The 72,089-nt window shown below is 40.7% G+C and overlaps 1 protein-coding gene across 1 annotated transcript; it reads right to left on the bottom strand.

Annotated features, from left to right (window-relative positions):
• Positions 1-27,771: 27,771 nt before the first annotated feature.
• LOC105035630 (MACPF domain-containing protein At4g24290) lies at positions 27,772-52,024 on the bottom strand. The gene is made up of 7 exons (XM_010911242.4): positions 51,608-52,024; positions 40,484-40,722; positions 39,822-40,023; positions 39,663-39,737; positions 39,404-39,587; positions 38,997-39,163; positions 27,772-28,702 (listed from the first exon to the last, which is right to left on the bottom strand). The coding sequence occupies exons 1-7, from the start codon at positions 51,860-51,862 to the stop codon at positions 27,992-27,994; spliced, it is 1,833 nt and encodes a 610-aa protein (XP_010909544.1). The 5' UTR covers positions 51,863-52,024; the 3' UTR covers positions 27,772-27,991.
• Between the last annotated feature and the right edge of the window lie 20,065 nt (positions 52,025-72,089).

The raw sequence follows: 72,089 nt of genomic DNA, 5'->3' as shown, positions 1-72,089 counted from the left end.
CATTAAAGAAGATCTCTGATGTTCTGGATATTTCTGATCTTGATTTTGTCAGTGATAAGAAGACAATGGATGTCCTCATGGATATTATCTATTATGGCAAGTTAGGATATTAGAAGAATAATTGCAAGAATTATCTTGCAAGCTTGAAGTAGGGTGCAAGTATGCATCGAAAGGTGTGTATATGATACAGACTTATTTTTTATTGAGCACATCAGACTCTGATATTTGGATATTGGATATCGCTAGTGGATTGTATATATGTAATTCATTGTAATGACTACAAAATATCGGAGGTCTAAAAAGAGGTGATCTTGAGCTTTATGGTGCAAGTAGAAAATCCATTAGCGTAGAGGCTATGAGAACTTATATACTTAATTTACCTTTGAATAAGATTTTGAAATTAAAAAATTATTATTACATGCCTAAGATCATTAGAAATATTATTTCTGTATCTTTATTATTAAAACAAGATTATGAAATAAAGTTAATGGATAATGGTTGGTCCATTTTATTTTCTAATGAATATTATAGCAGTGGTTATATTGATAACAATCTTTTAATTCTAGTACTCAATAAAAATATTTTTTATATTAATAGAAATATGAAAAGAAAGAGAGAAGATGTGAATATCATATATCTCTGATATTGCCATCTTGACCAGATCAGTGAGTCAAGGATAAACAAGTTATATAAAAAAGAATTTTTTAATCTGTATGATTATGAATCATTGAGAACTTGAAGAATTCTTTGATCTGTATGATTATAAATCATTGAAAACTTATAAATATTATCTCATGGATAAGATGACCAAGACTCCATTCTCTGGATATGGAGAAAGGACAAAAGAGTTGTTAGCCCTAATATATTAAGATGTATGTGAATAAATCACAACTCAAGCTAGAGGAGGATACTCCTATTTTATTACTTTCACAGATGATTTATTAAGGTTCGAATATATGTATCTTATGAAATATAAATTCAAAGCCTTTGATAAGTTCAAGGAGTATTAAAATATGATCGAAAAATAAACCAAAAAAAGTATTAAGATTCTTCGATCTGATCGAGGAGAAGAATACATATCTAGTGAATTTTTTGATCATTTTAAGAATAAAGGTGTCCTCTCTGAGTGGACACCTCCTTATACACCATAGCTAAATGGTATAGCAGAAAAGAAGAATCACACTTTGATAGATATGGTGCGGTTCATGATGTGCTTCACTGATCTTTCAGTATCATTTTGGAGATATGTCCTAAAGACTGCCTTATACATGTTGAATAGGGTATCTTTAAAGTCTGTTTTAATACTCCATATCAGATATGAAAGGAAAAAAAGTCTAATCTTAAACATCTTAAGATTTAGAGCTATCTTGCTTATGTCAAAAATATCTTTGGACACAAGCTTAGAGCTAGATCAAATAAATATAGATTTGTAGGATATCCTAGGAAAACTAATGGATACTACTTCTACCATCCTACTGAATAAAAGATATTTATTGGTAGGCACGTCACTTTCTTGAAAAATAAATTCATCCAAGAAGGAGGTAGTGGGAGGAATATTAAACTTGGTGAAGTTCAAGACTTGCAAACCAATCCAGAAATATTTGGAGATCCTCAACTAGAAGTACCCAGGGATGAGGTACATCCATAATACACACCTTCTCTCGAAAGATTAGATAGAGTGCATCAAGTATCTCTTAGATATAATTTTATCATTGAGAATGATAATTTGATCAGCATCATTCAAAATGATGATCTACTGACCTATTCAGAAGCTGTCATAAGTAGCGACTCAGATAGGTGGTCGGAAGCCATAAAATCTGAAATGGACTCTATGTACACCAATGGCCATGCTCAAGTCCATTCAGATTTTGCTTGCTATAGTTGTATACTATGACTATAAGATCTGACAGATGAATGTCAAGACCGTTTTCCTCGATGATAATCTGGAGGAAGAAGTCTATATGACTCAGTCAAAGAGATTTATCTCAAGTGGGAGAGTAAATCAATATGCAAGCTAAAGAAATCCATCTATGGATTGAAGCAAGCTTCAAGGAGTTGGAACATCCGATTTGATATGTCAGTCAAAAAGTTTAATTTTATCAAAAATAAAGATAAACCATGTATGTATAAGAAAATAAATAGGAGTGCTATTAACTTCTTGATTCTATATATCGATGACATACTACTCATTGGGAATGATATCCAATATTGCAATCAATCAAGACTTTGCTATCAAATAAGTTTTTCGTGAAAGACTTGGGTGAAGTATCCCATATACTGAGTATAAAGATCTATAGAGATAGATCTAAGAGGATGCTAGGCTTGTTCCAATCTCGATATATAGATTTTGTATTGAAGAGATTCAACATGAAGATAAATAAAAGAGGTTATCTACCTATAAGTCATGGCATACGTTTTTCCAAGAAAATGTGTCCTAAGACATCAGAAGAAAGAAAGAGAATGAGTGAAAGTTCTTATTCTTTGGCTGTAGGTTCAATAATGTACACCATGCTATATACCAGACTTGATATAGCTTATGCTCTAGGCATAACTAGCAGATTTCAGGCTAATCCAAGGGAGGATCATTGAAAAATTGTAAAAAATATTCTTAAGTACCTAAAGAGGATTAAAGATATTTTTCTAATATATAGAGGTGGATCAGAGTTAAAACTAGAGGGATATACAAATTCTAATTTTCAATCTGACCTCGATGATAGCAAGTAAAATTCAGATTATATATTTATCCTAAATGGTGGAGCAGTGAGTTGAAAAAATTTTAAGCAGTCGATAGTAGCTGACTCAACCACTAAGACAGAGTATATCGCTATTAGTGAAGCTACTAAGAAAGCTATTTGAATGAAAAAATTTATCATAGAGATAGCTGTGATTCCTAAGATAGAACGACCAGGATCAGTTTATTATGATGATAACTGGGGTCATTGCTTAAGTCAAGGAACATAGATCTCATTAGACACCCAAGCACATCCTTAGATACTTCCATCTCATTCGAAAGATAAGACGTTATCCTAGAACGTATTCACACTATGAACAATATAATATACCCATTCACTAAGGCCATAACATAGCAGCTATTCAATCGCCATCTTGATTTTATGGGATACAAAAGCAATTGGCTTTCATGCAAGTGGGATATTGAAAGAAGAGTGCCCTACAAGCCAATCATATGAGTGATGCAATGAGACTTTTTGTTATAAATTTTTAACTCATATAATGATATTTTTTCATAAAATGAGATATTGATTCATCATTTTAACTACATCTTACTATGTTTAAGATTATGATGAATCTCAAAGATTAAGATAATAATTTTAAGAGATATGAATGGGTCATACCTGTGAGATCTAAAATCCTAAAATCTTAATCTTAAATATTTTTGATCGTGGGAGCATTGAGTTGAAGATCAATATTTCAAAAAAATTGACACATCCTATGTATGCTCGATGGAGAGGGTGGCTGATCTCACTAGCCACTTATGTGGAGATTCTAATACAAAGATGTGGGTGCTCATTAGAAATTAAGTTTACTGAATTGACTTGCTGACAGAGAATATCTTATAGAAGCCTTACTTGCATGTCAAAAGATGATTCTCTAAGTGGGAGTTGTGCAAGTGATTCTTAAATCTGAGATCACCATGAAATCTTATACACATGAACCTATATTTTGGTTCATACCCAAGCATAATATTAAAATATGTATGGAATATTCTGGATATGGCGGAGAGTGTATGAAGGTTGTGAGTCAGTTAATATAGAATCAATCACTCCTAATAAGAGAAGATCGCATCCTGTGAATTCTTATCTCTAGATGACTTAGAAAAAATCTTTTGGCTAAAAGCAGAATAAAGATTAGAAATTTTTAATATTTTATCATTGAAATCATCATTGATTGATAGAGAATTAATATGAATATGTGTTTGAATTTGACATGATTCTATACTTATGAATATATTCGAGATGCAGAGATGATCGAAGGATTGAATTACATGGTAACTTGCCACTGAAGGATATATTTGATATTTTTATCAAATTTTATATCTTTTAAATAATCATAATATGTTGCTAGACGTTAACTTTGAATTATAGATTTGATCAAATTAAAGAGTTTAATTCAATTGCTAATTAAAAAGGGTTCTAATTGTTGAACTCGGATTAGCTCATTTTGGACCTTAATCGATAGAAGGAGTCTAATCAAATTAGGTCAAATTACACCCAGACCTACTGTTGGCTAGATATGGAATCCAATGGATCATACATATAAAAAAATTAGTCAAGAATCTTTTTGATATAGTTGATAGAAATTATGGATCCAATCAGGTAGTCGGTAAGCATGCTAGCACGTGTGGCTAACCCTAGCTCCTTGGGAGATTAGATTTGATCTCAATCCTTGCTTTTTGGCTAACCCAATTTGGTGTGCATTTATTTTAAATCAAGTGACTTAGAGGCAACCCAAAATGGGGCACCTAAAGCCCTTATCCATGTTTTAGAACCAAGAGTCCAAGTGGTTAAGGACTCTAGGTGTGCAGAATTATTTTTAGCATACGGTTTGGCGTGGAGAGAAGGAAAGAGTCCTTTTGCAAAGGAATTAAGACTTGTGTTGCATCTCTCATCACCCTCCACCCTCTGGCACACATCTCAAAGGTTGAGATGTATTTTTTTGGAATTTTTTGGGTATGGATAAGCCCTTGGAATGTTGGCGCGCATGCGCGGTGTGTGCAGATTTCATGAAGAGATGCGTGAGATGTCCTTCTGCTTTGAGCAAAAGGAAGCATCCTTCTACTTTGAGCAAAAGGGAGCATCCCTTATTAACTTATCAAGTGTCTTAAATTCAAAATCAAGTGAGGATGCACATGGAAAAGTTTCAAATTGATCTGATATGTGGAAGGATGCCAAAAGGACTCTTGAATGCAGCGCATGCGTAGGTCGCACTACTTCTGGCGTGAAGAGTCCTTCTGCCATGGGTAGAAGGGACATCCCATATCAGATAAAACTCTACCATTTGAATTCAAATTCAGATGGCAAACATGTGGTAAAGTTTCAGGTTTATCTGAAATGAGAAAGGATGCATAAAAGTTCGTTGATTGCTGCATGCACGTAGGGTGAGAAGGGTTGTGGTGTTTCAGAAGAGTCCTTCTGCTTGAAGGATCTCTTCTCTCTGACACGCAATAGCTAGAGGACATTAGGAAGAGTTATGACTCTTCCCCATGCACCCCAATCTCACCTATAAAAGGGCCTAGGCATCGGGCTTCTAAGATTCATTCCAAACATTCCAAAATTTGTCCAAAACTCTCTCCCTTCTTTCCTACGTCCCTTCTAGTTTTAGGACAAGACTTTCTATATTTAAGAAAAGCCTAAGTGAGGTCCTAAACAAAGAAAAAAGAAGTTCTAAAGGAGAGATTGAAGAAGTCCAAAGGAGTTCTTGAGAGAGTGAAGTCAGATTCTTGAAGAAACCTGACTGACACAAGGCTAGTCGAGTTTTAGAGGCTAAAACTCTTGAAGTAAGATGAAGGAGCGCTGTCTTTAGATCGATTTTTATGTGAATCACTATTGGAGGGCAGACACTTGTATACCTTGTAGAAATTAGGATAAGTATTATAGGTATTCCTCTTATCCATGTTTATTTCATATATGCTTTGATTGTTATAGTCAAGAGATTCTGGGTTCTAGGGTTTTGGTGCGCTAAGATATTTTGAATGAAAATCTTAAATACCTAGACCTTTCGCTGCACCACCGAAACCCAACAAACTTTGCCGCTACAAGTTTTGTTTAGCATATAGTTCTTGGAACTTAGGTGACTCATTCTTAAGCATCTTTGATTACAGGCATACCAATCTTTTGCAAACTAAGAATTTGTTTTGGTGTAGTTGAGTGAGAAATGCTATTAATTTCATGATTAGATCATATTATAAAATCCTAATTTGAGATAATTCCTTTCTAGGCAATTATTAAACTCACTTATTTATAACCTCAAACACAACTAAAACAAAATCAAGAATGTTAAGTGAGCAGATTTATTTATTTATTTATTGGATAGGATGGAGTACTCATACAACTCTAGTATAAATACAACCAAAATGATCACAAAGATGAGTATCATGGAATGCCAAAGGCAAGTCCGTCATATCAGTCCACATGATCTCCCATGTGTGCTCCACCATATAAGAGGCCATGTAGTCTACAACACTATTGGCCTCCCAATAAATATGATGGATGTCAATGGAAGAGTAGCCCTAAGCCAAGTGCCATATGTCATGAAAGAGTAGGTGCACCATCACTTCCTTCAGTTGCTCCTGCAACCAATTGATCACTGAGGTTGGGCTTGTAGGAGTTGGTGTGGCACTGTTGGGAATAGTGTCCCAAAGTCAATCATCAGCGTGTTGACAGTTGTGCTCATTTTTGTATATGTACATGAATTATGAATTAATAAAAATTATTTTGATATTTTTCATCATAAAATATTTCATCTTTTAATGAACTCCTATGTTGTGGTGAAGTCCTTAGGACTATTTAGACTCGATAAAGGAGGATTTGTCGTTTAGTCCTTAAACTTGTTCGCGACCAAATGATACGTTGTTACCAAGGACAACAATGTTTATCAAGCATAGATCGTTGTGTGCCATATAGGTTGGTTGTCCTCTTAACCAAGGAGTATAGAGACACTGGTATGGCATACAGGTGAGATGTAAGGGTACATCTGCACTAAACGTGACTGACTCCAGAGCTATTTCTACTGTCAAGATTTGCTCCGATAGAATATGGGTATAAATGTCCCTCCGATCTGAGACCACCATGGTGACTTGCAAGCAACTCACTGTACTTAGGCACTGGACTGTCTGAATTTCTAATTCAGTGATGGAAGGCTGCTGGGTGTAGTCAAGTACTTGACTTGTCAGTGCGTGTATCAAGATGGGATTGACCACTCCAGTTTAGGAGCTATGTACAATCCTATTTCAATTTAGCAAAATCTTGGCCAGGGTAGTCCTAGTGAGGAGTCACAGGACTGTTTGAGTTGAGCACGATTCGGATGATCTAATCAGCGTTGACAGTTTAACCCTGAGTCATCCTAAACACAGAGGTCAAAAGGATGAATTATACAGTAACCATGTTCACGTAGGTTCTGAGTGTTGTGATTGTGACTATTCGATCTATCTAGTCATCGGGTACCATTGCTAGATGGTCACTTCGATTAGCACAAAAATTGGTTCCTGTGCTACCAGTTTAGGTTCGAACCTGTGGGGTCACACACATTAGAGATTCCTATCTGATCTGATGGCTGGTGTAGAATCCTACATATTTGGGACTCAGTGATCGAGAATCAAGATTCTCTGATCATGAGTTCCACACATTATGGGTACCGGGGTCATGAGTCCCACTGGTTGGGACTTTTCGATCAGGGTTACATATCGATGAATTCTAATGCCCGATTGTCCATCGGATTTGGACTCAATATTTATGAGAGGTTTAATTAGTGATTTGATCACTAATTAACTCAATTTGATTGAGTAATTATTTTTGAATCAAGTCCAATTGAATTGGATTCAGTTGGGTTTGACCCGATTAGGTTAAGAGTTGATCTAATCGTCGAGATGGTATGGTCCCTGATTTGATCAGCGGTTGGGCTTAGTCAATTCTTGATTTGATTAAGATTTTATTGAGCCTAATTAAGCTTAATTAAGTTAGATTTAAATTAGTATAATTAGACCTAACTTATTTGGTTCAATTAGGTTGGTTTAAATAATGAAACCACCTTGATCCAATCTCCATATGCCACCTCACTTCCATTGCACCCATTTGAATTCATGAGAAGGAACTTCTCATGAATTATTTTCTCATGCCAAGTCCTCTCCACGCCCCACTTTAATGTGCCAAATGAATGGATAAGAATGATTGGTTGGCCATTCAAATTCAAAATAAAGTTTGAATTTGAATGGGCAATCAATCTTTGTGCCTTATCCCTTTTTTTACGCCCCATTTATTACATGAGAAAATATTTCTCATGAAAACACTCCATGCACAATTTAAGCCATGCCTCACACCTTTAGTGGATAAGGGATGAGTTGGTGTCCATTTGAATTCAAAATTTGATTTGAATTCAAATGTGCAATTACTCATCCTTATCCTTTCATTTGGATAAGACGTTTGACGTGGTTATAAAAAGAGGAGAAGAGTGGGGCATGTGTAAGAAGATTTTTGGAAAAAAATTCTGGGGTATGAGGAAGTCTTGTGCATGAGAAGGAAGTCCATATCCTTCCAAGAGAAAAAGAAAGAAAAGAAAGAAAAGTGGGTGCAAGGTTTCTGGTGAGTTTCCTAGAATTTTAACCTGGGGTTCGAGAAGTGAGAAAGTGAGCTACGAGTGTCGTGAGCCCATAAAATCTAAGAGAGATCTTCAACATCCTCTCAAGCATGTTTGTTGATGATCTGGAGCATCCAAAAAATTGACAGACATCGATCGAAGGAGTTCGATCAGCATCGACCGTCAAAAGGGCTCTACAACGAGCTAACACTCGTGAGGAATCGATCAGACCGAGAGCTTCATATGGATGATCCACAGAGGTCAGACATGCTGTGTGGCTACATCGTGATGATCAAACTCTCTCGACAGTGATCAGATTGCGGCAATCTACTACCCGTATAAAGGTACTGTGTTCTGAACATATTACAGTAAAGTGTTTACTGTTTGAATTTGAATTTCAAATTTAAATGAATGCATGCTATATATCATATTTAGATCCTAGTATAGAATAAATTTTTATTAATTAATTAGATTAATTAATAATTTCTACTGTAAAATAATGATTTTAAAAAAGTTTTAAAATTATCATTTTACCCCTGTACTAAATTTCTCCACAAATGGTATCAGAGCGGGTTCTTAGATATGATATATATATTTACATGCGTAGATTAAGTTGTAATCTAAAAGTTTAAATTTAAAAATTTAAAATTTAAATTTTGAAAGTTATTCAAAATTCAAAATTCAAAAATTTGAAATTCAAAATTTAAAATTTGAATTTTGAAATTTAAAATTTGAAATTCAAAATTCAAAAATTTAAAATTTGAAATTTGAAATTTGATTGAAATTTCAAATTTAAAATTTAAAATTCAAAATTCAAAATTTGAAATTCAAAATTTGAAATTCAAAAATTTAAAATTTAAAATTTGAAATTTGTTTGAAATTTGAAATTTAAAATTTAAAATTTAAAATTTGATATTTAAATTTTGAAATTTAAATTTTAAAATTGATATATTTAGATATACTTGATCCAAGTAACAAGTAATCGAATTGGGTTGGTTGCCATGGCCATCCGGTCATAGGAGAAAAGTAGGATTTAAAGGCCCTCTCCTCCCATTCGATGGGGTCTCCTATGGCGGTAGGGGTGCCGCTGTAATTATATCCCATGCAGATGAAACAGCGAAAGGAATTAATTGTAAAGGTTCAATTATGAAATTTATCATGAATGTGTTAGATTAGATCTAAAGGAATATTCATGATTTATTTTGATTGAGTTATTTTCTGTTATGTAATTAGCAATAGGATTGCTATTTATGAAATGTGCTGATCTATTTGTGAAATGAGTCAACATATTTGGTGAACAGAAAATAAAACTTTTTAAATTTAAAAATTATTTTTGAAATACCAAACCCTGACCCATCAGTCCAAATACTTAATTAAAAGAATTAAGTGTTGTCTAGTAGGTCTAGAATTGTGAATTAAGACCTAAGACAATTGCATAAACTTGTGGGTCAATGGGTTAGATGGATTAGGTCCGTAATTGGGTTAGACCTTAGGTTAGCTTAAAGAAATGGACTAAATTAGAGTAATTGATCAAATCTAATCAAAAGTTGAATTAGATTAGGTCAAAGATACTCTAGACTCAACTCCAATAGTTGTAGTTGAATGGGTCCATACCTTTAACTAGACCAAGATGGACTTAATTCATGGCTACGCGGTGGAACCCTATTTACTAAGTTAATCAAATTAAAATTAATGAACCGGTTGGTATCTAAGGTAAGTTTGACAGTTTGACCAATGATTTTTAAGCGGGAGCTACTCGCAGTGATTCGATCTCTGACGAGTTAATGGCTTATCCCCACCACTGATCTCACTTATCTGACCAACCTGGTGAATTAGGTTTTAATTAGATCACTTGGTGATTAGAGCTCACCCATGTCATTAGGTAAATCAGTTTGACTGATTTAGGTGCTCCTAATGCCAGCTTTAATTAAATCTTTTTTAATCTGACTTGGTGAAGTCAGTGGGAGGATTGAAATTGGCTGGATATTTTCTTCTCATCTATCCTTTAATAAAATCTTTAAAAATTATTAGGTCCCTAAAAATGATTAAGTTATATTGATAACTAAGTCATAGCCTCCCATTAAGTAAGTGATAATGAGTCCATTAGTTTAATAATCATTGGAGGCCCAAAGGCCTGGTGCTTATTGACTAATAGAATTATCATTCATAATATGATAATTTGGTTTGAATCTCTCTGATGGTGGTCAGGTTGGCTGGCCAAAGTCGGACCTGATCATTTATTGGTCCGATTCACCAAATCAAATCATATTAATGGTTGGACCTAACCAGATCTTTTCAGTGGAGGCCAAAGCCTACTGATTAGGTTTTGGGGAAAAATTAATTACTAGAAGTTGTTTAGAGAAACAACTGGTTATGAACCTACCCATAGATGCACATGGGTTGACCAACCAAAGTTGGGCTCATGTGTAGTCTGTGTGGATTCTAGTACCCACTAAGGAATTAAAGTAATTTCTCGAATTGGAGGTTGAGGCTACCAGTTCGTAAAAATACTGGGAGAAACTTTAGACTAAAGTCCAAGTCTTTAGTATTTATAATTTATGTACTAATATAGGTCTGGTTTTTCTTTATGCAGCTATGGCCACTACCCTATCGCTCCAGTCATTATTAGATAATGACAAGCTCATGGGACCTAATTTCGATAGCTGGTATCGAAAATTAAAAATCATCCTTGAGCATGAGCGGATCCTTTATGTAGTAACGGATCCGGCACCTGAGGAGCCAGCCCCGAATGTTAGAGGGATGGTCCGAGACACTTATCAGAAGTGGCTCAACGACTGCACCATCGTTCGGTGCATAATGCTGGCGGCAATGAATGATGAGTTCAGTCGCAGGTTCGAGAATGCCCAGCCCCAGGAGATGCTTCAAATGTTGAACGACTCCTTTGGCACGCCTGACGATGTTGAAAGGCATAAAACTAGTTATGCCATTTTCAATGCTCGGATGAGGGATGGGGCCTTAGTCACTGATCATGTATTGTACATGATCGAAATGATTGAGCGCCTAAGTAAACTGGGTTTTCCCTTGCACGAGCAGCTCGGTAAGAATACGATCCTTAATTCATTGCCCAAGTCCTTCCTCCCCTTTCTTACTCATTTTCGGATGACAAAGCCTGCAGTGAACTACCACGGCTTGTTGGGGTTGCTACAGAACTTTGAGAAGGATCACCAGCTTCATAAGGAGTCGGTGAATATTGTAGGAGGGTCTTCTTCTGGTCGTCGATCCTTTAAGAAAGAGAAGAACAAGAACAAGAAGAAGAATAATAAGAAGGTACAGCTGCATGCTGGAACGTCTGCACAGGGTCAGACCAAGAAGCACAAGCCCGACCAGAGCCAGGCGGAGTGCTTCTTTTGCAAGAAGCAGGGGCACTGGAAGAGCAACTGTCCTCTATACATTGCCTCACTGGACCCTAACAGGCCGAAGAAGAAGTAAGGTACTTATATGATAACATCTTGCAACTTTTTCATTTATGATACTACTGCCTGGGTATTGGATACCGGAAGCCCTTATCATATTTGCAATTCGATGCAGGGTCTGCAGGTCAGTAGGAGATTTGATGAAGGTGAGAGATTCCTGAACGTTGGAGATGAAAGCAAAGTTCCAGTTCTAGCATTAGGAATCATGAACCTTGTAATCAATTCTCGAAATATAATTCTGAGTGAATGTCCCTATTGTCCAAGCTTTTTATTAAATATTATTTCTGTAAGCCTTTTGGCCATGAACGGTTATCAATTTTTAATAAAAAGAAACGTTTGCAATATCATTTTGAATGGTGTTACAATATTTGTTGGACAACTTAATAATGGAATTTACTTTCTATCACAACCTGTTAATGTGGTTCAAACCTCTGATAAACACCCTAGAATAGATAATGTGTCAGAAGTCTACCTTTGGCACTGTAGGCTAGGTCATATCAATAAGAACAGGATAAACAGGTTGGCTCAAGAAGAAATTTTTGAAGTAGGTGATTGTGAATCACTTCCAACCTGTGAGTCCTGTCTTCTTGGTAAAATGACCAAATCACCTTTTACTAAAAAAGATGAGCGAGCCAGCGAACTCTTGGGTCTGGTACATTATGATGTATGTGGACCCATGAGCTCAAGTGCAAGAGGTGGATATCTCTACTTCATAACCTTCACAGACGACCTATCGAGATATGGATATGTCTATTTAATGAAGCATAAATCAGAGTCGTTTGAAATGTTCAAACTATTCCGAAATGAGGTAGAAAAACAAATTGGGAAGTGTATTAAAACTCTTCGATCTGATCGAGGAGGTGAATACCTTTCCAATGATTTTCTGACATATCTTGGGGAGAACGGGATTCTCTCTCAGTAGACTCCTGGAACACCACAACATAATGGTGTATCTGAAAGGAGGAATCGGATTTTATTGGACATGGTTCGATCCATGATGGGGTTTACTGGTCTGCCGATCTCCCTCTGGGTATATGCGTTCGAATCGGCTTGTTACCTTCTAAATAGAGTTTCGAGTAAGTCTGTAACCAAAATGTTATATGAGATATGGATAGGACGTAAACCAGTACTCTCGCACCTTAGGGTTTGGGGGTGTTCGGCTTATGTTAAACATTTAATTACGGACAAGCTAGGACCTAGGTCTGATAAGTATAATTTTATAGGGTACCCAAAAGAGACCAAAGGGTATTACTTCTACCTAGCTGATGAGCAAAAAGTGTTTGTCAGCCTTAAGGCAATCTTTTTGAAAAAGGAGTTCCTTGGTGAAGGGACTGTTGCCTCTAAGGTCGAACTTGACGAAGTTCGACAGGTGAAAAAACCGACACAAGTTGCTGAACTTGAACCGGATTTGGTTAGATCAGATCCGGAGCCCATTGTTCAAGCATCCTTAAGGCGATCTGATAGAGTACCACGTCAACCGGACAGATACTATGGTTTCTTGGTCCGGGACGGCGATCCTATCGAACTTGATGAAAACGATGAGGATCCGATCACCTACATGGATGCAATGCAGAGACCTGACTCTGAGAAATGGCTAGAGATCATGAAATCCGAAATGGAGTCCATGAAGGTCAACGATGTGTGGACATTGGTTGACCCACCCGAAGGAGTAAAACCCATAGGGTATAAATGGATCTTCAAGAGAAAGAGAGGCGCAGACGGAAAGGTGAAAACCTATAAAGCCCGTCTGGTTGCCAAGGAATATCGTCAACGTTATGGTATAGACTATGACGAGATGTTTTTTTCCTGTGGCAATGCTCAAATCCATTCAGATTATGCTTGCGATAGCTGCCCATCTGGACTATGAAATCTGGCAGATGGATGTGAAGACAGCTTTTCTAAATGGAGAGCTGGATGAAGAGGTGTGTATGATACAACCTGAAGGATTCACATCCACAGATGAGTCTAAGGTGTGCAAGCTACAGAGGTCCATTTATGGACTTAAGCAGGCATCACGGAGTTAGAACATATATTTTGATAAGACGATCAAGACGTATGACTTCGTTAAGAATGGAGAAGAGCCCTGCATTTATAAGTGGGCTAATGGTCCAGTAGTAGTATTTCCTATATTGTATGTGGATGACATTCTCTTAATCAAAAATGATGTCCCTGCATTACAGAGAATAAAGATTTGGCTGTCGTCACAGTTCTCCATGAAGGATCTGGGAGAAGCTTCCTACATCCTAGGGATGAGGATCTATAGGGATAGATCTAAAAGGTTGCTTAGTTTATCTCAGTCCACGTACATTGATACTATACTGAAAAGGTTCAGCATGGAGAATTCCAAGAAAGGCTATCTTCCGATAGGCCATAGAATTTTTCTCTCGAAGAGGGATTGTCCGACAACACCTCAAGAGAGAGAGCGTATGGATAGGATTCCATATGCTTTGGCAGTGGGATCTATCATGTACGCCATGATATGTACACGACCAGATGTGGCATACTCACTAGGGGTAGTGAGTAGATACCAATCTGATCCAAGAGAGAATCACTGGAAGGTTGTTAAAACTATCCTGAAGTATTTAAGAAATACTAAGGACCAGTGGCTTGTTTATGGTGAATCAGACTTGAGACTTATAGGGTTTACAAACTCTAGTTTCTAGTCTGATCACGATGACAGCAAAAGTATGTCAGGATTTATTTTTACCCTTAATGGTGGGGCTATCTGCTGGAAAAGTTTCAAGCAGCACACAGTGGCTGATTCAGTTTGCGAGGTAGAGTATGTCGCTGCATCAGATGCTGCCAAAGAAGCGGTATGGCTGAGGAAATTCATCACCGAGCTCAGAGTAGTACCCTCCCTTGTTGGTCCAGTTCTGCTCTACTGTGACAGCTCTGGAGCCATTGCTCAGGTGAAGGAACCCAAGGCACACCAGTGGATGAAGCATATTCTGCGCCGCTACCATCTCATCCGAGAAATAATGGATCGAGGTGACGTCGACCTTCAGAAGATCGACAGAAAAGAGAACCTGGCCGACCCATTCACTAAAGCCATTGCGGTGAAGGAGTTCGACAACTACAAGTCGAAGATGGGTATTAGATACTGCACCGATTGACTTTAGGCCAAGTGGAAAATTATTGAGAATAGTGTCCCAAAGCCAATCATCAGCCTGTTGACGGTTGTGCTCATTTTTGTATTGTACATGAATTATGAATTAATAAAAATTATTTTGGTATTTTTCATCACAAAATATTTTATCTTCTAATGAACTCCTATGTTGTGATGAAGTCTTTAGGACTATTTAGACTCGACAAAGAAGGATTTGTCATTTAGTCCTTAAACTTGTTTGTGACCAAATGATATGTTGTTACCAAAGACAACAACGTTTATCAAGCATAGGTCGTTGTGTGCCATATAGGTTGGTTGTCCTCTTAACCAAGGAGTGTGGAGATACTGGTATGGCATACAGGTGAGATGTAAGGGTACATCTACACTGAACATTGTTGTGATCCAGGTGGTGTGCCCAAGGCCCAAGGGACCAAGGCTAAGGCTAAGGTCCATCATTCATGAGGGCTTCATGGAGGCTCTAGGGCTAGTTGGGCCCTAGGTTGAAAGGCTGTGGGCCTTTCGGGTTCTTGAGGTCTAGGTTATGTGGGCCTCAAGGGACCAACTCTTTATGGGCCAGGTCTGGGACCAGGATATGTGAGATTAGATCGAGTCATGGGTGTACATGGGCTTGGGTTAACCTAATCTCCCATAGAGTTGGTCAAGGAAGTTTTGGGTTTGGGTCACTTGACCCTGTGTTTATATATACATGTATTGTATAGGTTTGATTAAGCCAAGGAATACACAACTCTTTCTCCCAAGTCTCTCTCTCTCTTCTCCCTCTCTCTCCAGCTACTCTCCACATCCCAGGAGCAAGAAACCCTAGGGTTTCTTGCCGCCAGGTCCCAAAAAGGAAAGAAAAGAAGGGGAGGCGCTAGAGTCTTGATCTCCCTCCTCCTTTGTGCCGCCAACCAGATTGCTCCTTCCCTCTCTTGCAGCTGCCCAAACATCAGGTCCAGAACTTAGAATCTTTTGCAAAGAGGTTGATATAAGTTTTTCTCAGATCTGGAGTTGATCTGAGGTCGTTTGAGGCACGGGTGAGATCTCCATCAACAGATCTACAGGAAAGGCTGCAGCAGGATAGATCTGTAAGGTCTGTCTCTATCTACCTTCTTCCTTATCTAGAATGTCCCGATTTGAGATCTACAAATTAGAAGACCTCGGTCCAGGCCTGATCTGATGGGATACCAGATCGTGGATTTTTTAGAGGTGATTTCAGAGGTGTTCTTCATCTGGAACAAAAGGCTGACGAAGAAGACAGCAACCAGGCTAATTTCATCAAGGGCCTTTGATCGAGTCCAGAAGTCTCCAGATTTGTTCGTTGCTGGTTCTGCTGCACCCAAGGTCTTTGGGAGGAGCCAGGATCATGTTCCAATAGTTGGTATCAGAGCCACGGTGGTGAGGAAGTGGTTCCAAGCAAGAGAAGTTGAAGATCCCAAGTGCTGAAAATTTTCAGCAAGGTACTATCAAGGTATATTCTACACTTCTTGATTTTATATTGCTTGTTTGGCTTGGATCCAATCATGGGCAGCAATATGAAGGTCGAGTTTGAGAAGTTTGATGGCAAGAAAAATTTTTTCATATGGAAAATCCGGATGAAGGATCTTCTGGTGCAAGCAGATCTGGATCAGGCTTTGGATGAGAAGCCTGAGGGAATGACGGACAGACAATGGGCATCGTTGGAGAAGAAAGCATACTCAGTGATCAGAGGATGTTTGGCGGATGCGGCGTTGTATTAGGTGCTGGAAGAAAAGATCTCGAAGGGCCTTTGGTCGAAGTTGCACACCATATATATGGTGAAGAATATGTGCAACAAGCTAATACTGAAGAAGAGGTTGTACAGTCTTCGGATGCAGGAGGGATCTGATGTGATTGGCCACATTCAGAGGTTCGACCAGTTGTGCACGAAGTTGATGAATATCGGGGTGAAGCTGGATGAGGAGGATAAGTCCCTGTTGCTTTTGTGTTCACTACCAAGATCATATGACTCTTTGGTGACTACACTGCTCTACGGCAAGGAGACTCTGGAATATGAGGACATGGTCTCGGTGCTGAGGTCTAATGAGCAGAGGAAAAAGTTGACCAGAGATCAGGCTCCCCAGGAGGGTTTGGCAGTAGGGGAGAGGACATGTAGAGGCAGAGGCAGAAGCAAGTCCAGGGGGCAGTCCAAGTCCAGGAAGGAAAAGAAAGAGGTGAAATGCTTCAAGTGCAACGAGTTTGGGCACTTCAAGCGAGAATGTCCACTATGGAAGAGCAAGAAGGGAGAAAGAAGTGGCTCAGAATCAGTGAGTACAGTTGCTGGGCAGCAGGTGGAGGATGATCTACTAGTGGTATCAGATGGTCACAGGCATTACACAGAGGAGTGGACACTAGACTCTGCATGCTCACATCACTACATACCACACAGGTCTTGGTTTGCGACATACACCAAGACAGATGAGGAATCAGTGACTCTAGGCAACAATCATCCTTGCAAGGTGGCTGGGATAGGGACAGTCAGGGTGAGGATGTTTGATGGGATTGTGAGGACATTGACAAATGTAAAGCACGTCCCGGAGCTGGAAAAGAATCTGGTGTCACTTGGCCACTTGGAGCACAGTGGATACAGCTTCAGCAGTAGGGCTAGAAGCGGAGTACTGAACATCTCCAATGGAGCTATGGTAGTGATGAGAGGCAGGAGGTTGGATAATAATCTCTATCGCATGGAGGGATCTGTGGTGACCAGAGAGTCTGATGCAGCAACTGCAGCACAGGACCAGCAGGGGGCTTACAGGATGTGGCACTACCGCCTAGGCCACATGGGTGACAAGGGGCTGAGGGAGTTGAGCAGGAGAGGACTCATCTCTGATCTGGAGGATGGTGCTACAGGAGAAATCTATGAGCCTTGCCAGATGGAAAAGCAGAGGAGAGTTCAGTTCAACATCAGTACAGCCCGTAGTGCAGCCCCTCTGGAGTTAGTACACACGGATGTGTGGGGACCAGCCCCAGTTTCAGCTAGGAATGGGGCCAGATACTTCATAACCCTGATTGATGATTTCTCAAGAAAACTCTAGATTTACTTCATGAGAGAGAAGTCAGAGGTCTTCACCAAGTCAAGATTTGGAGAGCTGAGGTAGAGAAGGAGCAGAGGAGGAGCGTGAAGTGTCTGAGGTCAGACAATGGCGGGGAGTACACCAGCAGAGAGTTTCAGAATTACTGTGAGGAGTGTGGGATCAGGAGACACTTCTCAGTTAAGGGGACTCCACAGCAGAATGGGGTGGCCGAGAGGATGAACAGAACACTTTTAGAAAAGGCACAATGCATGAGACTGCAGGCAGGGCTTCCAAAGATATTCTGGGTTGACATAGTTGACGCAGCGAGTTACTTGGTCAATCGGTCACCTCACACCAGGTTGGATGGCAGGCTTCCAGAGGAGGTGTGGTCTGGGAGGATAGTTGGGCTGGGCCATCTACGGGTATTTGGGTGCACGGCCTATGTGCACATTGGAGCTAGTGAGCGGAGCAAGCTAGACGCCAGATCACGCAAGATGGTGTTTCTAGGCTATCCGCAAGGAGTTAAGAGATACAGGCTATGGGATCCCTTGGAAAAGAAGGTCGTCATTAGTCGGGATGTGACTTTTGATGAGGAGTCAGTCCTACGGAGGCAAGCAGGTATGGAGGAGCAGCAGGAGCAGGAGGAGGTCCAGCAGGGCGCTGCTGGACAGCTTACCTCTTTTATTTTGCCTCTTGCAGGTACTACGGGAGGACATGACATTCAGGTGGAGAACCTACCTAAGGTGTCACCACAGGTGGAGAGGACTCGGACGGATGATCGAGGCGGAGAGGTCCAGTAGGAGCGAGCTGGATCGAGGACTGATATCGGTGTTGCCCTACACAAGCCCAAGAGGACCATCAGGCAACCAGACCGATATGGCTTCGAGGAGATGCTGTCATATGCCCTAGTGATAGCGAATGGAGATCCATATATGTATCAGGAGGCTATTGAGAGCCAGGACAGAGAGCGGTGGGTACAGGCGATGTCCGAGGAGATGTAGTCTCTCTATCAGAATCAGATGTGGCGATTGGTGCAGTTGCCATAGGGGAAGAGGCCCATTGGATGCAAATGGGTCTACAGTCGCAAGGAAGGGCCTTCAGAGCAGGGAGGTATCAGATTCAAGGCGAGGTTAGTGGCCAAGGGATACTCCCAGAAGTAAGGTATCGACTTCAACGAGGTCTTCTCTCCCGTCGTCAGACATACTTCCATCAGAGTGTTGCTGAGCATTGTAGCAGCTCAGGATTTAGAGCTGGAGCAGATGGATGTCAAGACGGCGTTCCTCCATGGGCATTTGGAGGAGAGGATTTACATGGAGCAGCCACCCAGTTTCAGGGATCCAGGATCAGAGGGAAAGGTTTGTTTGTTGCAGAAGTCACTGTATGGGCTGAAGCAGTCGCTGAGGCAATGGTACCAGCGGTTTGACTCCTATGTACGCAGCATTGGACTTTCCAGGTGCGAGTTTGATCCCTGTGTTTATGTTCAGTCTCTTGAGGATAGTTCTAGGGTGTTCCTACTCTTGTATGTGGATAACATGCTTATAGCATGCAAGAGTAGGAAGGTTGTGCAGGATCTGAAGGCATCCTTATCTCGAAAGTTTGAGATGAAGGATTTGGGCCCTGCAAGGAAGATCCTAGGCATGGAGATTTTCAGAGACCGAGCCCGGAGGGTGCTGCATCTATCTTAGGGGGGCTACATACAGAAGATCTTAGAGAAGTTCGGGATGAAGGGAGCAAAGTCGGCGGAGCTGCCACTTGCCGGTCACTTCAGACTCTCGAAGACCATGGCACCACAGACTGAGGTGGAGGCTCAGGAGATGGAGACGGTTTTTTATGCTTCAGGAGTTGGGAGCTTGATGTATGCGATGGTCTGTTGTAGGCCAGACATCGCTCATGCAGTGAGTCAGGTTAGCAGGTTCATGGCGCAGCCTGACAGGGAGCACTGGAGGGCTCTGAAGTGGATATTCAGATACCTGACGGGATCAGTTGGAGTTGGCATCTGCTACGGACAACGAGGAGGTGTAGTGGGATACTCTGACATGTTCAGGGAGGCTCAGGGGCTGATTGGCGGTTATGTAAATACAGACTTCGGTGGAGATGTGGATATCCGGAGGTCTACGACAGGCTTCATCTTTAGCCTGTATGGAGGTCCTATTTCTTAGAGATCGAGTCTGCAGCCTATCACGATCCTATCCACTACAGAGGTGGAGTACATTGGGCTGACAGAAGCAGCTAAGAAGGCAATTTGGCTGAAGGGTTTGTTGACGGAGATGGGCCTTACTCAGGAGGCCATTAGAGTGCACTGTGACAGCCAGAGTGCACTTCTATTAGCACAGAACTCAGTCTATCATGCAAGGACAAAGCACATCGACATTCGGTATCATCGGATCAGGGAGCTTGTGGAGGATGGTGAGGTGGAGCTGGTAAAGGTACACACCAAGAAGAATCTAGCTGATGCACTTACGAAGGTACTTCCACGAGACAGCTTTCAGAGATGTGTTGAGCTGATTCGGTTGATGGACAGAGTGGAGCTGGTTGAGGCCTTGGGACACCAAGGTGGAGATTGTTGTGATCCAGGTGGTGTGCCCAAGGCCCAGGGGACCAAGGCTAAGGCCAAGGTCCATCATTCATGAGGGCTTTATGGAGGCTCTAGGGCTAGTTGGGCCCTAGGTTGAAAGGCTGTGGGCCTTTCGGATTCTTGAGGTCTAGGTTATGTGGGCCTCAAGGGACCAACTCTTTATGGGCCAGGTCTGGGACCAGAATAGGTGAGATTAGGTCGAGTCATGGGTGTACATGGGCTTGGGTTAACCTAATCTCCCATAGAGTTGGTCAAGGGAGTTTTGGGTTTGGGTCACTTGACCCTGTGTTTATATATACATGTATTGTATAGGTTTGATTAAGCCAAGGAATACACAACTCTTTCTCCCAAGTCTCTCTCTCTCTTCTCCCTCTCTCTCCAGCTACTCTCCACACCCCAGGAGCAAGAAACCCTAGGGTTTCTTGCCGCCAGGTCCCAAAAAGGAAAGAAAAGAAGGGGAGGCGCTAGAGTCTTGATCTCCCTCCCCCTTTGTGCCGCCAACCAGATTGCTCCTTCCCTCTCTTGCAACCACTCAAACATCAGGTCCAAGATCTGAAATCTCTTATGAAGAGGTTGATACAAGTTTCTCTCAGATCTGGAGTTGATCTGAGGTCGTTTGAGGCACGGGTGAGATCTCCATCAACAGATCTACAGGAAAGGCTGCAGCAGGATAGATCTGCAAGGTCTGTCTCTATCTACCTTCTTCCCTATCTAGAATGCCCCAATTTGAGATCTATAAATTGAAAGACCTCGGTCCAGGCCTGATCTGGTGGGGTACTAGATCTTGAATTTTTTAGAGGTGATTTCAAAGGCGTTCTTCATCTGGAATGAAAGGCTGACGAAGAAGACAGCAACCAGGCTAATTTCGTCAAGGGCCTTCGATCGAGTCCAAAAGTCTCCAGATTTGTTCGTTGCTGGTTCCACTGCACCTAAGGTTCGTGGGAGGAGCCGGGATCGTGCTCCAACAAACGTGACCGACTCTGAAGCTATTTCTGCTGTCAAGATTTGCTCCGATGGAATATGGGTATAAATATCCCTCCGATCTGAGACCGCCACGATGACTTGCAAGAACTCACTACACTTAGGCACTGGACTACCTGAATTTCTAATTCAGTGATGGAAGGCTGCTGGGTGTAGTCAAGTACTTGACTTGTTGGTGCGTGTGTCAAGATGGGATTGACCACTCCAGTTTAGGAGCTATGTACAATCATGTTTCAATTTAGCAAAACCTTGGCCAGGGTAGTCCTAGTGAGGAGTCACAGGACTGTTTGAGTTGAGCACGATTCGGATGATCTAATCAAGGTTGACAGTTTAATCCTGAGCCATCCTAAACACAGAGGTCAAAAGGATGAATTATACAGTAACCATATTCACGTAGGTTCTGAGTGTTGCGATTGCGACTATTCGACCTATCTGATCGTCGGGTACCATTACTAGATGGTCACTTCGATTAGTACAGGAATTGGTTCCTGTGCTACCGGCTTAGGTTCGAACCTGCGGGGTCACTCACATTAGAGGTTCCTATCTGATCTGATGCTGGTGTAGAATCCTACATGTTTGGGACTCAGTGATCGAGAATCAGGATTCTCTGATCATGAGTCCCACACATTATGGGTACCGGGGTCAAGAGTCCCACTGGTTGGGACTTTTCGATCAGGGTTACATATCGATGAATTCTGATGCCCGATTGCCCATCGGATTTGGACTCAATATTTATGAGAGGTTTAATTAATGATTTGATAGCTAATTAACTCAATTTGATTGAGTAATTATTTTTGGATCAAGTCCAATTGAATTGGATTCAGTTGGGTTTGACCCGATTAGGTTAAGAGTTGACCTAATCGTCGAGATGGTTTGGTCCCTGATTTGATCAAGGGTTGGGCTTAGTCAATTTCTGATTTGATTAAGATTTTATTGAGCCTAATTAAGCCTAATTAAGTTGGATTTAAATTAGTCTAATTGGACCTAACTTATTTAGTTCAATTAGGTTGGTTTAAATAATGAAACCACCTTGACCCAATCTCCATGTGCCACCTCACTTCCATTGCACCCATTTGAATTCATGAGAAGGAACTTCTCATGAATTATTTCCTCATGCCAAGCCCTCTCCACACTCCACTTTAATGTGCCAAATGAATGGATAAGGATGATTGGTTGGCCATTCAAATTCAAAATAAAGTTTGAATTTGAATGGGCAATCAATCTTTGCGCCTTATCCCTTTTTTTACGCCCCATTTATTACATGAGAAACTATTTCTCATGAAAATACTCCATGCATAATTTAAGCCATGCCTCACGCCTTTAGTGGATAAGGGATGAGTTGGTGTCTATTTGAATTCAAAATTTGATTTGAATTCAAATGTACAATTACTCATCCTTATCCTTTCATTTGGATAAGACGTTTGATGTGGTTATAAAAGGAGGAGAAGAGTGGGGCGTGTGTAAGAAGATTTTTGAAAAAAAATTTTGGGGCGTGAGGAAGTCTTGTGCGTGAGAAGGAAGTCCATATCCTTCCAAGAGAAAAAAAAAGAAAAAAAAGAAAAGTGGGTGCAAGATTTCTGGTGAGTTCTCTAGACTTTTAACCTGGGGTTCGGGAAGTGAGAAAGTGAGCTACGAGTGTCGTGAGCCCACAAAATCTCAGGAAGATCTTCAACATCCTCTCAAGCACGTCTGTTGACGATCCGGAGCATCCAAAAAATTGACAGACATCGATCGAAGGAGTTCGATCAGCATCAGCCGTCAAAAGGGCTCTACAACGAGCTAGCACTCGTGAGGAGTCGATCAGATCGGAAGCTTCGTGTGGATGATCTGCAGAGGTCAGACATGCTGTGTGGCTATGTCGCGATGATCAGACTCTCCTGATGGTGATCAGATTGCGGCGATCTACTACCCGCACAAAGGTATTGTGTTCTGAACACATTACAGTAAAGTGTTTACTGTTTGAATTTGAATTTCAAATTTAAATGAATGCATGCTATATATCATATTTAGATCTTAGTATAGGATAAATTTTTATTAATTAATTAGATTAATTAATAATTTTTACTGTAAAATAGTAATTTTGAAAAAGTTTTAAAATTATCATTTTACCCCTGCACTAAATTTTCCCACAGGCACTTCCATGCCTTGGGAAGCCATAGTAGGAGACAAGATGTTGGCTCCAAGAGGCTAGGACCGAATTTGAATCCTAGGGTTAGGACGAGAGTGGTCCTAGGGTGGAGGCAATGTATATCTCCATGGGCTCAAGGTTCAAGCAATGAGAACTTCGAAGGGCTTGGTTGAGGCTATGAATATCTAGAGACATAAGGTAGAGCAAAGAACCAAAGTTAAAACTAAAGACTGCAGAGGAATAGCAGATTCAGAGCATTGGATCGATTCAGACTGAGACTGGATCAATCAAGTCATAGAGGACGTGCTAAACAAAAGATAGTATCTCAAAAATTCTAGCATGGTACATAGGTGAGTCGGCTCAGTCTCAGTCTGAGTCGATTCAATCCCAAGTTACTCAACTCAGTCTAAGACTGAGCCGGCTTAGTTATGCAGACAGAGTTGTACGGGATTTTTGCATGGGCCTAGGATCAGATTTTGATCCTAGGGACTTAAGGCCTGGTTTGATAGGTCTTAAGAGGGCTAACCAAGGGTTTGGACTGGGGATCAAATCTAAGAGATGAGAGTATATGAGACATGGGCTCAATGCATACTTTCATATATTGGGTTAGTTTAGGAAGTTTTTTAAGCTCGAATCGTTGAACCCGTTGTATTGGTATATATACAGGTCATTGTAATACCAAGATAGAGGAAATAAAATATAGAGCTTTTTCTCCTGAAATTCTAGCCGCCATCTCTCTCTTTCTCTCTCTCACGTTCTCATTCATGATCCAATTAGATTTCTACGTTCTTCTTGTCTCTTCTCAGATTTTCTGGATTAACACTTGATTTTATATAAGATATCGATCCACAGCTGGTATCGGAGAGGTACCAGGTCTCTACAAGTCTCGATCACCAATCTCTCTGCTCTTAGTCTCAACTTGATGAAGATAATGCCTATCTAGGCTGCTTGCAACTCCATTGTCGGAATAGTGCTATCAAGAAGGTGACACCCTGCTGCCATGACAAATCTAGAATCAGGATAGCAAATCATGAATCCAGCACCTTCCTTGCTGCCTCTTATACTACCATAAAAGTTGACCTTGAGATAACTTGAGGGTGAAGGCTTTGATGTGATAAACACCATGCAAATCTTTGTCCAAGTAGCTAGAGAATCCCAAGTGTCCCAAGTAGCCAAGGCCAAACCAATTGATAAGCAATGCTGACCCTCATGGCCTGTACCTTTGCCCTCTCGAAGGTGAGTCTCATTAGCTGCCAAATCACCTCAAAGATGCCCTTATTCCTAGCCAACTAGATGCGATAAACAACATAAGTAGTTCTGATGCTGAGAGCCCTAGATGAATCGAACTCCATACTCCTTTGAAGAACCTCCAAGAAAGCTTGAGTTGTTTCTGTGGAGTTGGCGGTCATTGAGAAGAGCCCCACCATCCTCCACACTTATCGAGCTCTAGGGCAAAGAAAGAGGATGTGATCCATTGTCTCCTCCATGCTGCCGAAATTCACACCTCTAGCTCATAAAACTACTCTGGTCAAAAGACAGTGCCATGCCCCCTTCCATAAGATCAAGCTAACTCTCAAATAATGGGGAAGCCTTTAAATCCAAGCCCCATCCAATCTCCTAATCGAATCCCCTCTATACACCTCATACAAGTCCCTTATCACCACTCTTAGTATACAGGCCGACCCCCACACTCACATCTAGGCTAGCATACACCAGCATCACAGTGGACAACACCTTCTCTGTCAAGGCAGCTTCAAAAGGTGAGACACCAAATAAACATTCCATCCTCTCCCCCCAGGCTAGAATAGGTCACAAACACACATCGAGTCCATGGTATCCATACTCACAAAGGTGGGTCATCTATTCAAAGAGAACTCAATAATCTACGGATCTCAAATGAGATTAATCATCTCCTCATTACCTATAAGCTATCTGACTCGGGCAAGCTCCACATGAGCTTGAAAGCATATCTCCTTTCATATGAAAGAACTTTGAGTAAGTCGAATATCAATGATGCTGGTCCACGAGCCACGCATGGCCCTCATCATCGCCCTCCAGATGCAGCTGGTTGTAGTAAGAAGCATGCAGCATGTATGGCAGTCAAAGTCTCATGTCTCACTATGAGGGACTGAATACCCAGTCTCCTATCCCTGATTGGCTAACAAGCCATATCCCAGAACAGAAGGTGAATGCCACCCCCGCCCCGAAGAAACCCCCATAAAAAACTCTTGAACTACTGCTTAAGCTTCATTAGCATGGTCTTTGGTAAGATAGTATTTGACATCATACAGACGGGAATCAAACTAAGCACCAATCTCAACAGGATGATTCTACCCATCATGGAAAGGCATCTGGCTTGCCAGCATTCCGACTACCCTCAAATTGACTTTTCCATCTCAGAACACTTAGCTCTCTAGAGTCTCTAGAGCATATTTGTTTTTTTTCATTGTATATTTACAGACCCTTTGTTTGTGGAAGCTAGCAGCGATGTTAAAAACAAACCCTCTTTCCCACCTCTTTGGCTACTTCTGCCCACGCATTCTTCTGCCTCAGATATCTAATAGCATCTTCATCTAGTCGGTAGTTGGTATATGCTAACCAGTAGTGCATTGAAAACCTCAATTCGTTTTTATCTTCTAATGTGAATCTATTTAAATGTCACGCTGATTCAATTGTAGAAAATCTGAGTTTGTTGTAAACTCATGTTTGTGTTCAGAGGAATAAAAGATGTTCACTTATTTTTTTGGGTACCATTTCATGTTGCTGGGTGTGAGAAATTGTAGGAATATTTATTCCTTTATTAACAACCTTGCCAGTTGGGTTGTTTGTCATCTAATTCACATGCAGACATCCTCAAAATATCTTCTGCTACTCGCCTTCCTATAAGGTGTTGCTGTCCCGAGCTCTTTGCTCAGGCCTCTCATGTTGTGCTCTGCTTCCAACAACCTCGTTCATGAACTAAGCTCGTCTGCACTACCAACTTTTTTGTTCTAACAAAGGAGTCTCAGTGGCATTTAGTAGTATTGGAGCAGGGGTGTTCATTAAATGGTTCAAACCCTTAAAACAAATCAAACCAAACTATTTTTATTAATACGATCAATTTTGAAAACTAAAAAGATCTGATTTGATTTATGATTTTCATATAAAATGATTTAATAGTTTGATCTGATTTTATAAAATATTAGACCAAATCAAACTGTAAACTATAATATATGTGTATATATATACACAAACACATAAATCCTAATAGAGCCTAATTTTGGTTGGCTATAAGTATAATCTTCATTTTAATGGTTCTAGAAATCAGAGCTACACATTGGTCCGAAAGTTATTATGATAATTTTAATTTTTATTCGATTAAAATATTTTTCTTTCTCAAAATTTTTCGTCTTACGTGTTGCAATATGTCAAACCGTTAACTAAACCAGACCAAATTATAATTCAACAATCTAATCTGATCTGAGTGAAAAAATGATCTGAATTGATTTATAAAATTAACAAATTATAATTTATTGGTTTAGTCTGAGATTATTCTTAAATCAGATCAGACCATGTACACTCCTATATTGGAGTACTTTGTAGTCCAGAGGCATATTCTGGTTTGCTTCATCAAACTCACTTATACATCCTCGTGGGCCTATTTTTTATGGAATAGAACCAAGCCAGCTTTAAAAAACATGTTTGCAGAGATTTTTGAATGCCTAAAGTTGCACCCAAGCTTCGCGATGACTGCTGTTTTTGATTGTTTCAGACACTTCAAGTTCAAACGTTTACCAAGTGAGTGGCTCACTTTAGTTAAGCTGCCAAATTCCGAGAATCAGTCCTTGGGGGATTATCCCTAAAATGAAGACAAAGTTACAAATTTTGATTTTTTTGGCATGTTCGAGAGGCCAATAGATCAGCTGATTAGGCCCCAAAATTGGGAAGGGCAATTCTTGGGCAACCATGCGGAAAAGATAAACCAACAAGAGCTACAATAATAGCTTTTTTTTAAATTCGTGAAACAAGTCTTGATTATTTTTCAGTACCGAGTTTGGTAACTCTCAATTTTCTTCACTTTCTTTTTGAACAATGAATTATTTTACAATAATTACAGATGCTAAATAAATAATATTTTCCTTTCTTTTCTTCTTCCTGGCTTCATAATACCAAGCTAGTCCTTACGGATGACTGCTACTGTATTATATGGCATCCTTGGTACTCAGCTCTTCGAGAACAAAAGCTTGATTCATTGTGAATAATAACTCCAACACGAAAGCTAAGTCGAACAAGTAATGGGTATGCACAACCTCTCCAAGTCTCATGCAGTTTATTACTGTCTTCTATACAATTCGTCACTCAAAAAATCAAGAGCAAAATGCACTGATCGGCCTACCATTGATATCAAAATCCTGAAATCTACAGAGGAGATGCACACTGATATGTACATCAGCAAATCATCTCAGTCTCAGGTGTTTGGCTCAACAAAGCGAATTTTACATGCAAGCCAATCTTTCCTCCCTCTTTGACAAGCTTGGCAGCTGTCACCAGCCAATGGCCTGGCACATCATGGGGCCCCCGAACCACCTCAACCATATCAACAAACTTTAATAACTTTCGTGATTGGATTGGAACAGGTGGACCATCAGGGTAAACCCCTGAATTAAGCTGTGCAGGCTCATGCTTTGGAGGGGGAGGGGCATCACGCTGCAGGAATGGGGTGCTGAGTGTTGTACTGAGATTTGTTAGAAAGCTTCCCTTGTGAGAAGTAGCTGGTGAACGAGCCCACTCAGTTTTCCGAATCGTACAATTTGGGATGTGAGTGAAGAGGAGGCGGAGATGAAGCACCTTCTTCGACCACTTCCCTTTAGTAACAAGCTGAGCACCTGTGACCACAAAAACGCCATCAGATACTCTCTGGAGCCATTCAGGATTGTGCTTTACAGTAACTGTGCAAACACACGAGTATCTCTTCCACTGGATAGGCTCAAAGTATTCTGAATCTGCATCTTCAGATCCTTGCCACTGAGACATCCCAGACGAGGTGCTGAGCATGCTGGGGAGACTTGAAAGGTGCTGCACATGTATAGCTAATCGATTGCATTTCCTACCCTCCAAGTATAATCGTAGGCCAACTACTGGCTTCAGGCCACTGGACACCTGAAAAGTATACGAGAGAGTTTCATTCAGAAAAGTCAAACCCCAGCTTCCCAGAATTGGCAAGGTTGTGCCTGACAATAAATTCCAAAGTCAACAAATGTCAAATTATGAACTCAATTATTTCTTTTATTTAGAAAAAGTAGAAGCCAGCAGATGCTCCAGTTCTATAGACTAGATTGTTCTTGTCATTCAGACCCTTTACTGCAGACTAATCTATCCGACAACTGGCGCATTGATGATAAGAAGTATCTGTCATCATGTTTCTGTTTATGACTGTCTTGATAGAGAGTAATGTTCTATCACAACAAAAGTAAATACTCCAGCCTAGAGTAAATGTTGCTGTGCCTGTCAATGATTGCTACTCGTTTAAATATGATCTTCTCGACCATAAACCTCCAATGGTCGGGATGTGGCAGCATGGTTTAGGGTTCAGGGGTATGAGTTGCACATTGACTTCCAATGTATGCAAGGGACTCAAATCAGGAAAAAACATTAAATTTTGGAAAATGAGGCAATTTTGAAATAGCAAAACATGTGGAATGTGGGAGTTTACGGAAATCCAAGGTTCATGGAAACTTCAGGGCCTGTTTGGTATTGCTGCAACTTTGTGTTCTTGTTCCACTACAATTTAGTAAAATATCACATGGAGATTGATGTGGGAGATAGCATTTGCATGAAGGTTTTGCTATTACTGCCTTCTATTGTCACTCTGTTTTGAAGCAATAAATCTTTGCTTCCAAAAGTTCTGAAGATTTTAAAAGAAATTAGGAAAAAAAAAAAAACAAAAGGGTTTCATCATACATGCTGTTCAGTTTGGTTCATTTTATTTCTTGGTTTTTTGAAAACGATAACAGAAAGCATAAGCAGTACCAAATAGGCCTCAGCTTTTAGGAAGTTTGGACTCTCATTTTTATCATGGACACATTGCACAACATGACACTCATAGGCATCTGCATGGCACTCTTTTACTTTTAAAAATGGAAAATTCTACTCAAATTGACTAAGGCATCAACACTCCGAATGGCTTTCTGGAACAGTTGAATGCAGCACTCAGATTATCATCTATTTTGACAGCTGGCATGTATCATCCAAAGTGTGTTTTGACACTTCTAGTAGCATCACTTTCTTTTCTACTTTTTGTTACATTTATCATGTGATATAACATGCACCAAGCTTTCAGCAAAAAGTACCACTCTTTCATTAAAATTTAGTCTAGTATTTAATGCGATTCATATATTAATATCTATACTTCATAGATCTATATTAATATATAGAAATTATAGGAGTTCTCAAAATTCCAGGATACCCTTTCATTGATGAAGAAAAATTTCAGAACCAAAGGATTGCATTCAGTGTTTTCACTATATCAACAAATCACAAACCCTACATTTTATAAAAGCCAATGAGTTTATGTCACAAGAATGAAGTACAGCAGCCAAGAAATAAATAAAACCCGCAGTGGCTCAAGGACTAGAGGAGAAAAATAAATAAAGAAGAGAAGCCAACTGGATTCTGTCCAGGCCATGTGACCTTACTTAACTTGCAATAAATTAAAGCAATCACATAGGGACAAAAGATAATTTTAGCCTCATAAGTGATCATCAATATCAATAGGCTTAAAAATAGGAGCACTTAGTGTATGGCATGGTGACATCCAATGTAAAGTAAGGCTAAAACAGGTCACAGATTAAGTATATATGTCTTCTCAGAAAATCTAATATAGTAAACTAAAAAATATTGGAAGTATAGTTGTATCAGTAAGGACATTTGTTTTAACATTAAAATAACAAAAATAATTATATCAAGAACAAAAGAATGATTAAGGGCTTCACATCTATTTACTCAAACAATAACTGCAATATACTTATAGTCATGAATCAGAACCAAAGTTCTCACAGCACCAATAATTTTGATGGTCAAGGTAATCAACAAGCAAGAATTAGAATAAGGCCCTAAAATGTTAATATTCTACTGATCAAAGTATTGTACTTCACATCTATTTACTGCATAAAAAATCACATATTTTAGGTAAGATTTGGATTATAGACAGATGGAATGGATGAGGTAACAGACATAAAAGTACCACTCATCCTTCAGCTCTAGCAACAAATAAGGCAAGGAGAGCCTTTTCTCAACATCAATTTAGCATAGTGATAACATTAAATTTGTGAAAGATGAAGGATGATTTGGTTAAAGTATCATGTGAGATAAAGGTGGGATCTGATTAGTCATCTAGACTATTCTCTAACACTATTCATTTTGTGAGAGTACTCTTGAGAAGTGTTCATCAGTATATCTTCATCCTCATATTTTCTGAGTGGATTTTGTGGTTGATGGTTAACAGGGTAAAGAGTGCTTTGTTTGAAGCTCTATTGATGAAGGATGGTTCATAACTGAGTACCGATCTTATAGTTATTTTCCTAGAAAGCTACCAATCAAGTATGTTGGGGTTTCTTTCCTGTAAGTAGCGGACTCTAAAAATTCCAGATTTATGGTTGAAGGGTCTGAAAAAGCGTCAAGGATGAATAAGTCTCATCAGGAGGGTAACTGACAAGTGAGGTAACAAAGTGACAAATGGCATTATTAAAAGGACATGGAAAAATATCGAGGCAGACATTGAAGAAATAAAGAGGGAGTTTAAATCAATATAAAAAGAAAATTATGTTGGAAATTATTTCTTAAAGTCAATCATCTAGGTTGTAGATGATTGTGCTCCATACATATATATGAATTATAAAATGATAAATGTTATCTGGCAAGATTCATCGTAAGGAATACATCTTCCTAAATAGAACTCATATATTATGAAGTTCTTAGAGCTACTTCCAAAACGATTAAGGAAGATTTATCGTGTGGTTCTTAAATCCTGCTCGCGATCAAATAATACAATTGTTACAAGGACGATAATTGTATTGACTGTAAGTCGTTGTGCCATATTAGTTGGTTGTCTTCTTAACCAAGGCGTGTGATGACACGGATATGACATACGAGTGATATGTATGAGTACATTTCACTGAACGTGACCACTTCCGGAGCACTCTACTGTCAAAGGTTGCTCTGATAGGATATGGATATATGTGTCTCTCTGACCTGAGACCATCTTAGTAACTTGCAAGCAACTCACTGTGCTTTGGTGCCAGACTACCCGAATTTTTAATTCGATGACGGAAGGTTTCTGGGTACAGTCAAGTACTTGTGAAGTCTAAATGCGAGTCAAGATGGGATTGACTGTTCCAAGTAAAATTGAAGACGATGCATCACTGTGTTTCAATTTAGTAAAACTTTGATCAAAGTAGTCCCAACGAGGAGTCACAGGATTTTTGAGGTTGAGACACAATGTGAACCACTCATCCTGGGTTGACAGTTTAACCCAAAGTCGTCCTTGAGCATCGAGTATCAAAAGGATGAATTATACGGTAACTATATCCACATGGGTTCTAGAGTGTTGCTGAGCATACATTCGGCCTATCCGAACGTCGAAAATCATTGTTAGATGGTAACATCGATGAGTACAAGAATTATTCTTATGCTACCGACTTAGTTTCGAACCTATGGAGTCACACATATAGAAGTACCATCTGATCAAATGACTGATCAACGATTATGAATCATTGAAGGATTTAATTATCAATGTGATTGATGATTAATCCTTTAAAAAGGTTGCAATAAATTATTTACTAATGGTTGGTAAATTAAAGAAATAATTAATTAACAATATGATTGTTAATTGGCTCAATTTGATTGAGCAATGATGATTGAATTAAATCTAATTGAATTGGATTCAATTAGATTGGCTTTGGATTGATTGGATGCATCCTTATTGAATAACAGGACTTGTTCCAATTGATCTCAGAGATGCAAATAAAATTTTAAATTGAATATGATTCAATTAGTTTTATATAGACTTGGATTGGATCTAATTCTATTGGATAATAAGCTTGATTGGATCAAGTCCTAATATCAAATGAAGTTCCTGATCTCCATTTAAAAACAATCCCTGGATCAATGGAGTTTTAATCTAACTAATTCCAATTGGATTGGGGCCTAATTGATTTCATAATTGGACTAGGATCCAATGAGTTAGTTTGTTATAACTAATTTCTAAATTGGTTAGGATTGGATCCAAAAATTAGTTAGAGTTTGATCAAGAGCTTGAATCCTATTTGGAATAGGACTCAACCAAACCAACCCATGTGCCTATTTTATTCTCCACGCCCACTCTTCTTCACATTAAGAAATCTCCACGCCCCATATGTGCGCCCCTCTCCTCTCTTCCTTTCGTGAAAGAAAAGAGGCGTCCCTCTTTTATGGTCACCCAAAAGAAAAAAAGAAAGGGGGGTTTCCAAGAGTTGGATGCCCCAAACTCCACATGCCTACCCCCTCCTCTCCTCCCCATCTTGATGTGATTTTGTGAGGTTTTGCTTGCTGGTTCTTGGGCATCAAAGAGAGGCTCCTCTGCTGGTTATATAATAGAAAATTGGAAAAAAAAAATTCTTCCCAACAAGAGAAAGAGAAGAAAAAGGGTCTTCTTTTTTGTGTGCAGCCTTGAAGAAAGAGTTCTTCTTCCAGATTTTTTTCTCTAGGATTAAAGTCAGATTAGATCTGATTTTTAACATGAGAATTTAGAGACTATCAGAAAAATCTGGTTGGGTGTTTGGAGCTTCCTAGAGTTCTAGATCAAAGAGAAAAAGGAAGAAGAAGAGAGAAGAACGGTTCTTCTCTTAGGTCTTTCTTTTAGATTCTTTTAGAGCTCAAGATTTCATATGATTTTCAGACTAAGAAATCAGATTAGATCTGATTTTCATTGTGAAAAATCAGAGAAGAAAAGTTCTTCTTAAAGATGTGAAAGGAAGAGAGAAAAGTTCTCTCTTATGCGTGGAAGAATTGAGAAGAAAGGGTTCTTCTCTTAATCTCTATTGTAGAGAGTTGATGTGTAGATCTAGGAATAAAAGGAGAGGGTCTCCTTATTCTTCATCCTCTTCATATTCTTTTTAGATCAGCCAAAACATGGTGCCTTCGCGAGCTAGCACTCTCGGGGTCATCGATCAGCACATGAGCTTTGTGTGGATACCTGTAGAGACCGAACACGTGTGCGGCTGGCGAGCATCATGAAGAACCAACTACCACGGACTTCGGATGTGGTGATCTGCTACTTGCGCTCCGGTATGAAATTTTGATTTTGATTCATATTTAGATATGATCTAAATATAAATTAGATATGATCTAATTGCATACAGATATGATCTATACTTGCTGAATCTTAGATTTCAGATTTACATACATGCATATTAGTTCCTATCATAGATCCTGTATGGTGATTTTAGATTTGATCTATACATGCATTGTAGATTAAATTGTTTAATCTATGTATATTCCACTGCAAATTTTTAAAAATACATGCATAAAACCACCACGCTTCTCTTCAAATTGAAACCATGAGGCGGCTTTGTTTAACATCTTTAAAGGAAGTGGTAGTTGTCGAAAGGATGTTAGATATCTTTCCAAATTTATGTTATGCACCAAGATATCCAACAAGCAAAGGTTACCGAGCCAACTGGATCACTCATTGATACCATGACATAAAGGTCTAAAGAAGCAGCCAGCTCCCATATATCACTTCTGATCTCACCGTTTACCTCTATCACTCATAAGATTGGCTGGCAATTCTAAATCCCAAACTTCCATTACGAATCTGTATCATACTCTTTTCAGCACAGAAATAATCCCACCACAACAGTCCCCTCCAGACCAAGGACGTCATTGAATTCTCCTAGGTCTTTAATCTAAAACCTCATCGAGAGGTCTCCTTGACTGTTGTAACTTCATCCAAATCACCTCCAGTAAAAATGAGACCGTCCATGCAGATTAGTACCACAATAATCCACTTGTTCTTCCATTTAAAGAGTAAACTGGAATCAACCATGTCTATTACAAACCCACCAAACACAAGGAATTCTGAAATCTTGCCAGACCCTGCACTTGGACCCTGTTTCAATCCATAAAGCACCTTACATACCTAGCCTGCTTTATTGGTCCTTGAAAGCTGCATCACTGCTTTATGTGGATGTCTTAAGCAATTACCTGACATAGCAATGCGTTCTTAATATCGAGCTTTCAGAGACTCCAATCCATGCTTGATGCAATGGCAACCAACAGATGTATGCCAGTGATTGTTGCTACTGGATTAAAAATCTCATCAATATCAGTCCTATACTTTTGGCCGACAAGTCACTAGGTGTACTTTATAACAGTGAATAGACCTATCCAACTTCGTTGTCACCTTGTAGAACCACTTATTTAACCAGCTTTACTCCCCTTGGAAATAGGACAAGTCCCCACATTTTGTTCTTAAACAAGGCTCATGTCTTCTCACTCATAGTGTCTTCCCACTCTTTGATCCACTTTGCTGCTTCAAAATTAGTCAGCTCTTCAACCTTGTGGGACCCCAAGGCACTGCAAAAACCATCCAAGTCTGCATAAGCCCCACCAGCCTGCTCTGGCTCATCAATTTCAATCCCTTTAGAACTTGAATTAATCTGCACTTGCTATGAAATCATCCTGTTTGAAATAGTCCATTTCTTCCATCTCCAAAGATTTTGGCAACATGAATTCATTCTCCTGAAGCTGCAGCAGCCTCGTCATTGAGATTATGCATAATCAGCATGAAGCATACTCCTAAACTACCTTTAAGCTGGATCAATCACTACCTCCACCACCTTCATAGATACCCACCCCCCCCCAAACCCCCTTCTACTGGCTCTGCTATCCAGCAAACCATCAACAGTTATATTACCTTGTGCCAGAACAAGCTTCACCCTACATGAAATGACCTGGTTTCCTACAATAATAGCAAATCCTACTCATTTACCTATCTTGTCCCTTCTTATCACCCTTGACACTCTCAAAGAGGATGAGATGGATTTGATTTTGTGGTGAAATTGGCTTAGAAGTGTCAATTTTTTTTTTCCATGCTTTACCAGATTGATTGTAATATAAGCACTATAATCAGGGGTTATTGGAGATAGATTAGGTGGCTGAATAGATTCTTTCAAGAATTTTTTGAGTAAATGAAGAGACTATTCATCTTATACCATTGCTTCATGAAAATGGAAGATTGATAAATACAACATTGTGTGAATAAGAGGATGAGATTCCTAAACAGCGAGCACTCCATTGTGAATTAACTATTGAGTCTTTAGTGTTAGCCCTTGTCCCATACTGGAAATTAATACTAAATTTTTCAGGCGATGGCATGAGAAATATAATTTTGAATTTCCTAATAACAAGTCAATCCACACAAGTGACTAGTTTGTTGCAAGAGTGATTCAAGAGAATGTAGTTTTGTGTAAAAATTCCCTTTTGCATTGTTTAAGATTTTCCTATCTTTGTTGATTACATTTCTATAGCACCTTGCTTAGCTAGAGGGTTATTGTGTTTTATTGTATACTTTCAGTTATAAATTCTATAAATTTGTACAGCCTTCAAAATATAGAAATGGAGTAAAGTTTCTAAAATAAATTATAACCAACCTTGGACATAAACATACCCTAGACCTAAATATTGCAAGTTACCTCAAACTAAGAAAGAAGAATACAAACTAAAATCATATTAGCATCCTCATATTACATAGCTTGAACCTGATAATAGTTGGTATCCTTGTCAGTGGGTTCTAGAAGAGGCTTGAGATTAGGATCTGAAAAGTCAGAAATCTTCAATGCCATGATAAAGAATATCATATTATCTCACCAACTGGTTTAGTTCCATCCGTCAAACAAGTCTAGTTCACCAGACATTTGATCCATAACTTCCAGCAATGCTACACTTGTTTCCAACTCCATCAGTGGGAAATAATACGTTAAATTTTTAGAAAGTTGATGTAGATAAGGTGGCAATTTAGGCTTTGAAGCACATGTGAATGCACTACTGAAGGTGTTAATTCTCCTAATTCAGTATACAAGTTTGCTGATGGAGTCCAGCAATCCACCTTCAAGATATGACAAAGCATTAGAGTTTGCAGAGTAGCAGTATGAAAGAACCCACAAAACCCTCCTTGAAACTCACAACTCGCATGTACAAGAAGAAAGTAGCAAGTGCAATCAACAAGAACTGAAATTATGTATATCACAATCCATAAGAATTCACCCTTCTCAAGGTTGCTCAAAAAGGGATGAAGAGAAACCTGGAAGGGATGTCTCTTTCATGAAGAGATGGGTAAGAAAAGAAAGAGAAGCCCATTGAAAGAGATAGAGACCAATGTCAGGAATTTTATTTGAAGTGGTTCTGGGCTAAGGAGAGATCTCAAGAATGGTTGATTTTATCATATTTTAAATACCAACAATAGTTAATGGAAAACCAGTGCACATCAAGTTATGGAACATATTTATAAATCACGATCTATCATGGACAAAAGTTATGGACATAGATATTGACTTTGGATTCAGTAATGTCGTTTCACATGTTACGTCTAATACACACCGACCACACTTCTTCCTTATTGATATACACCTACACTTGCAAAGGACTTTAGACTCTTAGGAGTAGATTAATAGATAGAGCTTAATTATGTGGAAACTCCTGAACTTTTTAGGGATTTCCAATTGCATTCTAAACTTTTATTTAGTGCAATCAGGTCATCGAACTTTCATATTGTTTCGATTTGGACCCTGGCTCTAAGTTTCATCTGCTTACCGTGATAGAGTTATCATGTGATGTCATGTGACCTACTTATGTGGACATAGGAAAGGATTATAGAAGTTTTTCTCTCTCCAAAAGTCTTTCTCCCCCCTTTTCTCCTATCTTCTTCCATCTAACGTTTCTACTAGTGAGAAGACTAAAAAACTCGTCTCACTTAGGATCTCTATTCTCTCTCCTTTCCATCTCCTTGAAATAAAAAGAAGAGAGATTCTATTTTTGGATTGGTAGACATCAAATCTAATGTAACTCTATCTCCTCCAATTAACCCCCCTTTCACCCCAACTTTACCATTTCATTCACCTCTCGTCAATGGGAGAAACCCTCTCCACTCACCCAAGACCCCTTTCCTCCCCTTTTAGTTAGCAACGTCTCCCTTTTTAAAGGCATCTTAAGCCACCTTCCCATGGCTAGAATGGGAAGGTCACTTCCTTTTATTTGTTTTTTCCTATTTAATTTAGTTTTTAGCTATTCTCTGTTAGCCTCTTCTCCATAGTCTATCCCACCATTTATGTTGTTGTGGCGTTTGTTTGGCACAGAAGAATGGTGGTGTTGACTTCGAATTCTTCAAGTGGATTGAGAGCTTACAAGGGGGATTAGATTTGTAGGATTTTACCTTCTTCTTTTTATTGATCTCTTCTTTTCTTTTTTATGATCTCTTGTCATATAAGCAACTTAGTGCTATATAAGCAAGCCACATGATAACTCCGTTATAGCAGGATAATAGAAATTAAAGCCAAGGTCTAAATTTAAACAATTTAAAAATTCAATCACGTGATTGAACTAAATAAAAGTTTATAATGAAATTGAAATCCCCAAGAAGTTCCAGATTTTTCATATAATTAAACCAATAGATAAGACCCCTAAACTCCCCTAGAACTTATTAAAATGTTCATTGTTGTTCTGCATCTAGGCATCTATGCTTGTTTCACATGTCACATCTTACATGCATCTCCTTCTCTACATAAACCAACATTGGTAAAAGACTTTAAGCACTAGACAAGAAAAAAGCCCTGGACTCCAATAGATTGCATTAAGGTTTGCCTTGTTTATCTTGAAAATTGGCATCTATTGTTGAAATATGCATGTACAAAGACCAAAATCATTATATTTTCCTTAGGCAGGGTTATCATTTTGTGTAATCATTGAAATTTTTCATTTTTTTATTGTCCTTTTGTTCATGAATAAATGCATGTCTTTGATGTGCTACTAGTAATTGTTTTACCTAGGCCTGCACATTTTGCATTCCTATTAATTTAGTTAGTGAGTGCTTTAAGGTTTGTATTTTCTTGTTCTTTTACCAATAGTTTTACACTTCAGTTTAGACTATGATTCTAGTGATAAATAAAAATATTGAAGTCACATAGTCTCCATGAATGTTGTATAGTTATCAATTCTTTTGCAGTCAACCTGTTTTAACTGAGAATGGTAGCTGATTGCATATGCTAGGTGGTTACAATCAGTAATAGAAAGTTTAACACAAAAAAACAAAGAACCCTGACCATCTTTTTTAAAATGCTTGAATTGTTCACATACTATCAACAAATTCATGATCAAAGAAGAAAAGAGTTAGTCCATGCAAAGGTAAAAGCACCAGTTTTACCTGAGCAGTGTTCACATGAAGTCTGGGACCCAAAAATCTAAATTGCAGTGTGGGGTAAGATGTTTTTCTTCTGTGTGGTCCCAGAGCCAGCTCATTGAACATCGGTGCCCATTGACGAGGGACTTGGAATTCCAAGAAATACTGTAAATCATCAGGATCAGGTTTGTCTGTCAAGGAAGCAGTATATCAGAACAACCCATTTTGTTAATCTCCTCATGGATAGAAGTAAAGAGAAGTGAAACTCATGGCCTTCATAATTTTACGCTTCAAATATGAGGATGCCTTGGTAGTTTTTATAACTAGTATGGTTATCCAATAATGATGTCAGAGAAATGTGTGTAGATCTCATATAGAAGTACTAATAACAACTAAACATATGGAAATGTTTCCTTATGCAGAGAACTTACAGCGAAGATATAGATTGATTGCATGACTAAGATATCCACTGCCTGGGATGCCAGTTAGAAGAGAAGTGATGGGGACAAATTTAAAGCATATAGCATCAGGATTATTTGGTACTGTTTGTAACCAACTGGAATGACCAGACACACCTATCTCTCCTCCCTTTTTTGAGCAGATGACTGTGAGGCCCTGTTTATATCAAAAAATTAAGCTTAATTTTAAAAATATCAAGAGAATGTTAAAGACAAGTTCTATGAGTCTTACATCCTTGCTTGAACTTTCTGAAAGGCTAGGCAATTGCAAAGTTGGTTGCAAGATTCTGATGAAAACATCAGGCACCTATATAAAAAACCACCTCAATCAACTGTGCTTGTGCATTGAAAAGAAAAAAAAGACCTACTCTGTAAATATAAGTAATTAGACCTTGTTCTTTCCTTCTCTGGCCTTCCGACATAGTGGAGAGAGGCTTCTTCCATCAGAAAATAAAACATCTCCAAGATCTTCAAGATGCACCTTAAGCTCAGCAGGAGAAATCATCGAAGAAGGACTTTGCCTAACGCGAACTACATCCTGTCCTCCAATTGCTATTTCCACAATTATATGAGTCCCGAACGTCTGGATGAACCTATGGAAAGGTAATGTCTGCATATTATTACATTTCTCTATGCAGAATAATGATGCACTGAAGTTTGTTCATTCATATCGAGACCACCATATCTTGGGAGTAATAATAAATCTTGATAAAAAATCTCAGACCACCAAAGCTAGGCTGAAGCTCAGAAAGATAGAAAACTTTATGATTAAACAAATAGAGCAACTAATCTTCATTAGTTGCTGAATAGATCTATAGGTTATGCTTCACCGTGTCAACTTCATGCTATTGGTTTAATGAAATTTTGATTCAAATTGATCAGAAAACTATGATCAGACAGCTGCACATTCTTAGCGAACAAAGATGCAAACTGAATAGCAGAAATTATATTGCTGAGGTGTAGGCAAGAAGCAGATATTGCTGAACTTCCACAGCATCAAGCAGCTTGATTATGTAAAAATATAAGAAAGATTAGAAATAATGTAGTTCTTACCTAGATAATGATACAGGATCCCACTTTGGTGGAACAGCCTTTTTCACTTCATCTCGGAGAACCAATGGAGAAGCCCTTAGGTGCAGATTGTACAAGGAAATGAAGTAACCATCAAAAGCAAGATATTTAGTCTCCTTGATGTCATTCAACCATACTCCACTTAATCCAAAAAGTGCATTAAAATAACCGGAAGGCACTTTCCCTTGCACTGAAGACTTCTGATTGAGTAACTCAGACATCTGTCATGGAAAAAAGTTGATGTGGTGAACAAGATTGTAAATCTAACAGGCAGCAGGGATATTTAGGACATCTAAAAACAAACCAAAATTTAAATTTAATCTGAATTAACAATAATGAGGTCTAGTTTGATACAATGTCTGAATAAGGATGTACTTTTCTGTCCTTAATCAATCTAAGAAAGGAGAAAGAAGGAAAAGCAACGAATCAGATATGAGTTTTAAGCTGTACCTTCATACAAATCAGATTATATCATAATCTTCATGATTTATAATAGACAAGAAAATTTCAGATTGAATAAATTCAAGAAAAATAATGTCTAAAATTTAAAACGCAAGAACTCGCCCAGACAAACTAGTCTAAAATGTGTCTGAACTTCCTTACTGACTACCTAGGTGGATTCTTCATGGGGCTTGACCACCAACCATGAACCTAAGCCACCAGCCTGGTTGGGTTTGGACAATCTTCTCAGCTGGGATAGCTGACATATAAGGCAGGTTGGGTCAGTGGGCTATACCCTCTCTGTGTGGTGCTTCAGCAAATTATGATCAGTTATTTTTATTTCCAAACTATATTAATTAGTTGCAATTTAACAGAGTTATTTGTTTCACTAAGTTACTTGAAGTATTGAACATTAAAAAACCATAAAAAAGATATTATTACTCAGTGGCATAGCACACTAAATACACAAACATTGCATCTATCATTGAAGAAGTTGCATTTTCGTTTATTGTCATCTGTAAAAGAGGCTTATGCCTTCTATAGGCCCTTAGGGGTTCCTTCTAGCTCCAGGAATGCAAAAAGAAAAAGGATTTCTGATTCCCTCCAGTAAATGGAGACCTTTGGTTCAGTCACCTGCTGTCTGCATGGCGTGCAACAGGCTAGTGATTGGACAAAACGGACATATGTCCCAGCCCTGTACAAACACCTGCTATTGCTTGATAGGTGGACAGTGGATGATGTGGCCCTGGACCTCTCCAATTCAACTAAGAATAGGAGAGTATCCCAACTCAACATCAGACAAGAATAACTGCCTCCTCATAAGAGAACAATAAGGGCTCTTATTAGGGCAAAAACAATCCTATCTAGGCCTTTCATAAAGAGATTCACCAACACATAAGAAAGAAAATAAAAGCAACTGGCTTGTGGAATGTGTAAAAAGGACACCTAAAGCTTTCCAAAGCATGGACCTAGTGACTTGAGGACTCTCCTTAGCTAGTGAATAACTGAAGAGGATCCTTAAAATACCAATCCTGTCCTTAATAGGACTCCAAACAAACCCCAAATATAGTTGATAAAATGAATGTGGAAATTGCTAAAAGATTAAAATAACCATAAATATAAACTATTTTTAGATCCTTGTTCCATGTTAAGTACACCAAAAGTGATCCCACATGACATAGTACTTAAATGTTAGCTACATATTTTATTTTTACTAACATATGAATGCATGCACAAGCGCATGCATACGCACGTGGATATATATATAGGGGTTTGCCATGGTGCTTCCTAAAATCCACATGAGATAAAGTATTGAATTTTGTTTTGTCATTGTACAATGGATGGTGCATGATCTTGTTGCCATTCACGCTAAACCATGCATGGAAATCTGGTGATCAGCCAGCAACCAAAAGGGAGATCACCTAGATGCGGAAGCAAAGAACAGTAGATTAAGAATTCGAGAGAGAAAAGAGAACGAGAGAGTTTTGAGAGAGAGCTTCTTTCAATCTGTATTCAGCATACAAAATCTTGACCTAATTACATGTATATGTATCTATACAATAAGATCAAGCCCCAAGCTCAAAGAAAACTTCCAACCCAAATAAACCCACATATAGTTCTGAACCCGCGACACTTAGTCGACTCAGCTGAAACTGAGTCGACTAACTTCAATCACTGAGTTGACTAACATCCAACTTAGTCGGTTCAATCTCAATCATCTAAAAACTGCACTCTCTGTTTGTCTATGACAGTCGGACTGAGTCGACTCACCTATCACTGAGCTGACTCACTGATGATTTAGTCGACTCAAAAAGCGTGCCAGCCTGAAACACTGAAACTCTTCATTTCTATCTGGCCCTCCACCTGAGACATAGTCAACCCACCTCTGGACTGGGTTGACTAACCTTGAACTTAGTCGACCCAGTCTCAGGATGAGTCAACTAAGTTGCTGATGCAGCTCCTGTCCTGACTGATGCTTCCATTGGCTTGCTCCCTTCTTCCCTTGACCTTTTCCTATGTTCCCAAGGCTTAGGAGCGCCACACCTGAACTCACATTCTCCATCTTGATGCTCCCAAGTCCTTGTGAACTCAGCTTTATCCTGCAGATTCATCCGTGTCACACACATCTGAAAACTATCTTGAGGAAGTACCTTCGTGAGTGCATCCAACTGATTCTCCTTAGTATGGATCTTCACCAGCTCCACTTCACCTTCTTCTACCAGCTCTCTGATCCTGTGGTATCGCACGTCTATATGCTTTGTCTTAGCATGATAGACCAGGTTCTGTGCCAGCTACAGAATACTCTGACTGTCATGGTACAATGTAACCTTGCTCTGCTCCACCCCCATTTCAACTACAAGCCTCCTCAGCCAAAGAACTTTCTTTGCAGCCTCTGTAATACCTATATACTCAGCTTCTATGGTAGACGAGGCTGTAATAGGCTAAAGGGTTGATCTCCAAGACACTGATCCACCAAACATGCAGAAGAGGTATCCCATGGTAGACCTCCTTGTATCCAGATCGCCTGCATAGCTTGCATCCACAAACCCCTTCTAGAGGATCCGAACCTCCATATGATTCTCTAGAGTTCTTCTCATATCCTCCCAATTGCCCACCAAATACCAGACCATAACCCTTGTTCCTTGCAGATATCTCAGTATCCACTTCAATGCCTTTCAGTGCTCTTTCTCAAGGTTAGCCATATACCTGCTAACCGAGCTCACTGCATGTGCTATATTTGGTCTATAGCACACCATGATATACATAACACTGCCTACAGCATTTGCATAAGGAACTCTATCCATATACTCTCTCTCATCTTCTGACTGGAGGCTTTGATGCTTGGAGAGAGATATATGGCTGGGCAATGGTGTCTCTACAGGTTTGGTCTTCTCCATCCCAAATCTCTCCAGAACCTTCAGGACATATCCTCCTTGTGACAAATGGAGTGCTCCTTTACTTCTATCTCTGTAAATCTCCATTCCAAAAATTTTCTTTGCTGGATCCAGATCCTTCATCTCAAACTTTGCTGATAATGTTCTTTTCAGTCCTTTCACAGCCTCCATACTCCTACTAGCTAAGAACATATAATCTACATACAGCAACAGATACAGGATATCCTCCTCATCTACATCCTTGACGTAGACACAGCAATCATGTCACACCTTATAAATCCGAGATTCAGTACAAAGCTATCAAATCTGTGATACCACTGATGAGATGACTACTTTAGTCCATACAATGACCTCCTAAGAAGACACCTCCTCCTGTCCAACCTCCATGAAGCCATCCGACTGCTTCATGTATATCCTCTCCTCCAAAGTCCCATGAAGGAAAGCCGTCTTCATGTCTATTTACTCCAACTCCATATTCTGTTGTGCCACTAGTGATAACAACATCCGAATTGAAGGGTGACACACCACAAAAGAGAAAATCTCAGTGTAGTCTATCTCTTCCCTCTATGAGTATCCCTTTGCTACCAACCTTGCCTTGAATCTAACTCCACCTTATTCTGAAGGTACTTCTTTCCTAGTGAACACCCACTTTGAGCCAATCGATCGAGCACCTCTTGAAAGATCTACCAGCTACCATGTCTGATTTTTCTTCAGTGATTCCATCTCCTCCATCATGGCCTGCATCCATGACTCCTGATCTTCACTCTCTATGGCCTCTGTATAGTTCTCCGGATCTCCATTTGCAATGATGAGAGCATAAGAGATAGCCTCGTCAATGCCATATCTAATAGGTCTTCTGAGAGTATGCTAGGCTTGTGCAGTGCCACTCCCACTGGTGCATTCCTCCCACCTGATGTCTGTGGCTCCTCCTACACCTCCATTTGAATAGCTAGCTCCCCATACTGGTCCTCCATCTAAGTAAGACATCTCCTATCCAACTCCACCTCAACAGGTATACTCCTGTAAGTGGATGTAGACTACATGCCATCTACCTCTGGCAGACCACCACTATCCACCTTCACTCCCCCAGATCCATCTGTACTCTCAGACCTCTCCAAAATGCTCTTCTCGTCAAATATAACATCTCTGTTGATCACTGACCTCTGTGCCAGAGAATCCCATAGCAGATACCCCTTGACTCCTTATGGATACCCAATGAAAGTCATCTTCTGAAATTTTGGATCCAGCTTGCTCCTTTCAATCGCCCCCCGATGTGCATCGACCGAGCAACCGAAGACCTTCAAGTGGCCAAGCTCCACTTTCCACTTCAGACCTCCTCTGGAATGCCTCCATTCAGCTTTCTATGAGAAGACCTCTTGACAAGAAAACATGCAAAAGTTAAAGCATCACCCCAAAAAGACTTTGGGAGTCATGTTTGCAACCTCAAACTCCGTGCCTTCTCCATCAGTATCCGGTTCATTCTTTCCGCGACATCATTCTACTGAAGGGTCATCTTCCTTGTATAATGGTGTTTGATGTCATTCTCCTCACAGTAGCTCCTGAACTCCAGGCTCGTATACTCCTCTCCATTGTCCGACCTCAGGCACTTCACTTGTCTTCCTGTCTCCTTCTCGACCTCAGCTTTTCAAATTTTGAACCAAACAAATACCTCTAATTTCTCCTCGATCAGATACACCCATACTCTCCTAGAGAAGTCATCTATGAAGGTAATAAAGTATCTTGCTCCACCTCAAGCTGAAACAGGTGCCAGTCCCTATACATCCGAGTGCATTAGATTCAACACTCCTTCACTGCGCTTGGTACTATTGGCAAACTTCATCCTATGCTGTTTGCCAAAGATGCATGGCTCACATAAATCATTGTCCTCCTTCAGGACTGGGATCATCCCTCTTCTGCTTAATTCTGTGAGCCCTCAATCAATCATGTGACCTATCCGATAGTATCACAGCCAATACATAAGCTACTCCTGTGCCGCTGCTAGTACCTCCACACCATTAGTCACCACTGAGCCTTCCATCCTGTAAGGGTTGTTGTTCCGTCTTCTACCCCTCATCACCACTAATGCTCTCTTAAAAATCTTCAAGCATCCACTCCCAGCTTGGCTACTAAAAGCATAACTTTGCTCCTCCAAATAGCCCAAAGAGGTCAAATTCTTCTTTAATTCTGGTACATGCTTGACATTCGACAAAGTACAGATAACCCCATCGTACATCCTCATCCTAATAGTATCAACTCCAGCCACCTTACAAGGGTGATCATCTCCAAGGCTAACACTCCCACCATCGATCTTTTTGTAGGTAGCAAACAACTCCCGATGTGAAGAATAATGGTGTGAGTATGCTGAATCCAATGTCCACGTCGTATCACACTCTATGGACCTGTCTGATACAACTAACAAGTCTTCTCCACTGCTCACCGAAGCTGTATCATCACTTTTGCTAGCCTTTCCCTTTTTTGATTTCAAAAGAGGATAATTTCTCTTCAGATGTCCAGGCTGATGATACTTGTAACACTTCAAAGTCTTCTTTTGATCCCGAGATTTTGACCTGCCTTTCGATTTACTCCTAACCTTCTCTTTTGATCTTTTCTGTCTTTCATTCACAACTAAGACCTCAAAATTAGGATCTCCTTTGCAAATCTTCTCCCTTTGCTCATTAGACCTGAGCACACTAACAACTTCTCCATAGTTTATGGTCTCCTTCTCATAAACTAGAGTTGTTATGAGACCGTCATGCGAATTCGGGAGAGAACATAGCAGCAACAATGTCCTATCTTCCTCTTCTATCTTCACATCCAAGCTCATCACCTCAGAACAGACCTGATTGAACTTCTGGATATGAGCAACAAGATCTCCTCCTTCGGACATCCTCAGACTATAAAGCTCTTCAACCACAGCTTATTAGTCATGTTCTTCCCCATATAGGTATTCTCCAATCTCCTCTAGAGCCCTTCGTTGTGGTTTCTTCACAAACCTCGAACAGCACCTGATCGGCCAAGCACATCTTGATTGTGCTAAAAGCAATCTCCTCTAACTCCTCCCAGTCCTCAGCACTGGTCCTTTCTGATCTTTCTCTAACCAAGATCTTATAGATCCTTTACTGAACCAATAAGTCCTTTACCTTTTGTTGCCATAGGGTAAAGTTCTCCTTACCATCGAACTTCTCAAAATCTACCTTGAAACCGCTTGACACCATTATCACAATTAAGCAATAAGCAAACCCTAACACCCTTCTGCAATCACACATCAACAAACAAAACCCTTTCAAGAAGATCTATATGCCTTAGATTTTCCTTCCAATCTTCTATATCACCTCTCCCACATGAAGCACCTCTCCACCTCAATCAGGAGATAACCACAAAGAAGATAGGAAGATTCAAGATAAAATCCTGGTGTAGCAGATCCTAGATGCAAGAACTCTAAGCACCTTTCTTTTCTCCTCCACACAATCAAGCTCGATACCAAATGTTGAGATTCACGCTAGACCGTGCGTGGGAATCTAATGATCGGCCAGCAACCAAAAGGAAGATCGTCTAGATGCAAAAGCAAAAAATAGTAGATTGAGAATTCGAGAGAAAAGAGAACGAGAGAGTTTTAGGAGACAGAGCTTCTTTCAATCTATATTCAGCACACAAAACCTTGACCTAATTACATATATATGTATCTATACAATAAGATCAAGCCCCCAGCTTAAAAAAAACTCCCAACCCAAACAGACCCACGTATAGTTCTAAACCCGCGACACTTAGTCGACTCAGCTGGGACTGAGTCGACTAACTTCAGTTACTAAGACAACTAACATCCAACTTAGTCGGCTCAGTCTCAGTCATCCGAAAACTGCACTCTCTGTTTGTCTGTAACATAGTCAACTCAGTCTGGACTGAGTCGACTCACCTGTCACTGAGTGACTCACTAATGACTTAGTCGACTCAAAAAGCATGCCAGCCTGAAATACTGAAACTTCTCATTTCTGTCCAACCCTCCACTTGAGACATAGTCAACCCACCTCTGGATTGGGTCGACTAACCTTGAACTTAGTCGACTCAATCTCAGGGTGAGTCAACTAAGTTGCTGATGCAGCTCCTATCCTAACTGATGCTTCCGCTGGCTTGCTCCCTTCTTTCTTTGGCCTCTTTCTATGTGTTCTCAAGGCTTGGGAGTGCCACACCTGAGCTCACGGATCTTTTCTATGGTCACCAGCTCTAGCTTGTAAATAGCCCAAGTACAAATGGCAAGCACAATAGTTTGGATGAAATGAAGGGGTCATAATTGATACCCTTTCTCCTTCACTCTTGGACCAACAACCTGACCAATGCCCTTCCCTAATCAACAAACCACCAGCCCCTTCTTCCTTCATCTGATAAGCCCACAACCAACTCCACAACCCCCTATCCCCCTCCACTCAACTTGCTTAGAACCCCCCACCTCGACCAACACCCTCCTCCCTCCTTTGCTTGCAACCACAACCAAGCCTCCACTGCATCCTCTACTCATTCGTCATTGTCAACCTCACTTAGTCAACTTGGACGAGATGGTGCACCATCATATAACAGGAGGCCTTGAGGAGCTCCTCCAACTTGAGCTTGAACCACTCATCTACTGCCATGAAGATCCCCCTGCTCTATCCATACTGCTGCTCCTTTATCACTACAACCAAACCCTCAGAAATTTAGTCGGAGAACAAATTATAAAAGAGATTGAGCATGCCAGAGAGCTGCAGGAGGGCAACAATCACAAGAGGAAGGGATCAACTAAACAAACTGGAGGAGAAGCCAAGATGGAAGAGGGAGCCCAAAGTGCTGATTCTAGTGTGGAGTGGCCTAGAGAGGTTATTATTAGTGAGGACGAGAGCGATGAGGCTCTGTAGGGTAGTGATGGTGGAAGGATGAGGTCAAAGAAGAGGGAGAGCTAGAGGGAAGGCAGCCCTCGAGCGAGCAATTGGATAGGGTGAGGATGGTGACCCAACCACCAAGGAAGGTGATGTCGAGCCAGTCGTAAAGGTTTGGGTTGGAGTCCATCCAGCCAAGGAGGGTATAGGTTGGGTCCGAGGAGATTGCTAACTTGAAAGCCGAGAAGGCAAGACACAAAAGAGAGGAGTGGAGGGATGCAAGATAGTAGTAATTTTTTATCTTTTTACATATTAATATATAAAAGTAATTTTTCGATCAATATTGGGTACTATGCTAGTACATTATCATTCAATATAGTACAATCGATATGGTAAATTATGCACACCATATCAAGATAAATCACATTGCTTTTTCTCAACTTTATCATAATACCATCTGAAACTAGATGGTATGAATCAGTATAGTACAATACACATCAGTACAGGACGATATCACTCGATTCGGACTGATATGGACTAATATGGACTGGTATTGGTTGGTTCAGGACAATTCAAGGCATATACTGAACCAAAACACCGTATTATCTTGGTTCCAACCCAGAATGATTTAGTACGCCATAAATCAACAGTTTGGGACAAGATGACAATCATTAAATTTTTAAAAAAAAATGTGGGGAGGTAGGCAACCAATTGGCAACCCAGAATGATTTAGTACGCCATAAATCAACAGTTTTGCATGTAATACATCTCTCTTGGTTTGTTAATTCTTTCCTTATTCTAATGGAGAAAATTAACATGCACAATTAAAATAATTTATACTTAATTTATAAACTTACTTAGATAAAATGATCTTTTTATCAAATGACAGATCAAAATTATTTTATCTAGAAAATAGACAAATCGTAACCATCTATATTTTTTCTAATGTATAATCATATGCTTCTGAAACAAGTGTTTAAATCTGATATGAGATGGATAGCTTATATATTTGCATAGAATGGACATAATTGTTACTTTGGACATTACGTAACAATGAGAATTTATAATTTTATTATATTTTATTTTAAAATTGTTATCAAAAATATCTTTATGAAATGTATAAGGTATATTATGTTGTTATAAGATGGACATAGTCATCCCATCTTGTCTAAAAATAAAATATAATATAATATTCTAATATATAAAATATTATATAATATCATCGTCATGTTGTTATATTATTTAATATGTTACTACATTATAGAGTAAGAGGGTCCGAATCTATCTAAATGAAATAGATAAAAATTAAATTAAAATTTTTTGTGTGTATATCCTTCTAAACATTCAAATTTGTATAAATACCCTCGTAAAATTGTTATTTGCATATATATCCTTAAAAATTTTTTTTTTGCACATATACCTATAAGGATATTTTGGTCATTTAAATTTTAAACCATTAATTTTTTAACGGTGTTAGATGATATAGGTATATATGCAAAAAAATTAAAAAAAAAAAAAGAAGAATATACATACAAAATAAGTATTTTATGAGGGAATATATGCAAATATCAATTTTGAAAGGATATTCACCTAAATTTGAATGTTGAGGGTATACATGCAAAAAAATCTTATATATAATTTTCAGATTTCAAGAACACCATTTACCAGTTTTGAATATACTATACAATTAGGAATTCAAGGACAACCAACCAAACAAAATGCACCAGAATTTATTATAATTCATTATCTATTTTTTATCTTCATGTCTTAGAATCCTTTTTAATGATTCTTTTTTTCTTTATTTTCTTATTTGCAAATTTGAAACATTTTCGTGAAAGGCATATCTAAGGGTTTTTTGACTACATGCACCATGGCAAGGAACTCCAGAACACCTTGAAGCTCACAGATAAGTCCACATAAGATGAGGAATGAACATCCATGAAGAGACTTGTCTGGGGTGCATAAGCCATGTCCTTTCTCATGACTTACATTTAAGGCATATATGACGGGCTACGAACAGTTCAACTATCTCCATATAACCTATCAGGGACCAAAAAACATAGGAAAGGCCTACGTTTACAAAAATCATTATAGCAATACTTTACTCTTTGATAGTTTTCCTCCAAAATTATGCACCAATGGAAATATACAGTACAAAATCAATCCTTAACAATAACTAGATGAATAACAAATTCCAAAGACAATAAATCATTTCTTCATCGTGCTACCTGCATGGTTTTTTTTCCCTATACATCTGTTTCATATAATGGAAACTTCATGAAGTTTACCCTTCAAACACATATTTATGCATTCGCACAAATACACGCATGCTTGAGCAGGCCAACTAGCCCCAAGAAGCAGGTGACATTCACTTCGAGAGAATTCCAAGTAGTTTCTTGATCTATAAAATTCCAACATGTCACCATTTTGCTGACAACTAAACTTATTGTGACGCGAAGCGTAACCAATCCAAACCCATCATCAATTCTAATTGACTCATCGTGACCAATTTTAATTCACTCACTGTGACCTCATACATACATGCAACTCTTCCTGTCAACTAAGTATCCCAACTAGAAGGGCATTCCAAACGCAATATGCGATACCAGTATCAATTCCCTTTTAGTCAAACAACTGGTGCTCTATCATGAGCCACCGCCCTTTACCCAACTTTGTCCAACTCTTTTCACAGACTTCTCTTCCCACAACTGTAGACCAGGACGACCAACCGATAAATGAATCACACTAAAAAAATTATCAGAAATTATCAAAATTCTTGGAACAACCCCCATCAAATTTTCGCTGGCAGATAATAAAAATTCATTTCCGACAACTACGAATCCCAGTTCCAATCAATCAACAAAGGCAAAATAAATTATAAAAAAAAAAGGTCATATATGGTAGCTATTAATAAATAACATCACCTGATTAAACTCGAGCACATCGGAGCGGAACCGCATGCGATCGCCTTTATCGAAGCCGATATCCTTGGAGACGCCACGAATTGTAGGGCCCCCGGGGATGGCTATGTCCCAGGTATTAGTTTCATCGAGCTCCACGAGGCGGCGGTGGGGATACCCTTTGGCGAACCGGAGCTGGAAATCGCAGGTCAGGTCGAAGCCCAGACCCAGCGACCTGAGCGCCCTCAGCTCCACCCGCTCTTCCCACTCCCCTTCCATCGAAACAGAGATCTAAGAGAGAAGCAAAACAGGCATCGGCAAGGGGGAACGAGAGAGCTCGGTCGAAAGAAGAGCCTGAACTTAATTCAAAAGGGCGCAGACATGGAAGAAAGAGAGATCGAGGAGGTGATGGAGACCTTTATTTGGTCGTTGTTAATTGAGGTGGGAAAGTTTGACCCGAACAGAGTCCACGAAAGGAAGCAAAAATAATACGATGGGGAGTTGGTTTGTTTAATGGGGTGGGACGGGATGTGATGGAGAACGGAGGGGCTGCTTCTCGGAAGGCCGCGGGGTAGAGAGAGGGAGGGAATGGCAGGTAGAGCGAGGTGGGGCAGGTCACCTTTCTTCTAGCGAATCCACCGTTGGATCATCCAATGGTCGCTTTGGGTGTGTGGTGGGTGATCGAACGGTTGATTCCCGCGGAGGAAGGTGAATCCTTCTTCTTCACAAAAGTTACAACCCCGATCCGGTAGAGAAAGAGAGGGACTTTCGAATGGGCCCACGTAGCGTACCGGAGCGGACCGGCAAGTTGGTCAACCGACGGAGGGGTCCCGCCCGAAGTTGAATGTCGGGGATTGCCCTCGGGACTTTTGATACCTTTGAGACGCGGCTTGGCTGTCGCACCCATCACGGCTGCGTGCATTGATTTTCCTCTGGTGTGGAGGGCAGTTGTTTGGTATCCTCCTTTGGGTGCTGATTATTTTATTTATTTTTTTGGGCACCTACGGCGGGTTGTTCGCATTTAGTTTTCACTTTACTGCGACGCTTCCTGGGTAGGTAGCTAATGGGCCGGGCTAAATAGGCTTAGCCAAGGTTTGCAAGTAAAAAACTTGGTGTACGGGTTTGTGGAAGTGTGCTAGAGTTAGTCATGTTCGGTTTCTACTGGGGTTGCCTCGTAGTCAGTGGAGTACAAAATTTCATAAATAAATGTTAAAAGAAAATTTATATATTTATATATTTTTGGTATAAAAAATAATACATAAATATTTTGCATAGATATTACTATATTTTTGTGCACAAGTACCTCTGCTATTTATTTCCATCACCAGACTAGTCACAGAAAAGACAAGTATGCAAATGAACATATTTCATCTCGCACTCCTCTCTCACGATCGCAGACTTCCTCTGGGTATTCAACTGTGGCGAATCCAAACTAGGTAGGTTGACGGCGATGGGAGATTACGTCTTATATGAAGAAGATGCATGGGCTTCAAGCTGTCCTGATTGTGTTGAAGATACATGATATGTATCGGTTCAATCTATGAGCCTAAATCTTTTTCAGTGGTGTTATCAAGGGAATTAACCATCCGACCTTAACCTCTCCAACCCCAAGACCAAGCACTATCTCTGACTTATTCCCAATGACCCATACGGAAGCTATATCAGTGCTAAAGGACCTCCTCATATTCGTCCTAGAATTGATTTTGATGATATTAAAAGAGTTTGAATATAAATTATGATTACCGATGATGCTTTGAAGAATAATTATAAAATTTTTTATAATACTTAATGGTTGATTTTATCAAAGAAGAAGTCTTCTCAGATTTAAGTAAATCTATGTTAACAAATTAAAGATTTAAGTAGTCTTGAAAGCAAAGTCATTAAGTTCGATTTGAAAAGATTATGATAAAAGAAAATCTAGTCTAAAAAGACCTCTTAATAAATTCAGCTATTCATAAATTAAGTTTGAGAATGAAAATCTAGCCTAAAATATATTTGAACAAAAAAAACTACTTAAAATCAATTTTAGCACGTTTGGCAAGCTATTAAGTCAACCAAAAAAGGAGTCTAGCCGATGCAGTCTCAAATCAAAAAGAAAGACAAAAAGAGATAAAATTCAGATAATCTATCTTAGTTGATCAAGATTTTTTCTTAGTTGACCAATACAGGATCTAAATTGACACATATGTCAATAATCAGCTCAATCTCAGACAGGATAGAGACAAAAGGCTGAATATTTCAAAAATTCTCTTAAAATGATCTAAAAAATAACATAGCTAATCAAGACTAGAGCTTAACCGACTCACAAGAATGAGATAGCCGACTCAATCTTAAAGACAGAAGATTATAGAAAGTAATATAAATTCATAAGTTCTCTGAGCTAACTCAGAAAGTTAGTTAAACAACTAAGTAATGATATTAACAGATAAAGAAGATATTTAAGTCGATCTAGTCTTAGACAGACAAAATAAATAGAAAAGTTGAAAAATTTGTATATACTCTTAAGCCATCTCAAAATTTCACTTAGCTGACTCGGCATTTTAGATTAGCCAATAAGAGCCTACGTGAGCCAACTCACATATTTCTAATAGCATAACGGTTGATTTTTCTAACTATTTTCAATAGGTAAAAATTATATCTAATGACTATTTTGACTTTCACAATTACTAGTACACTTGCTCAAGCCAATTTTAAGGCTATTTAAGAGTTGAAATTTAATTGAAAAGTAAGAAAAAAGATTGAAAAGAAAAAACTTTGTACTCATTAAGTACATTAATATTTTTAAGAAAGGAAGATAAGAGGAGTTAAAAGATTTGATTGTGTGGACAATCAACAGAAAAATCCTTCAAACATCTATTCGAGCCTCTCTCATCCATTCAAAAAGGAAGTCAAGTCTATAAAGAGTATCAATCAATGACTTCTTCAAGCTTTAATGAATTTTATTATTTTAAGCATTGGCTCATTTTTTCTGTACTCAATTATTTATACATTCTTTATACTTTTTTTTGGAAGAAAGAAACTTGAGGTTGAGACTTATCCAAGCCCAAAATTAGATGGTGTAGAATTTTAGTTGGTGAGCTCGAAAAAATTGAGTTGATTGTGAATTCATGAAAATAATTGCTATAAAATTTTGATTGGTAAGTCTGAAAAAATCAATTAGATTTGATTGTAAGCTCGACAAAATAATTATGCTATAATCAAGAGGATTATAGTGAAATTTTCAAGTAGGGAGACTTAAAGAGTGGACATAGATGTAGGATTTGGCACCAAATTACTATAAATTTATATTATTTATATTACTTGAAGTTGCTCTTATCTTATGCATTGTTCTTTTACTTATCTTACTGTATATATTTATTTAATTCTCATATTGCATAATTAAGTTTAGATTAGTTTCATTTAGGAACTGTTTGTATTTATGATTATGTATCTATCTTTACTTTTTATTTTTTACTGCTCATTTAATTTTATTTTAGCATAGTATAAATACTTTTCAAATTTATTATTGAGTATAAATATTTTAAATATTTTTGAAAAAAAATATAGAAACATCCTCTCAACTTTAGCTCGATTTTATTTACACCCTCTATACTTTAAAATATGTCAAACAGACCCTTTTATTTAATAGAGTGTATGTACAAATATGGCCCTGACATCCACATAAGTGCTAACACCATTAGCTTGCCATTACAAAAGAGAAAAATGCCCCTTCCTTATTTGAAATGGGTTTCGATGTCAACCCTCCCAATTTCGAGGGTTGTTCATTTTGTATATGTTGCTTCTAACATCTTTTCTCCTACAAAATTTTGATCATGACCACAATCCTATTCTCCTACCAGATTAGGCAGTCTCTACTCCTCCATAGATGAGCATGGTGTTAGATATATGCCCTAGAAGCCAAGTTGGTTGATATTAGTAAACACTCTAAGGGCATGATTTGTAATTTTGACTTATTAAACTAATAATATTGGATTACTATTCCATTCATGTTAGTGTTTTAGTATCTATAAATCATTCAAGAGATTAACGAATTGTTGGTGCAAAAATCCGCTTACGCCGGAGAAGCTGGAGTCGCAGTCGCCGTCGGAACCTGCAAAAGAAGTCTAAACCGGAGGTGGGGTTGCTCCGGCAAGACCCTCCGACGCTCAAATCAGTTCTCTGCCTTAACAGGAATGGAGTGCTCGAACGAAAATTCTAGCAGAATTTCTAGGTAAAAATGAGAGCTTAGAGAATAACGTATCTGGGATCCTCTTTTTTATAGGCGGAGGGTGCAACAGACTGATAGCGACGTTCGTAACCGTCTGGTAGTGGACCGCCCATAGTCATGAGAAATTTATTGCGAAGGGTAGTGGAGTGAAATCATGGCTATCGCCGTAGCTCGCCACGTGGAATCAATTGCAGGGAGTGGAGCGGCGTCCGTTGTCGTGACTCATCAGGGAGTGGTGGAATCGCACAAGATCCGCTGCAGGGGGTGGAGCAGAATCATGGCCGTTAGTACGGCCTGTCAGGGAGTAATGGAGCTGCGTAGGGTCCGCCGCAGGGAGTGGAGCAGTGTTGTCCATTACTGTGGCCTGCCAGAGGGTCCAGACTTGTCGGCCGAAGTTCGGTTGGAGTCGGAAGTGAGGTCCGGCACCTGTAGGAGCTCGGACGAGGCCTTCCTGCAGTCGGGGTAGAAGGCGGAGTCTGGCTCTCGTGGGAGTCCGGACGAGATCTACCTGCAATTAAAGTCAAAGGCGAGGTCCGGCTCTCGTAGGAGCCCGGATGAAGTTCTCTTGCAAGCGAAGTCGGGGGCGGAGTCTGGCTCCCGTAGGAGTCCGGACGGAATTTACCTGTAAGTGAAGCCGTGGGCGGAGCTCGGCTCCCGTAGGAGTCCGGGTGGAGCCTTTCAGCAGCTGAGGTTGGGAACGAAGTTCGGCTCCCGTAGGAGTTCGGACGAAGTCTCCCTGTAGCTGGCGAGATCAGGCTCCCGTAGGAGTCCGGTCAAAGTCTACCTGCAGTTGAAGTTGGTGACGGAGCCCGACTCCCGTAGGAGTCCGGGCGGAGTCTACTGGCAGTTGGAGTTGTCGGCGGAGCTCGGCTCCCGTAGGAGTTCGGGTGGAGCCTTTCAGCAGCTGAGGTTGGGAACGAAGTTCGGCTCCCGTAGGAGTTCAGACGAAGTCTCCCTGTAGCTGGTGAGATCAGGCTCCCATAGGAGTCCAGTCAAAGTCTACCTACAGTTGAAGTTGGTGACGGAGCCCAGCTCCCGTAGGAGTCCGGACGGAGTCTACTGGCAGTTGGAGTTGTGGACGGAGTCCAGCTCCCGTAGGAGTCCGGGCGGAGTCTGCTTGCGGTCGGAGTTGTGGGCGGAGTCCGGCTCCCGTAGGAGTCCGGGCGAGGTCTGTCTGCAGCCAGAGTCGGAGGAGACTCGCGAGGGTTAATCCCGTTGAGAACTTCGGCTGAGGATATTTTATACCCAACACCAGTCCCCCTACTTTCGAGTTTGAATTTCGAACGAAGGAAGTACAGAAAGATCGTCGCAGCCGAATTTCTCCCCTTGACGTCCGCACGCGACCGTCCTCAGATATGTTGGCATTTAATGCACGCATGCTGGAGCCTTTTTTTGATTAGGGCGACCCGAAGAGCCTTTTCGAAACTCCCACTGGGACGTGATCCCAAGCATCGTTCCATGAAAGTTTGCGAATGGTCAACCCCAGGTCGCGATGAGTGGGATACGCCAGACACGTGGTGGGCACTGGTTGGCCTAAGGACACCTACCACCATAATTGCGCCAGGCTCCGTTGCCTATTTAAACCCCCCACCCTTCCTCCAGGGGCTTTACTTCACCTAAGGGACGACATCTTTCTTTCGCCTAAGAGCTTAGCCACTCAGCCACTCCATCGGTGCCCCTTCCGACTCTGAGCGTTCTCCACGCCGGTCTTTGCCGTCTCTCTGCCGCCTCCAGTCCCCCGATTCCTCTCTAAGGGGTTCCCCCGCCAGGGCCTCCGCCCCGGAGGCCAACCTCAAGAGGATGCCACGGACTTGGAAGAGTGCAAGGAGGAGAACAGCAGTCTGCGAGTTCTCCGGTTGTCGAGCTGCCGCTGAGGGTTTCCATCGCTTTAAAGGGGGCTCGAGGGAGAATTCCTTCAACAACAGGGGTTTAATAACGGGGACAATCGGTGAAGGCGTTCTGTCTGAGAATTTCGGAGTAGCTGGACGGGGCGACACCGGTCAAGAGGGCAGAGCTGTCGTCACAAGCTGGGCGGGATCCTTGATGTCGTCGGGGCCAAGGGACCAGAAGCAGTCGGCGCCGACGGTGGGGCAGTAAAACTTATTGCAGGGACGGTGGAAGTAGCGCATGCCGACCTTGCCGGAACACTTAGGACGGTGGTTGTCATGGAGCATTCGGTGATGGCGCATATCTCCGGCGCCATTGCTGCCTCCGGGGTACCTTCGGTTCTTCTTGAAACAGGTCGTCGTCACCGCTGCCATTGCCCTTGCTGCCCCCTGGAATCTATCCCATCCTTTTCCTCCTAGGGTTGGGATTTTGGAGGTGGAGCGGAATGAGGTGGGGGGCGAGAGCCGAGAGGCTTGTCACACGCACTGGAAAATGCGGTTGGAAAGGACAGAAACGGGAAGAGAAGTTTGCAGCTTGAAGTGGCCTCCGGTGTATCCCTTCCGAGCCGTGCTTTCGAGCCTTGTAATAATGTATTCTTTTCTGGCCCTCTGGGTCTTGTAACGTACATCTTGTTAGTCGAAAAATGAGAAGGTGATTTTGTTACCTCGTCTGTACTTTGTGTCGAATCGTTGTCTGCCGAACTTTTTCCTTTACCGTTGTTATTATTGTATTCCCTTCTCCTTTTTTTTTTTTTGACGTCGTCGTAAGTTACCGGTGGTTGTAACGCCGGCTCGTCTCTTTTACTCATGTGTTGAATTATCATTTGCCGAGCTTCTTTTCGACCTTTGTGTTGTTCGAAGGTACCCGATTGTCAACGTATCGACCCATCTTTTTCGCCCGTGGCCGCAGATTCGCCTGGGGCCGCTCAGGTTTGGTGTCCCCATCAGGGCTCGAGCACGGAGGTCTGAGCTTTCGTCACCTTGAGGAAGTCATCTCATCTTGGGTTTGCGTTGAAAGCTCCCGTGAAAGCCGGGGTTCTCTGCATCCTAGACGCTGTTTGTTTTCCATTCGTCGCCGGCGTAGTTCATCGCTTTTCCTTTTAACTTCTCTCTCCTTTTTCTTTTTTGAGTGGGATTTTTCCTCCGCTCTTGGTGGGGCTGTGGGAGTTCGGCTCCCGTAGGTGAAGTCGGGGCGAGGTCTGGCTCCCGTGGGAGTCCGAACGGGGTCTACCTGTAATTGAAGTCAGGCGAAATTTGGCTCCCGTGGGAGTCCGGGCGGAACTTACCAGCGTTTGAAGTTGAGGACGAAGCTCGGCTCCCGTAGGAGTCCGGACGAAGTTTGCCTACAGCCGAAGTTGGAGGAGGAGTCCGGCTCCCGTAAGAGCCCGAACGGAGCTTGCCTGCAGTTGAGGTCGGAGATGGAGTCCGGTTCTCGTAGGAGTCCGGATGGAGTCTTCTTATGATCAGAGTGGAGGGCGAAGTCTGACTCCCGCAGGAGTTCGGACGGAGTTTTATCACGAAGGGACCGCTGGGGAAGGTCTGCCTTTTTCTCATCTGGTCTTGAATGACCAGACCTTAATTGATGTCGGGACGAGGTTCTTTCCCTATTTCTGTCGTAACAAGGTTCAGCTCTGGTTAGGGCGAGGTTCGCCTCTTGTCCCTAACACGGCTGTAGGGGCACACATGGGCGTCACTGGGCCCCTCCCCCCATCCGGTCTAAAGAGAATCGGACCTTCGACTTTGCTCAAGTTAGGGCGAGGTTCTCCTCCTGTCCCTAACAGGACTGTGGGGGCGCATATGGGCGTTGCAGGACCTCTCCCCCCATCCGATCTAAAGAGAACCGGGCCTTCGACTTTGCTCAAGTTAGGGCGAGGTTCTCCTCCTATCCCTAACAGGACTATGGGGGCGCATATGGGCGTTGTAGGGCCTCTCCCCCCATCCGATCTAAAGGAAACCGGGCCTTCGACTTTGCTCAAGTTAGGGTGAGATTCTCCTCCTGTCCCTAACAGGGCTGTGGGGGCGCATATGGGCGTTGCAGGGCCTCTCCCCCCATCGGGTCTAAAGGAAACCGGGCCTTCGACTTTGTCGAGATGAGGTTCCCCTCTTGCTTCTGATACAATTTGTTTGGATTGTCCTGTAGATGTAGGATAGTGCCAAAGACATGTAGATATACAACTTTTAATTAAAATGAAGTTATTGGTAGTACATCCGTAAGTTCTTCGAGCTCCTTAAGATAATAAGTTCTGGGCCGGACTACTTCTTTGACCTCATATGGGCCTTTCCAGCTTGGGGCGAGTTTCCCTCGATGCTGAGGTTGCGAGACAGCGGCTCGTCGAAGCACTAGATCTCCTGCTCTAAAGACTTTGTTCCTGACCCAGGAGTTGTAATAACGAACGACTTTCTGTCTATAGGCTGCCATTCAAACCTGAGCTATCTCCCGCCTTTCTTCCAGCAGGTCGAGGTTGGCTTTAAGACTTTGCAAATTTTGATGTTCGTCGAATGCCACGACTCGTGCCGACGGGAGTTTAAGCTCAATTGGGATGATGGCCTCCGTACCGAAGGCTAAAGCAAAGGGGGTCTCCCCTGTGGGCAGCCTCTGGGTAGTTCGATACACCCACAACACATGATAAAGTTCGTCTGTCCAAGTTTCCTTCGCCTTTTCGAGCCTTGTCTTAATCCCCTGCAGAAGGATTCTGTTAGTTACCTCAGCTTCGCCGTTTGTCTGAGGATGGGCTACTGATGTGAAGTTGTAGGAGATGTTCAGATCTTCGCAGAATTCGACGAATTTTGCTCCCGTGAATTGCCGTCCATTATCAGTGATTAGGGTCCTAGGCAGACCGAACCTGCACACGATCGACTTCCAGACAAAATCTTGCACTTTTGCTTCTGTGATTTTTGCTAGTGGTTCGGCTTCAACCCATTTGGTGAAGTAGTCGATCGCCACAAGGAGGAACTTCCTCTGCCCAGACGCCATGGGAAAGGGGCCAAGGATGTCCATCCCCCACTACGCAAAAGGCCATGGGGCACTCAAGGGTGTGAGCTCGGTGGCGGGTTGTCTCTGGACGTTGGCATATCTCTGGCATCGATCATACTTTCTGACATATTCAATCGAATCATGATGCATTGTCGGCCAGTAATATCCTTGACGGAGCAACTTGTGGGATAAAGATCTAGCCCCCAAATGGTTTCCGCAGATTCCTTCATGCACTTCCCATAAGGCGTAGTCGGCTTCCGAAGATCGGAGATATTTTAAGAGGGGAAAAGAGTATGATCTCTTGTACAATTTGCCCTCATAAAGGATGTATCGGGAGGCTTGATTTCGAAGCTTCCGAGCTTCTTTCGCATCTTGGGGGAGAACCCCGTCTTTGAGATATGTTATCAGTGGGTCGATCCAGCTGGGCTCGTGGTCAATTTCCATAACGGGCCGTGATTCTTCCGTACTCGGGCACTTGAGTACTTCAAAGAGAACACCTTTGGGTAATTCGGCCGGAGCCAGCATTGCCAGCTTGGAGAGAAGGTCGGCCCTGGTATTTTCCAACCTCGAAATCTGCCTGATGTCAAAGCTGCCGAAGGCGGGGACGAGCTCTTTTACCTTTTCAAGATATTTAGCCATGCTGTCCTCCCGTGCCTCGTAGTTTTCATTGACTTGTCCCACTATTAGTTGAGAGTCGCTGTGGACCCGGAGCCGATCTATTTTCAGCTCTTTGGCGATCCTCAGTCCTGCGATTAGAGCTTCATATTCTGCTCCGTTGTTCGTTGCGGAGAACTTGAAGCGCAGAGCGTACTCTGCGATAATTCCCTCCGGACTGATCAAGATCAGGCCCGCACCTGCACTTGACATGTTGGAAGAACCGTCCACGTAGAGGGCCCAAAAGCAATCAGAGGGATCTGCTTTTTCTTTGGGGGAGTTCGACCGGGGTTTCAGGCCGTCAATTTTGCCTTGTTCAGGTTCGGCCTCCTCTGGGATAGTACACTCCACTATGAAATCCGCCAATATCTGGGCCTTCACTGCCGGTCTGGGTCGATAGTTGATGTTGAATTCTGTGAGCTCGATCGCCCATTTTGTCGTTCTCCCGGAGGCATCCGCCCGGTGTAGAATTGCCTTGATCGGTTGGTCAATGAGCAGTGTTATGATGTGCCCTTGAAAGTAGGGTCGGAGCTTCCGGGCCGCAATCAACAGGGTGTAAATCAGTTTTTCTAATTTAGTATACCTGGTCTCGGCATCTCTTAGCACGCGACTGACGTAGTAGATTGGCCGTTGGACTTTTGCCTCTTCTTTGACAAGGACCACCGCGAGAGCCATAGGAGAGACCACCAGGTACAAAAATAGTTCCTCCCCAGGCTCCGGCCTTGCCAGCAGCGGGGGTGAGCTGAGGTAGCTCCTCAGTTCTTCGAATGCCTGTTGGCACTCAGAGGTCCAACAGAAGTTCTTCGGCTGCTTGAGGATTTGAAAGAAGTGTAAGCACCGTTCGGCCGACCTTGCGATAAAGCGATTCAGGACTGCTACCCTCCCTGTAAAGCGCTGAACCTCCTTTATCGACTTCGGGGCGGCCATCTCCTGGATAGCGCGAATTTTTTCTGGATTGGCCTCAATCCCGCGCCCCGACACCATGAAGCCCAGAAACTTTTCCGAGGCTACTCCAAAAGTGCATTTAGTCGGGTTCAACTTCATTCTATATTTTTGGAGAGCGTCGAAGGTCTCCTCGAGGTCGGCGACGTGATCCATGAAAGATTTGCTTTTTACGAGCATATCGTTCACGTAGACCTCCATGTTGCGACCGATCTGCTCCTTGAAGATTTTGTTCACCAACCGTTGGTAGGTTGCGCCTACATTTTTGAGGCCGAAAGGCATGAACCTGTAACAGTAAAGGCCACGGTTAGTAATGAAAGTGATCTTTTCTTCGTCTTCCGGCGCCATCCTGATTTGATTATAGCCGGAGAAGGCATCCATAAAGGTAATGAGCTCATGGCTCGAGGTCGCGTCCACCAGTTGATCGATTCTGAGAATGGGGTAGCTGTTCTTCGGGCAGGCCTTATTCAGCTTTTTGAAGTCTATGCACATCCTCCACTTGCCGTTTGCCTTTTTGACTAGGACAACGTTGGAAATCTAATCAGGATAATTGACTTCCCTAATGAATCCGGCCTTAAGGAGTTTGTCTAATTCTTCGGCTTTCGCCTTCTGCCACTCTGGTGCATGACCTCGAATTTTCTCTTTCATCGGTCGATGCTTTGGATCGACGGCCAGACGGTGCTCCATGACTTCCGTGTCAATCCCCGGCATATCTGCTGGAACCCAAGCAAAAACGTCCGCATTCTTTCGTAGAAAATCGATGAGATGCATCCGCATCTCCTCCCCCAGGTTGGAGCTGATCATCGCCACATGCTCCGCGTTCCCGTCGTTCAAAGGGATCGGCACCAGATCTTCGATTGGGCCGCCCCTCTCTTCAGTGAGGTCGTCGCGGGCATCCAACCCGTCAACTGGACAGGGGTCGGACTGGTCGCTTCTTTGCAAGGCTATGTTGTAGCAGTGTCTGGCCAGGGCTTGGTCTCCTTGGACCTCTCCGATCCCCTGGCCGGTGGAAAATTTCAACTTCAAATGGTAGGTTGATACGATGGCTCGGAGAGCATTGAGGTCGGGTCGGTCGAGGATTGCGTTGTAGGCTGACGGTGCCTTCACCACTAAGAAATTCACCAGAGCCCTAGATTGCCTTGGATATCGACCTGCGGCTATAGCCAAAGTTATTATTCCCTCCGTCGGAACAGCGTCACCAGTAAACCCTACCAGAGGTCAGCTAATCGGCCTCAAATGGCCATCAAGGATGGACATTCTTGAAAAAGCATCGTAGAACAAAATATCGATCGAACTTCCATGTCGACAAGGATGCAGCGGACGTCGTAATTTGCTATATTCAAGGAAACTACAACCGCGTCGTTGTGAGGGAATTGAACTCCCTGAGCGTCTTCTTCAGTAAAGGTTATGGGCTCCTCAATCTTTTGTCGCTTGGGGGGTACGGCCAGTACGTCGGTTGCTTCTTGCCGGGATCCTCCTGAGATGGTGTTGGCAAAATCCGTCGGAGGCTGATCGTCCGACCGCTCCATGCCGGCGACCATTGCCGGAGGATGTGGGGCCTGGGAAACTAGAGGCGAGATCGGGGCCCGAGACATGGCTACGGGGGCCGTGGGTCACCATGTGGACGCTACGCGAGAAGACATCGGGCGCAGATCCAGTGGGGGGAAGGAGGAGCAGATGTCGGAGAAGATAACCAGAGGCGGTTCCGTTGAGTGCTCCTTTAAGAATAAGGGTACTGCGAAGGTTCAAGGCCCCTCCTTCTAGCACCAATCCTGTTGGTGCAAAAATTCGCTTACGCCGGAGAAGCTGGAGTCACGGTCGCCGTCGGGACCTGCAAAAGAAGTCTAAACCGGAGGTGGGGTTGCTCCGGCAAGACCCTCCGATGCTTAAGTCAGTTCTCTGCCTCAACGGGAATGGAGTGCTCGAACAAAAATTTTAGCAGAGTTTCTAAGTAAAAATAAGAGCTTAGAGAATAACATATCTGGGGTCCCTCTTTTTATAGGTAGAGGGTGCAACAGACTGATAGCGACGTTCGTAACCATCTGGTAGTGGGCCGTCCATAGTCAGGAGAAATTTATTACGAAGGGTAGTGGAGTGGAATCGTGGCTATCACCGTAGCTCGCCATGTGGAATCAGTTATGGGGAGTGGAGCAACATCCGTTGTCGTGACTCGTCAGAGAGTGGTGGAATCGCACAGGATCTGCTGCAGGGGGTGGAGCAGAATCGTGGTCGTTAGTACGGCCTGTCAGGGAGTAATGGAGCTACGTAGGGTCTGCCGCAGGGAGTGGAGCAGTGTTGTCTGTTACTGTGGCCTGCCAGGGGATCCAGACTTGTCGGTCGAAGTTCGGTTGGAGTCGGAAGTGAGGTCCGGCACCTGTAGGAGCTCGGACGAGACCTTCCTGCAGTCGGGGTAGAAGGCAGAGTCCAGCTCTCATGGGAGTCCGAACGAGATCTACCTGCAATTAAAGTCAGAGGCGAGGTTCGGCTCTCGTAGGAGCCCAGATGAAGTTCACCTGCAAGCGAAGTCGGGGGCGGAGTCCGGCTCCCGTAGGAGTCCGGACGGAATTTACCTGTAAGTGAAGCCGTGGGCGGAGCTCAGCTCCCGTAGGAGTCCGGGTGGAGCCTTTCAGCAGCTGAGGTTGGGAACGAAGTTCGGCTCCCGTAGGAGTTCGGACGAAGTCTCCCTGTAGCTGGCAAGATCAGGCTCCCGTAGGAGTCCGATCAAAGTCTACCAGTAGTTGAAGTTGGTGACGGAGCCCGGCTCCCGTAGGAGTCTGGGCGGAGTCTACTGGCAGTTGGTGTTGTTGGTGGAGCTTGGCTCCCGTAGGAGTCCAGGTGGAGCCTTTCAGCAGTTGAGGTTGGGAACGAAGTTCGGCTCCCGTAGGAGTTCGGATGAAGTCTCCCTGTAGCTGGCGAGATCAAGCTCTCATAGGAGTCCGGTCAAAGTCTACCTGTAGTTGAAGTTGGTGACAGAGCCCGACTCCCGTAGGAGTCCGGGCGGAGTCTACTGGCAGTTGGAGTTGTGGGCGGAGTCCGGCTCCCGTAGGAGTCCGGGCATAGTCTACTTGCGGTCGGAGTTGTGGGCGGAGTCCGGCTCCCGTAGGAGTCTGGGCGAGGTCTGTCTGCAGCCGGAGTCAGAGGGGACTCGCGAGGGTTAATCCCGTTGAGAACTTCGGCTGAGGGTATTTTATACCCAACACGAATGATGATACATATTCTCAAAAGTTGAGAATTTAAGACATATGTCATTGATGGTTAATTTCTTAATTGCTCCTGATGATGGATCATTATGAAGAAGGTGGCTGACTCGATGAAATTGATGCACGGATCGCTTCTTTCAGGATAGATGAGTCTTGAGTCTATAGTATGGAGACATTGGATGAGAGTATAGATGGTTGTTAGAGAACAACGGTACTGAGTATGATCATATGAGAAGTCACTTGGATGTCTACTCACTCATCAGTGACTTGCTCGATGCTGCAATAGTATGATTGGTCCTTGACCTATGGTGCTTTGGCTATTCACGATAAAGTTGTTGTAGTTTGACTACACCATAACTCGATCTTCTAGTCATATAGAGCCTTGAGGAATATGTTGGCTGTAGTAGGTTCACTGTAGGAGTAGGCACCTAAATAGAATCTATCGATCTTGATAGATAAGGAGTAGTCCTATACGATATATGAGACTGAGTTTAGAAATCCTTAACCAAGATAGTGTGATTAGTAAAAAGAAGTTTTCACAAAAAATCATAGGATAAACTAGAGTTGAATAAATCTAACATATGATTGACACAAGGGTTTAATGAGTTCTTCATGACCTCCGTCTAGTTGAAACTTACAATAGAAGGACTATATCACACGATAACTGTACCTAAAGGTTTATCTCTTTCATTCTGCTGGATTACCACTACATACTACTAGGTATCACTAGTTGATTGTAAGACTCACAAGTATCATCTTGATGATCTATGATCCTTGATGGACAGAGTTGGAATCATTTCAGTCCATTGAAAGAAGTTTCAATGATATTGTGATGGGGATCACAACATATTTCACTATCAGATAGAATATAATTTACGAGATCACATACAAAAGAGGTTCTTGACTGATCAGATGGTTTATTCATGATTATGGATCATGCATAGATCTAATTATCAATGTGATTGATGATTAATTCAATACAAAACTTGCAATAAAAAAATTCACTCAGAGTTAGTGAATTATAGGAGGATTAATTAGCAATTGGATTGCTAATTAGCTTAATTTGATTGAGCAATGGAGCTAAAATCAAGTCTAATTAAATTAGTTTCAATTTGGTTTAGTTTGGACTTGATTAAATCAAGTCTAATTGGATTATGAGATAACTCAATTATAAGGGAGATCAATTTTCTATTTGATTAGGACTCGAGTGCATCTTTCCAATTCCTAAGCTGATTAGGATTTAATTGAGTTCCTAGTTAGACTAAGATTTCTCTCTATTTGGGTGCAACCATTTCCTATTCGGTTAAGGATTTGATTAGGTTTTGACCAAAGCTTAAGAGAGGTCCCAATTTGACTAGGACTCTTCCTCTCCCCTTGTGCCCTTATAAGACACACCCCAACCCATATCACACTACCCCATCATGTTATCTTTGTGTGAGAAATCTCATGCTAGAAAGATGCCCACACACCCTCTTTCTCTCTTGGTGTTCGCATGAAGCCCTAATTGGGGAGGCATCCAAGAATTGGACACCCACCAAACTCTATCTAAATAGAGTCCTACACTACAAGAGATAAGATAATTAGCTACGCAAAAAAAAATATAGCTAAATCTAAAAAAAATATCGTAAAAAATAACTATCGACGTAAAAAGCATCAGCAAATAAGCGTTGGCAATAGGGAGGTCATTGATTCCATTTGCTGATGCTTATTTTTTAATGTTGGCAAATATTTGATTTCACTGATACTTAGCTAAAGCATAGTTAGTTACATTTACCTATGCAAAAAAAAGACATCGGCAATAGTCAATTTAGCTATGCTTAAAAAATATTGACAAATATATATTTAGCGATACAAAAATTTTGTTGGAAATAGTTTTAGTTTACCTATGCTTATCAAGTGTTACCAAATGTATTTTTGTAATACTAATTTTATGTCATCAAATATGATTAGCGATGCCACTTTAGCATTGAAAAATATTAAGTAGCATCGTTAAAGAGTGTGCTAGAACCGGAGAGCTAATATCATCATTTAGCGATGCTTATTTTACCTATGCTTATTTTCTATCGCTAATATTATATTTAGCAATGCAAATTAAGCATAGGCAAAATAGCGATGCTAATTAACATCGGTAATTATAAGTAGCGTCACTAATGGTGGCATGCCCGACATCCCAGCACAGTCTTTGACAATGCAAATAGATATCTACTGACAATTATTAGCATCACCAAAGATCTTTACCTACATTTATTTTATGTCGTCATTTAGCGATGCTAATTAGCATCGATAAATATTTTATAATGTTACTAATGGTGGCATGTCTGGCACCCCGACACCCCCTTTGATGATGCTACATTTTATTTATCGATGCTAATTAACATTACTAAAGATTTTTACCTATGCTTCTCTTGCATCACTAATTATCCTTTTTACAAAAAAAATAATTACTTTCATGATAATTTTTTATAATTTTTTCTGTAAACTTATACACAAACAAACATATATAATGTACACTACCTTCTTCATTCACACATATACTAGAATGAAATTCATTTCACTTTAATAATAACACAATATATATATATATATATATATATATATATATATATATCAAAATATTGTGTTCATTTTTACAATCACACATGTAACAAAACAAGTGTATATACAATCGTATAAAATATCATATAAAAATATATACATCCATACAAAATAAAACTCTGCATGCTAAGCCAAATCATAGACCTACAATAGATTAAAAAATTAAGTTAGCAAACTAATTATTTACTAAACGATAAAAATATATAGATTAAAAATAATATAAAATAATATCAATCATAGGAAGATATCCAACATCATCATCGATGGAGTCATCATCATAAGCATCAGCAGGGACATCGGGAGATGGTGGGGGAGGCATGCGGCAAACTAACTTATCGAGCTTCGCTTCAAATACTGCAAGCTGGGATCTAAGCTCAACATTGTCATGCTGTAGGGCCGCTATGTCCTCCTGAGATCTACGGCACTCCTTAACTCGATGCATCTCCTCCTCATGTCTTCTCTCCGCCTCACAGAGATAAGCATCACAAGAAACATATAATGCTCTAGAGGAGCTAGGGGCCGCAACCACATATCTCAATCCCATAATATAACTAAGTCTCTTATCAAGCACTTCATCACAGATATCATCATTTGTGGATGGGGTGGAACCCTCAGCGGTGAAAGAATAATGTCCTACAAGCCCATCGCATATGGGATGTGATAGGATATTTATTATAATTTATCTTTCAAACTCATATAAATTGATATTTATATTAATAAAATAGATATTTTTGATTCATTATATGCTGCATCCTAATTTTTTTAAGATTATAATGAACTCCATAGGTCTGGACAATGATTTTAGGGCCATGATGAGATCACGCCAGTGAGACCTAATTCTTCGATAGTCCTGATCTAAAATATTTTTAGTCGTTGGTATATTGAGTTGGAGATCAATGATACTGGTAAGACTGGCATGTCTTATGTATGCTCAGAAATGAGGATGGTTGATCTCACAATCACTTGTGTGGTGACACTAATACAAGGATATGGGTGCTCATTAGAGAATGAGTTTACTGAATTGACCTACGAGAGAATATCAGATGAAGTCTTATTTGCATTTCAACTGATGATTCTCTAGTGAGAGTTGTGTAAGTGATCCTCTGACCTGAGGTTACCATGGTACCGTGTGTATATGAATCTATATTTTGATTCACTACCTAATTTGATTCTTTAATCCTTGTGTGGGATATTCTGGATATGGTGAAGTATGCTTGAAGATTGTGAGTGATCAATAAGAGATCAATCACTCCTAATAAGGGGAGCGAACATCTTATGTGATCTTATAGGTCGGTGATTCGAAAGTCTTTGGCCAAAGCAGGATGATAATTAAAAAAAAAATTTTAATGTATCATCAACTGAATCATCACTTTCAGATTGAGATACATATAGATAAGTAATTGAGTTTGATATATTTTTATGCCTATAGCTCATCTGGGATGTTATTTGACTGAAAGATTGAATTACACAGGAACATGCTACTGAAGGATATTTTAATAATTTTTTATCAAAATTTTAAATCTTTCGAGTAGTCATGACATATTGCTAGACGTTAATCTTGAGTTATGGGCTCATCAAAATTGAAAGAATTTGATTCTGAAATCAATTTGGAAGAATCTAAGTTGATTGAGACTCTTCGAATGACCTAATCTTATCGAGTTAAGGTTACGTCAAAAGTCTGGATCTACTGCTCGCTAGATTTAAAACTCAGTAGGTCACACACTTTGAGATTTGGTTTTGATCTAATCTAATTAAATCTTAATATAAATTTTATGGGTTAATTTGATATGCTAGCACACATTGTATTAACCCAAGTTCTTAAATTGGTTTAGATCAAAGTGTTTGAGCTAACATAGACCAGTTGCCTTTAACCTAATGGGATTGGGTCAATTTGGATTGGATCCTTATCCAACTTGAATCAATTTAAAGTAGAGAAGGACTCCTCTATGCCCATCAGAAGTCACGGCAAAAAATTATTGAAATTTGGGGTTTAAAGTATACATATGTGTTTCAAAACTTAACTTTCTAAACACCGCAGCGGAGAATAAGATTAAAATAATTTTAATCTAAATTTTGCATGCATAAAAATATAAAACCACATAGATCTATTTCATATGCTGAAATTAATATATGCTGAAATTTAAATTATAATCAAATCACATACCTTTTTCGTAACTTCTTTCTTCAAATCTGGATCTGAAAGAGACGAGGCTCTCTGTTAGCCGCACAAGTATCTGATCTCTGCGAGTATCCCCTCGGGATCAGCCTGAAATAGCCCTCTAAGATCTGAATTTTGATTCTTCAAAATTCAGCCTACTGAATCTGAATGAAGTCTGGATCGCGATCAACGTTTGATCTTTCTCCTTGATCTTTTTCTTCTCCTCTTCTCTAGGCTCTTTCTCCTTGCTCTTTGGTGCTACAAAACACCAGCAATTAGCCAAAAAGTGGGATGCCAATACCTTAAGACCTGCATCCCAAGTTGTATGGCATGGGGATGCCTAAAGAGAAAAGAAAGAGGGAGGAAGAGAGGGCATGGAGAGGGGCTGGCTTTGATTGTTTTGGAACCTTAGGGAAGGTCCTCTTTTATAGGCACAAATATTAAATCTTATTCAATCATATAATACAAGTCCTACTTGTATTAGGATTCCTACTAACTTAGGTTATCCAACTTATATTAGAAAGCCCATCAGGCATCAACTATTGGAGCCCTTACATCCATAATTAGACACCCTATTTTGTACCCAAGAGACATCTCATATGAAAACTAAAGGCCCTCTAATCAATGGACACGTCTAAATTGAACAATTCAAAGTGGCACCCCATAATAACTATCAAGAAGATTCATAAGGGACTTGCACCCTTAATTTATATGATCCATAACCTTAGACACCCAACAATTGGAGTCTTATGAATCTTGTTCATATAGGTAATTAGCAGGTAATTAAGTTAGAATTAACTTATCAAATAAGTAATCCCAACAGAAAGAAGAATTGGGTCCAACCATGTGCTAGCAAGGTTACCATGAGCCCAATGGATTTCTCTAAATCCAATTGACACTTCATAAGCTCAATTACTAATTTCAGGTCTAATCTTTTTGTTGTGTGACCTCATAGGTTCAATTTTATCTGGTAGTGGATATACAATGATCTCTATCATTGTATCATTGAAACTCTTTTCAATAGGTCAAAATAATTCCACTCTAACTCAATCAAAGATTGTTGATCTAAAACAATCCTAGTGAGCTCTCACAATCCACCAGTGACACCTAGCAGTATATAGTGACAATCCAGTAGAATTAAAATGAACCTCTAGGTATAGTTAACGTGTGATTTAGTCTCTCTATCATGAATTTCGACTAAATGACAGGTCATGGATAAATCATCAAACCTCAACATCAGTCATATGATAGATTCGATTAGCTCAAGTCTAGATGTGATGTCTATGAAAATTCTTTTCCATCAATCACTCTATTGTGGTCACAGATTCATAAACTTAGCTTCTCAAATCTCATAGAACTATTCTTCTCTATTAAGGTTGATAGATCCTATCTTGATGCGCACTCTACTCCTACAGTGGACCAACTGTCGTCAATATCCACTACAAGGACTCATTGAGATCTATGTTTATGTGTCAATCAAACTCCAACAGTCTCACTGCGAGTAGTAGTACCATCTCAAGTCAAAGAACCAGTCACACAACTATAGCATCGAGATAATTACTGACGATTGAATAGAAATTCAAGTGATCTCTCGTATGGTCACGCTCAGTGTTAGTTTTTCTCTAACAACCATCCGCACTCATCGCCTTATGTCTCTATACAGTAGATTAGAGACCCATCTATCACAAAAGAAATAATTTTTATGTCAGTCTATCTGAATCTATCACCGTTCTCATGATGATCCTATGATTGGGAGCCTTTAGGAATTAAATACATATCTCTAATTCTCAACACCTTGAGAGTATATATCGAAACTAATTTCATAGATGATTCAAGGACACATTACACTTGAATGAAAAAGAATTTATTCTTTTATTGATTATATCAATA

Source organism: Elaeis guineensis, chromosome 1 (assembly GCF_000442705.2).
Source record: "Elaeis guineensis isolate ETL-2024a chromosome 1, EG11, whole genome shotgun sequence".
NCBI lineage: Eukaryota > Viridiplantae > Streptophyta > Magnoliopsida > Arecales > Arecaceae > Elaeis > Elaeis guineensis.
The sequence above is the reverse complement of the archived record's forward strand: the minus strand, read 5'-3'. Positions and strand labels throughout refer to the sequence as shown.

Bases quoted from the DNA above. Each gene is read 5' to 3' on its own strand.
- LOC105035630 (XM_010911242.4), bottom strand. From the start codon at position 51,862: ATGGAAGGGGAGTGGGAAGAGCGGGTGGAGCTGAGGGCGCTCAGGTCG. The intron at 39,164-39,403 runs GTAAGTTCTCTG...CTTCCTTGACAG, and splicing joins AATCAATCTATATCTTCGCT to ACAAACCTGATCCTGATGAT. The intron at 28,703-38,996 runs GTAAAACTGGTG...TATACTTTTCAG, and splicing joins TTCATGTGAACACTGCTCAG to GTGTCCAGTGGCCTGAAGCC.